The sequence below is a fragment of the Opisthocomus hoazin genome, chromosome 2 (assembly GCF_030867145.1).
Source record: "Opisthocomus hoazin isolate bOpiHoa1 chromosome 2, bOpiHoa1.hap1, whole genome shotgun sequence".
NCBI classification, from domain to species: Eukaryota; Metazoa; Chordata; class Aves; order Opisthocomiformes; family Opisthocomidae; genus Opisthocomus; species Opisthocomus hoazin.
In genome coordinates this window covers 16,917,242-16,988,302 of record NC_134415.1, presented here as the reverse complement: position 1 = coordinate 16,988,302, position 71,061 = coordinate 16,917,242, and the positions used below count along the sequence as shown (strand labels likewise).

General features: G+C 46.2%; 2 protein-coding genes across 2 annotated transcripts; one reads left to right on the top strand and one right to left on the bottom strand.

Annotated features, from left to right (window-relative positions):
* Positions 1 to 24,142: 24,142 nt before the first annotated feature.
* Positions 24,143 to 50,378, top strand: MRPS18A (mitochondrial ribosomal protein S18A). The gene is made up of 6 exons (XM_075412760.1): positions 24,143 to 24,295; positions 24,487 to 24,518; positions 28,360 to 28,464; positions 39,254 to 39,377; positions 40,183 to 40,249; positions 49,630 to 50,378. Exons 1-6 carry the CDS (start codon positions 24,196 to 24,198, stop codon positions 49,772 to 49,774), a joined length of 573 nt encoding a protein of 190 aa, XP_075268875.1. The 5' UTR covers positions 24,143 to 24,195; the 3' UTR covers positions 49,775 to 50,378.
* Positions 50,379 to 51,610: 1,232 nt separating this feature from the next.
* RSPH9 (radial spoke head component 9) lies at positions 51,611 to 70,724 on the bottom strand. The gene is made up of 5 exons (XM_075412759.1): positions 70,486 to 70,724; positions 70,144 to 70,306; positions 69,361 to 69,490; positions 68,671 to 68,817; positions 51,611 to 51,862 (listed from the first exon to the last, which is right to left on the bottom strand). The coding sequence occupies exons 1-5, from the start codon at positions 70,710 to 70,712 to the stop codon at positions 51,702 to 51,704; spliced, it is 828 nt and encodes a 275-aa protein (XP_075268874.1). The 5' UTR covers positions 70,713 to 70,724; the 3' UTR covers positions 51,611 to 51,701.
* Positions 70,725 to 71,061: the final 337 nt, after the last annotated feature.

Below are 71,061 nucleotides of genomic sequence, written 5' to 3'. Positions count from 1 at the left end.
CTTCACATCAGACCTCGGGGAACACGCAATGAGCAGGATCAGCACAGGCAGCAGCAGGGCAAACCCACACACCCTCTAGCAGGGTTACCATCACCCACCAGTTCACACCAGTGAATGCTCCTCCCTGGGGGCCAAAACACCACCGGTTTTCTGCAGGGAGGGCTGCGATGGATGCTGCCTCCTCCCCAGTTCTGCCAATGGGAAGGTCAGACAAACCCAAGTCTGTCAATAGCCCACATCCTTTTTGAAAAATCCCTTCATTAGCATAACAAATCCTTCCCAACAACATATATCCAGGATATCTGTGCTCCCATGCTCCACATCAAAGCTAAGGCCTCTTGGCAAAGCCAGGCTGGGCTGGCAAAACCTGCTTGGCTATTATGGCCTGGTGCAGGCAGGGACCTTCGGTTTGGGGGTTTCACACTACTGTCTTTCCGTGGCTCTCTAACTCACAAAGCATAAAAGTAGGGAGCTGCTCAACCTCTGCTCTCTGCAGAGGAATCAGGAGTGAGTGTTTGCAGGCTGCTTTTAGAGAAGACAAGCCTACTCCAGCCCACCCCAGCCCAGCCCTCAGCCCTCCCCTTCACTCATAGCCAGGGAAAGGGCTCGCTGGCCCCAGCTCTCTCTCCACCCCAGCTACGTTGCCAGATGTTGGCCATTAACAGGGACCAGCATGAAGCAGGGCTGGCCTCTGGGAGCAGCCTCCATGTGCCATTTGTGGTACGTGTGTGCGAGCAAGAGCATGAGTGTGCAAGTCAGCATGTGTGTTTGCAAGTGTGTCTCCAAGGGCTGTAGCAACGTAGCGCTCCTTTGGCCCACTGCCAGAGGTGAAACATCTTTCTCACGCACGCACACTCTGGGCTTTTCGCTCACCCTTGCCCCCTCGCTGTTTTGAAAAGCCCCAGACCCCAACTGACTCAGCAGCTGAACTACCCGGAGGCTTGGAGCTGGAGGTGTCCCTCCTCCTTGGCCGCTTTCACGTCCAGCCCACGCCGCTGTCCCGGCGCATGGAGGAGCCAGCTCCTGACGCCGCTTCCGCCGTCCCCATTTGGCTCACTTGCTCACCAGCCCAGCTCAGCCTCACACACACGAAAAGTCCAGCTTTCTGATTCATCTGCCGCGGGTCCTAAGGAAAATGAATCCCCAGCTTTCGTCTTCTGAGGATGGAGTGGGATCTGTTTACTCAGGGATGCAATGAAGTAATCTTTTTCTCATTTATGCCACTAGCAGGAAATCATTTCAAAGGGAAAGGAGTGGGTTCAGATCTGGCCTCAGACAAAAGTTAAATGAACCCAGACCAGAATCAAAGGTAAACAAAGCTTCTGGGTGGTTTGTCCATAATACTGATAAGGCCTGACCCACGTTCTCCACCACTACAATCAGAAAGAGACTCTCTGTTATGGATAGGGCTGCAGCCTATGAATCCTGGCTCCTTATCCTCTCTCCTGGCCATCCAACCTCACCCCCTCCCACTGCTGGGACATGATTTCAGCAGCCCTGGCTTCTGGGGGCCTGCTTCATCCATTGGGTCAATTCATCTCCTAGAGCTGGGAGACCTGGAGTCCTGCTCCAGTCGTTTGGCATCAGTGTTTGGAAGAGCTCTTGTTCCTCCTACTGAACACAGCGGGGCCTGTGGGGGCACCTAGGGATAAAGCAAAAAGCAGGGCTGGCTTCATCCATACACATCACCCCTTCAAAACCGGGACACAGGATCCTCAGCTCTTGCCCAGTTCAGTGCCAGCTGGATCTGATGTCAGATACATCTCAGAGGGATGGAGGAAAAGCCTTTGACCCAAACTGAATCTACAATAAACATTGTCTCTAATCTAAGGGGTTTTCTCCTCAAAGCTTTATCTGGTCTTGCAGTCTTCACCATTTGGCATTTACACGTTGCAGCACAGTTCCCCAGAAGATGCAGCGAGAGTGCATGAGACACTGAGTCACTGCATAGGAAGATGAGCAGGGGCTTGTTGCCCTCCTTGCTGCAGGACCCACGGCAACCACTGCTGCCACCGTTCAGTTGTGAAGAGCAGCACCTGGGATGTGGCTGGTCAAGCCCAGTGGCTGATAGCTTCAGAATTTCCACAACTTTTTTGGCCACAGTGGGTCAGTGGCCATAGGGGTGGCCCCAGCTTCCACACGGGCCCCTGCATGCTGCAGAAAAAACAGCAGAAAATACAGAGCCATGGACAATGTATTCACAAAAACCTGTGTTACTAAGCAGATACGCAGCTGGGATTCACACCAGTTGTCTCCTTTATTCCTCCTGGCTCTGTTCCCAGATATAATGAGTTGTACTCAAGGAGCTGAAGGGTCCTGCTGCCAGATCTGCATCCATCGGAATAGGCGTGGGGACGATCCATGGCCATGTAACCCCCCAGGACTGGAAATTTCATCATTGACTTCACTGGGTGCATTTCACTGCTCTCCAGAACCCCGTAGAGTGACACGCTGACATCATTCCTATGGCCGGGCTTGGCAGAGGCGGTGGGGATGAGGCCCGCAACAGCCAGCAGGCCAGGGATGGTCTGCACAGCTTCCATATGTTAGTTCTTTCTTAGGACTCTGTCTTCGCTGCTCAAAAGCCTCAAGTGCCCTCTTTAGCTTACCAGTGCAACAACCGTGACTGCTGCTGGGTACGCAATTTCAACAGATCCACAGCAAGACACCCTGGCTAATGGGGCAACCGACTGGAAATCCTTTAGCTGCTTCTGCTATAGGCAAAGGGAAATGAAATGAGTCATCCACACAGAGCCCCTCCTTTTTGTTGAGTTGGCTATGAAATGTCAGATTTTCACCACTGCTGGAACACTTTCAAATCACAGCAGGATTTTGGACTGCAGACACATCTGCGCTTGCCCAAAGGTACCTTGAGAGTGGGCAAGTGGGACATACAGGCACATGCCAAGGGATGGGCAGAGGGCAAGAGGAGAGGACAAGGGACAGCTGGAGAAGCACCATAGCAGAGCACTGATCCAAAAATGATGAGCAGAGAAAGAATAATGGTTGCCATTATTAGTTAACACCATTACATCCCAACAGCTGAGGTCCACAGCATCCATAAAGCAGACCAGGGGTCACAAGAAGCTTCCTCCCAGTAACATTTCTTTCCACAAGGAAGTTAGAAGAGCACAGATTCTACTTTATCTGGAGCAAAATGCACACACCAAACAATGGTGTTGTCCACAAATAGCCAGTGATAGCGGCTCTGCATCTCAGCACTTCCAAGACAGAGAAAAACAAAGGTTATAAGTAACATAACAAAAAGCATAAACATAACTTATCCCAATGAGCGAGACAGCCAGCTCCTCGAACAGACTATCAAATTAATGTACGTGCACAATATCACAAAGCAAGAGGTGTTTCAAATGAGGAGAGATTTCACTGCAGTTTGGAAACTGAGACGGTAAAGACTTCCATGCAGAGCCTTGGTCAGGATACTATGAACAGGGCTTTACTTCCTCATGAAAAATACCGCTGAACTCCTCATTGATGACGAGGAAGATCACAGGTCTGTTATCTCAGCCGGAAGGTACCACTTACTACAGCCTAGTTTCTCCTGGCACTAGGATGTGCCATTGGGTTCAACAAGGGAAAGTGCCAAATCCTGAATCATCAGGACTTCCCGTTCACTCTGCAATGACTCACAAGATCTCTTTCTAACATCAGTCCACTTCTTGTTTCCCTTTTCATGATGCTGTTCTTACTCGATATGAGTAGTCAGGCAAAAAAATATTACACAGCCTGATTTCTGTTACCTGGTGTGTGAAACTACAGCTCCTTTCTGTTTTTTCACTTAGATACACTAATAGACAAAATGCTTACTGGTAACTTTGCAGTGCATATTCTTCTCTATAAGATTCAGCTGATGCAAGATGATTTCTGGTGCAGATTCTCTTCTGGGAAGAAGACTGACATGTCTGGGCTAGAACTTTTTGATTGAAAAAATATCAATTTACTGGAAATGAACATTTCTGTGGAAACTTGTCAGGGCTGACAGCTCCCACGGGTCAAAGCTAGGTAGTCAAGAAGGATGTGGGAGACCCAAATTCATGGTCTGCATCAAATGGACCAGAGAGACTGATTCATTACATGGCTGTGGTTCCTCCGACAGGATGAGGCCTGTGCAAAAATCCCTCATCTAATGAATATTTAATCCCTTACACAACATGAAACAGCTCCTTGGAAAGAGGGAGAGCACCTCCACACAGAAACTTGCAGAATGGGGAAAATGTCCAGGACACTAGAGACTGAGATCTCAGTCCCTGCTTCAAGCCAAGCAAATATTTAAGCAGCTCTCACTCACAGCATCTTCAAAATACTTAGTGCCACATTGCCCACAGTGCTCTGGGTGGCCACTGTGCTCTCTATTACTGCAGCGATCTTGCCTGGCAGATCTGACCTGAAGCACTGCTCACGCGTCCTTTCACTCAGGGGGATCACTGAGGATGGCTGAGCTGCTCCTGAAGCACAAACTCGGTCGTTAAAGAGCTGAAGCAAATTGCTGAACCCCTGCAGAGATCAGCCAGGTGCCCACTACAAGGGTGGTAAATGGCAACCACAGGAGACCTTTAAAACTGGCTGGGCAGCCAGCTGATGAGCCACCTCATTGCTGAGAAAACAGCAGGCCCTAAATCTCCTACAAAGTTCCTACTGGCACCCCAAAAAGCAGATGGGATTTCGGGTGCTTCAGGCTGCCTGCTGGAGGCCCTTCTCCTCACAGGCCCTGGACAGTCCCTGTAGGCAGCACTCAGTGGCCCCAAGCAAGTGTTTTACTTCATCCTCCTCCCAGATTCCACTGCCTAAGCAGGTCCCTAAGCTGGTAAGAAGCTGGCATCTCCAGGAATACTGAGAAACAAGACAGATTGGAGCAAATAAAAGCTACACTGCACACCCACTCCTCTTCTCTCCAGCAGAAAGCACATGGTATTGGTCCACAAGCCACATCCTGGTTGTCCAGCCCTCAGTGTCTCAGCGCTCCTTATCAGGAGCACAGTCCCCACCACAAACCACACTCTGCCACCACCAAGGGACAATAACCCTGACTCCCAGCCAGCCCAACAGGCCAAGAACTAAACAATAATCCCCTGGCTTTTACCAAACTATCGGAAGGATGCACCAACAACAAAGCTCAGACCTTGTGTCCTTTTTCTCTACCAACCTACACCTGATGGCGTAATCGGTCATCTCTGCAGCTGGACACCAGCTGTGGGTTCGTTTTGCACGGGGTGACGTCTCTCTGCTCGCTGCAAGGCCCCAGAGCCTCTGCCTGCCTGCAGCAGCCCTGCAGATGGGCATGAGCTTGCCATTCTGTGGGAAACTTGGCTATCAGGAGAGCTTTGCAAGCTACTTGCAGCTGCTCCATAGCACAGCTGCTCTCTGGAGGAAGGAATTCCCCATCACTAGCTGGCTGCCATAGGTGAAGGAAGGCTGTACCTTCCTAGCCCTTGCCCAGCCAGGGAGCAATCCCTCGCTGTCCTGCTTTGGGGACCATCGCTCCTGGGCTGCAGGACCAGCCCACCTGACCCCAGAAAAGTTCTGTGCAAGGCAGCTACCCCCGGGCTCTGCCCTCCCCTGCAAGCCCCATCCCGCTCCAAAAGCCCTGTTGGCAGACTGCCTTCTGGCTCTGGAGAAAGCATCCCCTAGGGGGCTGTTCCTAATTGGTGGTTTCCTCCCCCTTCTCTTATGTCGCTGTGTTTTGCTTCCTAGCTCCTATTTAATAAGGCTGGTTTTTAATAGGCTGTGCAGGCTAGCAGACCTCAGTCTACCTTCGAACTTCTACTACTGGGAGAAAATGTCCTGTCTGCAAACCAGAGGATAGCCATGGCTTTGTGTCTGGATGCAGGCAGGGCCAGTGGGCCCATCCAGAGGCAACTAAGAGCTCTAAGCTTTGAGGCTTCAGGCCTTCAACAATCCGGGTAGTGCCCCAGTATCACAGTGATGGGCACTGCAGCCCAAAGAAGACAACCTGGAGGTGGCTTCCAGCGTGCACTCCTATGATCTGCTAACCCATGGCATAGTGCATATGACAGGCAGGAAAGATCTTCACAGACTGTAAACAGCCTGAATATTACCCTCCCGTCATTACTATATCCTCCTTCTCCAGGGGATCATCAGCTGGGACAAGGAATAGCTGAACCTGAGAACAGCACTGCCTGAAACAGAGACAGGTTTTATTGCTGTATGCGCCAGCTGCTGAGGAAGGAGTGACTAGACACACGTCATTTGCCAGGACGTGACAAACACACAGGAGGAGTCGCCTTCTTCCTTCAGCAGGCCAGGCACAGAAGACAGAGGCTGGCAGATGCAGCATGCTCCCCTCCTACTGCCTTGGTCATTTGTGTCTCCGTCCTGCCCCTGAGAACCTGTCTGGTCGCCCCTGAGAGCCAGGACACTGCTGTCTCCAAGGCTCCTTTGGCTCTTTCTTCCCACGCGAGGACTTGCAGGGTGGTCTGGGCAGCAGAGCTGATACACTGAAGCTGAACACCCGTCACACACCAGAGGCCACTGGGCCTGGCAGAGTCTTTCTGCTTGCCCTGAGAGCAAGTCCTGACTCTGGCAGAGCTGTCACAGCAGCAGGGCTTGCGTCCACCCCCAGGTGAGCCTCCACTTGCCTGAATAACCAAGCTCCTCACCCAGGGAGCAGGCAGGGATGGAGGCACATGGCTATGGTTGATCAAAGCCACAAGCTGTTCTCCAAGAGGAAGCCCAGGATGAACTCTGCGGTGGCAGCTGCAGTCCCAGTCCCTGGAGGCAGACTGTAGTGAGGAGGAAGCAAAAAAAGCCCCACACAAGCACAGACAAAATCTTCCTCCCTCCTTCCAGCAGGTCGGCTCCCTTGCCAGCTGCTCAGCTCCTCACCTCCAAATCCCCAGCAGCTCCTGAGCCCGAGCAAATCCGCAAATTATCAAACCTCACCTGCCTCTCTGCTCAGATCCAAAGTGGGGAGCCATCACCCCTTCCTGCTCCCACCCCTCACCCCCAGTGCAGTCCCACTGCTGCTTGGAAAGGTTTCTCCTTTCGAGGAGCCCACACACAGTGTGACTACTGAACCCCACACGTGGCTGGCAAGCCATGCAGGGCTGTTTGTGCTCCTGTTCCAATTTGCAGAACCGGCCATCACACCATGAATTACGAGTGTCAGATATCACAGGCACATCTCCAGCTGGATTCTGCATTCAGAGGGGAGGTAGTGGTTCAACAAATGGCAGCAAGTGCCTCCCAAGTGTAAGAAAGAAGGGTGACTGTCAGAGAAGGGTCAGGGCTCTGTCCATCCCTCCTCCTCACTCACTTGTGAGCTGAGGATGAGTTGCTCTGAAGTGCACGGCCTGTCACGGCTTGCCAGTGAATATTCAGACAGTCTATCGCAGCTCCGAGCCTTTGATCCTATTTGCATACAAATGTCCTCAGAGATAAGGGGCAAAGGAGGGAGAAAGAGGCAGGATTGTTTCTAGAGAGAATGGTGTGCCCTCTGCTTTCCCATGGAGAATCGGGAGCACTGCATCCATTCCAAGCCACTGGCCTTGTGCTCTGGGGTTGAGCCCCACCACCAAGCCTGGGCACCAGGTCACCAAGAAGGAGCACTCAACTCAACCCTGTGAATGGCTGAGCAAGGTTTATTTAAGTGTGAATTATTACTAATTGTTGTATGCACTGCAGCAGAGCATAGAGGTTCTAGTTGAAGTCATGGTTTGCAGGCGCAAACATACATCCACAGAAGCTCATCCCTGCCACAGAGCTTGCAGTCTAAAGAGAAGCAGATGCTGATGCAAAAGGTCACAGCAGGAAACAGACCAGCGGCTGTCTCAGTCCAAGCTGAGTGCCTCAGCTACCAGGTAATGCATGCAGGGAGGGAAAAACACCACGGAGGAAGCAGGGTCTGTAAAAGAAAGCAGGTAAAGTACATAGCAGACTTGTGCAAATAGATTCAAATCCCCAGCACCATGCATTATTGCAACCAGAAGGCATCCTGATGAAAGCATACAAAATAGTTGCAGAGAGAAAGACAACTGGGTGTTGCTGTTGTCCCTGGATACACAAGGGTGAACAGATATTCAATACGATCAAGAAGCAACCAGTTCAAACTTCATCAAAATAAATAATTTCCTTCACATCATTTGTAATTGGACTAAGCCATCCCTAACACAAGAAGCTGGGGAAGCCAAGAATTTAGCAAACCTTACAAAAAGATTGGACAATGATGTGGATGAGAATTAAAAAAAAAAAAAAAACTTAATAATGATAGCTAACAACGCTTTTGGAAAAGACGCTGAAATTCATATTGCTGGTCCCAATCCCATCTCTAATGTGTAGGAACCAGAAAGTGATGTTAAGTGTGGAACAGATTATGTTACCTCTGCCTACTGCAAAGTTTTTACATCTTCCCCTGAAGCATCTGGCAAAGGCATCAGAGAAACCATCCAGGAATAAATGGATTTTGGGGTTCACCCAGTTTGGCCATTTCAAGGCTCCAGTGCTTCCAGGGTCAAGATTGGAATCTCCATATTTGCATATACAAAGTCCTTGCAGATACCAGTGAAGTGAAGCCATTTGAAGTAGCATTGCCAGTACTTATGATGGGTTGTGGATCTCATTATACTGTTCCTGTTTTTCCTTAAAGCTCCAGATCCCGATGACAGAAGATTAGGTGAGAAACATGTTTTCTTCAGTTTCTAGTCCTCTTGATTGTGTGGAAAACTGAAAATCGTGACCCCAGTGCAACATGTTTTCTACAGGAGAGAAGTTTCTAGTATTCTTCACAGTGGGGAAAACTACAAAATGCGATTTGAAGGCAACTCTAAGGCTCAGAAACCAACAGGCAGAGAGAGAAAATGCAGCATTTCTTCTTTTATAAAACCTCATGATTTTAAGGTTATCACAAATTTTTGTGGTCCAGCTTGAAATGTCTAAAACCTTGGGGCTTAGAATACTCAATTTTAGGCAATTTGAACTGCTTTAAGCTCCCCCATATCTCAATTCTTGCTAGCCTCTCTCAGTCACAGGGCTTCTGCTCGGCAGCTCTTGAGAAGCCCTCCTCTGCAGGGTCTGTCTCCCCCCGTGCTGCTGACTTTCTAGATTTCATCAGACACCCCATTCGAGTCACTGTTTTTCTTAAAGCTGCAGCTCTCAGACTCTGTCAACTGTGTGAAAATATACATCTTATAAGGGAAAGTTCCTACTCTTCACGGCTGCCAGGAAAAGCTAGCAATGGAGCCTGACTGTAACCCAAAAGCCCAATATTGCAGGCCTGAGCAAAACACCAGTATCTTCTTACATGACTGAGACATTTATGATTTGAGAGATTTGGGTCTTGGATCATGTATCTGAACTCCTTCTGCTGGCAGTGTTGCTCTCCCCACCCCTCGATTTTGAATGGATCTCTCTTGCCTCCAGCCTGCTGCTATGCTCTCCTAAATTTACACCACCGCTTCCTAAAAAGGCTAAAAAGGGCTCCAGAGTAGTGTGGATTCTGGATGAAAAAGGAAACTGATGTTCAGTTCCTTCCCTCGAACACCAGAGCTTTGGCAGGGTTCAGTGAAGCTCAGGCACCAGTGGCATGTCCTTAGCGTGGTCCTGGGCTTTGACCCAGCAAATGTCACCACCGTGCCTGCCTCCCACCCTCCAGCTGAGCTCTGTGTCCCTCTCCCTTGCCCCAGGGCACAGCATCCCCTGGTGCCAGGCAGAGAAAGCAACTCTCCTCTTCCCCCTCCGCTCCACCCCCGGCCTCCCCAGTCACCAGAGCAGAAGTAACCTGGAGCTGCTGAAGGTTACAACCAGTTTCCCAGTGCTGTTGTGACTTGGCTCTTGTTTCCGCAGCACAGCGCCCTGTCGGGGCTGGGTTTCAGAGCCCCACAGGCCTTCTGACTGAAGTTGGAGGAAGTTGGACCTGAGGGTTAGGGCGTTCACAGTTTGCATGGGAAGCAAGTTAGTGCTCAAACGCAGGCTCCGGCCCAGGTTTAGCATACAATGTGAACATACCCACGTACCACAGTCTTGTCCCGGGGCCAACGTCTTACGGCAGCACCTTGAAGATGAATGTGCGCATCTCCTAACTTTGTGTAGCCTGCTCAGCGAGAGGTTTCCAGCGTGTCCTTCACCCCGGCACGCAGGTGTGTGCGACTCGCGTCTGTGGCTGCTGCACACAGGCAGAGCTTTCCAGGGAAGGCGTGTTTTCCAGCCTTTTCCTGTGCCAGTATTGCCGCCACCTGGAGATGAGAGGAATGAAGGGCTCCCAGCCATTTCCCTACCTTCAGCCCTCTTGCCTTTTCCACAGGCACCCTCCTCTGCTTCAGCTGGAGGGAGGGCTGGCAGCCTCCCAGCTCCTGTGGTTACGGTGTCCCATGTGCGCAGCCTGCTGCGAACCCCGCTCCGAGGAGATGGGACCCTTACGCTCTTGGTGAAAACACAGCTCCTGGGCACCAAGGCAGGCTTTGGCAAAAGCAAGCGACCCCCACGCAGCCTGTTCTCCATGCTGCACCTTCTGGGAGGAGGCAACTCGCCCTAGGCTTTCCTGTCCTTGCTAGCTCAGAATTCAAGCTGCGAATGAATACAGGCTTCTGTGTTCGGCAGAGCTGCGCACGTAAAGGAGCAGGGGTTTTCTGCACGTATTTTATGGCACTGTCTGGGTACGGAGATGGGAGGGAGCCTATACGCTGCATGTGCACGTGCACATTTTCATGTTGTCTGCACATGTGTGCATGCATATGTGCATTTCCATATTGTGTCTAATAGGCTCTTTGTTTCTCCAGAGAAGAAGGAAAAGGAAATCCGCATGTAATGAATCCATTTATTTTATGGAGCTCCCCTGGAGAGGGGCAGGGGAGCACGATTTATGCAAAAAAACAGGCAGCTGCTGTTGGGAGGGGGACATCAATCTGGTTTTGATTTTCATTCGTAAGTGGAGGTGGCCACACAAGCCAAGGCCTCGTAAACTCCCTGTAGAGGAGAGTGGCCCATTGGTGTGAGGCTGTCAGAGCCTATCTGGCCGTTAGTATCGAGCCGCTCTCCTCTGCATCTGACTAATTCCCGCCCTGTTGTTCTGCCTTCCTAGGACGTGTTTCCCCATGCTGAGGCCTCCCGTCAGAAGACAAGAGGCTGAGCTGTACTAGGGCACAGACTGAAATCTTTGTATTGAAGGGCAAAAAGCCCTTTACAGAGCATTTGCAATTCATGTCACAACCCGGTGTATACTCTATACTATTAAAAAAACCACAAAAGCAACATGACTTTTGTTTCTCTCTGCCATTTATAAAAACACAGGGAGCAAGATGGGATGGAGAGACTCCTGGGCTGAAAAGAGAAAACTGCCCTTAGTATACCCTAACTCACACTACGACTGTCCCATATGACAAGGAAGTTGCATTTGGCTTCCTGATGATCTGCCCGCAGCTGTCTGTGCCAGGCACAGCTCATATGCAAAGAATCTAGCTCAAAATCTAACTCAGGGTCTGTATTCTTCACCATCACCTCGTGCATGCCTGGTAGAGGTAGGCAGGTAAGTGGACAGACTGCTATAGCAATTCAGGAAACCAAGAATAAAAACTAGTCTTTTCTGAAAAATGTCTTCACATGCTACCAGCAATTAATTACTGGAGAAAGTTAATAGATTTTGTGTTTTAGTTACTCTCTGTAATTCAGGTCCCTACAGAGGACACAGATTCTCTAGTTCTCAGCATAAAATGATATTTTTAGATCCCTCAGATACATGTTGTCCTTACAGAGAACAGACAGCACTTGCCTGTTGACACTGAACTTTTAAAGATTTTTCCTTGGCAGAATTAAGGCCCAGTGGTGGGTCAGTGAGAAGAATTAGGAAGAAGAGGTGTGGTTGACTTAGCACCCTGTAAAATGCCCAAACCACCTTGCAGAAGAAGGATTCATTTTGAGAGCTGCAAAAAGGAAGGTGGCTCATTCACATGTAACACCTTTGTTGATTTTCCAGGTAGTCTTTCCAAGGCCTCCTAAGAACTTCTTTTGCCACCAGCTTGTAAGACAAGCATGTTCACGCTATGCTGCCAGCAACACAGCCCCTGGCATCACACTGCTTTTTCACTACCAGACATTCTGAACCTCTTGTTCCCTAGTATCTGGAAGGGAAAGAAAAAAAAAGCTGCTTTGAAAGTGTAAAGGCCAAGTACGCACTGACATGAAATGCTGACTGTAGAGAAGCGGCCACAAGGAATGTTTGTTTCTGAAACCAGTGGGATCAGGGCCTCTTCCTGAAGCCAAAAGTGGTAGGTCAACTGGGCCATCAGTTTTCAGGCCAAGAGAAGGAACTGCTTTTACAGGCCACACTGGAAAAAGCTCCTGTAACAGATTCTGATCTGTGGAGGAATGGATTAGGTCACAGAGCTTCCACCAGCAGAAGCTTTCAAGCATAGAGTTGTATCCATTTCACCATTTTGTTTTGAAGGAGAGCTGACTGCACACTAAGTCTCAGAACTACTGGCTTTGTAGTAGAGGCTAAAAAAGACCAGCTGAAAGGCCTCAAAATTACAGTAAAGTGCCATTATCCATCCCTGCCCCTTTAGAATTCCCAGTTCAATGATTCTGCTCTGTTTGAGAGACAAGACTGAGAATCAACGACCAAAACAGTGAGCAAGCTGGGTGAGTAGCCAAAAGTAAACAGATCACCTTAACGCTCTCCTGCTTTACATTTTCCTTCCTTGTATACAAACGTGTATCTTTAGTAGCATTGCAAAGGATATTTAGAATTAGGGAAATGTTGAACTGGTCTACCTCTCCATCTCACGCATGTTTTCACTTCCACTTCTGAAGCGCACATGTTTCAAGTCATCTTTTGCACTGAACATCTTATGAAATCCTGGTTGAATGATACCATATCTATCAAAGTTTTCCAATGGTCCCTTCAGCTACAGCTTGTGCAACTCTTAATTTTAATGTGTTCATCTTCATACAGACCTACAGGGAAGAGAGACACAATTATGTCCCAGTTATGGTTAAGTCCCTGAGGAACTCAAAGACTAAGGCTTGTCCCACACTGCAAAGCTCACCAAGCCAAAGAGGGCTGCTGATGTAACTGTGCCAGCAAAAACCCTCACGTAGATGCATTTAAACTGATGCAACCCTATATTGTCCTCATTTTTGTCACTGGGTAAACAAGGGAATGACCCCAGGCTGGGAAGAGAGGAGGCAGTAAATGATGCCCAGCCCAGCAGAAAGACTTCTAGACATGCAGATCATATTCCCACTAGGTGGCTCTGCCAATGTTGCCATGCTCTTGATCATTCGGTAATTAATCTAAGCTATTATTTCTCAAGTACAACCACACAGACCACATGTAGGTACTCTGTGAATGGCCAGCATGCAAAAGCTTAATCTTGCTAGTCTCTTGGAGTCTGAGTTCTGCTTCTGAAAATGTGTCATTTGATTGGTCACAGGAAAAACATGTTGGAAAAATCACTTCACGACTTGCCAAGATCATGCAGAAAGTCCATGGCAAAGCAGAGAATCGAACCCAGGTGGCCTGCATCCTCAGCTAGTCACCCAAGAACATAGATCAGATGCTGCATTAAAAGGAGGACACCCTGGAAGCATCCCAAGAAAATGTATGCTATCATCAGGATGTAACAACCCAGAAAACAGGAAGCAACATAATCCTGGGAGTGAAATGGTGAGCTGCGTTGACAGATAGACATGAGGGCATGCTCATGTGTGCTACCACATGGCTAGAGACATGGCATGCCGAATACCCCACATGACAGCTCTATATACATTCACATGTCATGCTGTGATATGACACCTCTTCTCTAAATAGACAGCTCTGAGGACAATGAGAGGAAAGTTTCCTGCAGTATCTCTGAAGGTCAAGAGAAGCCTTCATACAACTGCGGTGGGGACTACACAGTGGAATTAGACAGCAGCTGTGAGCAGAGAAGGTTCCAGCCTGGCCTCAGGGCACTCACAAAGGGCATAGTAAATTCTGCTATTCCTTACACAAAAGCTGTAGGTCCATTGCTGTTTGTTTGGAAAGGGTCTTAGTATACAACGAGGAAAGTTAAGAAAAACTTGAAGAGCCTAGTCTAGTTCAGCTGGTAAGGAACAAAGTCTCTTCTAGCAGCAAATAACTCAGCACAGCCCTGACTCCTTCATCTAGGAGGTGATTTCCATCCAAGAGCTCCTCACCAGGAATTACACCTTTTCAGCCAGCTCTCTGAAGTTCCTACTGACTTGGCCTAACGATAGTGACTCCTAATTGAGACTGGTTTAGTAAAGTTCCTACCAGATCAAAACTGACCTCAGCTGGCTCCTGTCATTTCCAAAATGCTCCTGCTGATTTGGCTGACTGTCTGAGCTCCAGGAAAATTGCATGTAAGCCCTGCATTTTCAGAGGGTAAATTCTCCCTTTCTGGAACACAAAGGAGACAGGAGCAAAGCCAGCAGGAACAAACAGAGTCAATTTGTCTGGATGGAAATGTTTGCAGCAAGCCCTGCTCTAGGTGTACCGGCCCAGAGCAAGACACCAAGTCATCCTGGGCAGACCGGCATCCCGGGCCTCAGTGACACAAGCTTCCCCAGCCCCTCGGCCACTTTCCTTCTAGCTTTTTTTGACTGTTCCAGGCCAGGACAGCAGAACAACTTCATGCTGCAGCCACTTGCAGAGAGAACTATCCTTGGGAAGTTATTTCATCTTGCAAGGGACCAATAACCTGACCCCAAAGAGAACACTCAGAAGCACCTGGTACTTTGGAGATGAGCCCAGCAGGACTTTCATGCACTGGCCCCTCTCAAGTCCTGGGAAGAACCATGATTCAAAACGTTTGCTTTGATTAGAGGCTTATGGCCACTTAAACATCTGAGTTCCATGCATGGCCCACCTGGCAAGGCAGGCACACCTCCCCCAAACCCACACCGGGCCCATAACATCTGCAGGCTGTGTGGGCTGCTCTGCTTCAGGGCTGAGGAGCCTGCCGCGTTCCCCCCAGCTGCGTCGTCGGCAGCGTCACGCTGACAGGTTCAAGCCATGCAGAGAGGGTTGTTTTTATAACCCGCTCTCTTTTAACAAAACTTTCCCAAGCATATTCCTCTATGTTATAGTCAAGATCACCTGCTGCTCAGGGGGATTCAGATTCTTAAAGCAAAATCGCAAAAGAAGCAGGAAAGATTGACAGACAATGGCATCCAAGGAAGAGGAAAGCACCTCACCACTAACCAGTTACTCCAAATACTGAGCTCTGCCAACATCCCTCATTCCTGACTGGCAACAACTCTCCCTTCCCTGTTGCTCCCTGGTGTCACCATACCAAACTCTGCAGATGCTCCTCACACCGACCTGCAGCTCTCCTACGCTTCCAGCCCTGTGACCACAACACATTGCCCAGTAGTCGCCTTTGAGCCTTGATCGATAGCCCCCAATGCCACAGTGACATGCTGGCACATGAGTTAATCACAACAAGCTCTGCGATCCCATAACCCACCTCCGCTGGCATGCCTTGGCCTTCGCTCATGACACCCCAACTGTTCTTGTCCCAGATGCACAGCACAGCTCCTTCCTGGCTCGCCACCTCCTTTAGCCCGTACAGACAGAAACCAGAAGACGTGGAACATGTGAGTTGCTCTGCTGTATCAATCCCAAGGTCTCTACAGTTCAGTATTTCACTTCCAGAAAAAGCTACCAGACAAGTCAGGGGAGGATGTAAAATCCTCTTAGTAATCTGTTCACCACTGAAATTTGAACTGATATTAGTTTCAAAGCCTGAAACATGATGTTTATTCTGGCTTTCAATTATGTTATTAATAACTGCAGTTATTAATGTGCACTGTCAAGTATATTCTCAGTAATATTGATGAGCACACTAAGCAGTGTTGCTCTGGTCTTTTCCTAAACTAAAAGAATTAAATTAGAGCACTTCAAGATGTCTGAGCAAATGAGTTTTCTCCCAGTCATGCATTATCTTCTGCCATTCTACAAGGAACTTAATTTGCCATTGAGCTGCCTTTTCAGGAAGCTTAGCTGGGTCTTTCTGAACTTCCTCGGAGTTCCTCTCTAGTCTTGACCAACCTAAATTTGGCTAGTGCTCACATACTAATGTTTAAAGCTCCTGCAGTGAAAATGAAAAAAACATGCTATAACAGGATTCCAAACAATGCCATTTGTTTTTTGTTTTAAAATTTTTGTATTGAATTTCATGCTCTTGAATCCACAGCCCTGGAGACCAAAGCCCCCTTCTTACCCGAAAGGAGCTGCACAGGCAAGACAAGTTTCCTCACAGTATGCTGGAGGATCAACTTCTATTTCCCCAGAGAGTTTAGACTCTGAGGAATAATTAGTCCACTACTTCTTTGATTAAATTATCAATGAGTGCAATGAAAATCCAATGCCTTTTTGAGACAGAGATATTCTCACCCACTAAGAACTGGACTACAAAAAAACAACTTATTTCACACATGTGCTGCCAAAGAGCTGTCAAATGGAAACAGCTTATTGTGAAATGTTTTTGCAATGAGAATGAATATTCACTCAAGAACAAAACAAAACCTATCAACCTCTCTGACTAAGAACAAAAAGCCCTCTGGCCAAGAGTTTCAAAGTTGTGCACCACCCTCAGCTGGCTTGAGAGCCACGATCCAACAAAGTTCAAGAGCTGATGCCCAGTAGGGCAGGGAATGAGATCCCAAACAGGTGTGGACCAGGTGTGAAAAAGTAGAAAGTCAACACACCCCATCCATCACTGGACAGCACATCTGTAAAAACGCAAATAAATATTAACTCAAGTCAAAATCATGTCTGGAGATGAGCAGAATTCTCCCCAGTGGCAACTAAAGAATATCATGTGGTGAGGACTGCAGCTGAGCTGATTTACTGCTAAACTGTGCTTGTATGGCTGCAAGAGGCTCTCATTCCCTCACTGCTGAATTGCTTCTTCTCAATGGGAGAGACAGAGTCCTAGTGCTCTTCTTAATATCTCTGGTTCATTTTCCAGTTGCAAAGCAAATGGTTTGAAGTTTCATTGTCTTGCCAGACTCATAAAAAGAAACTATCAAGCACTAGCCAAAATGTGAAGAACAGCATGTTTTATGAAAACCCAATTAAACTCCGGCCATCAGTATCTCACTTTCATCTCTGCTGAGCACTGTCTCAGCTTTTTTGTTGCATGCCAAGCTCATATTCTTCTCTGACTCACTCAGTGAGATTACAGTTAACAGTTTTGTTTTGTTGTTTGGTGGGGGGGGAATGAAGGCAGAGTCCTTCTTGCTTACATACTAGATCTGCAGGGTACCAGAAACAAGTATCTTTGGGGTCAGGAGGGAAGCTTATTTCCATGTCTCAGATATCAAAAGGGGAATTGCTTGTCGTTATCACTCACACTAACAGACACTGAATGCCTTTCCCGGAAAGAACTGACAAAAATGAAATGAACACACAATGAAAAAAGAAGCAGCACTGCACTGCAGTGCATTTTGGAAATCCTCATCAGTGGAACAGCTCTTTGAGCTGCACAACATGGCAGAGGCCCTTGCAGACCCTACAGTCCAATGTACCAGGAGAACTGGAAAGTGTCATAAGAGTACTCCCGCGCCCTTCTTTCTCCGAGGGAAATTCCTTTTTCCCTTATCTGTCTCTAAACAGATAAGGTATCCAAACGGCCATGACTCATATTAGGAAGCCATAAGAAATGCGAGAGCATTTTATGTTGTCACCTGACTGGCGAGGAGGCCAACACTATTATTTTCCAGCAGTCTCCAAGTCTCTTCCAGGCCGCTGATTAATGAAAGAATTCACTAAAAAATGCAATGCAACAGCTTGCAAAGCAGAAAGCACATACAGTTAGGGATGAAGTGCAACTGAGTTTAACAGAGCAAAACCAGCACTCCAGCCCCTCTGATCTTTTTTCCAACATGCCAGTCCAGGAAGCAAGCTTGATGACTGAAACAAAACAGAGATGTCCTACTGTCTTGTACTGTTATCACTCTTCCATTGTCTTTTACTGTCTTCTATTTAAAAGATTGTCTAATAATACTGTCTGCTATTGTCTACTCTCAGTGTAATTTTGGTGCTAAGTGATAAAAATGCAGTGAGAAGGCCAGTCCCTGCTCTTATTTGTCATGATATTTGAGGCTTTTCATGCTGAACAGTATCAGAAAAGGCAAAAAAAAACGTAGAGACCAAATATGTTCTTTCCAGATTTGCAAAATGCAAAGATAAATTGAGGTTCAGATAACTGTGCTCTGTTGATTAGACAAATCTGCTAGGACTCAGGGTGGTAGCAAACATAGGTGTGTACAAGAAGTGCCGCGTTCTAAACTTCTAAGCAGCTGGAAAACGGCAGCATCACAAAGAAATACCACTCTGAGAGCTACACCAACAGCACAGTTGCCTAAGTAAGCACTCTTCTCAGAAATACTTGGAGGAGTTAGATGACTGAAAGCCTCCAGAAGTGAAGGGCTTTGAGGCAAATCCAGCTGATATATTTGTTATATGGTGCCAGCTAACTTCCCCGAATGGCTAGAGAAAAGGGGAAGCATGAAAAGGGTCAGTTGGGAATATATGTGCATGTGGGGGAGGGGGGCAAAGAAAAGGCAAAACTAGCTGAGAACAGGCTCCATTTAAATTGCATACAGACCTCACACAAAGCACAGAGAATTGGTCAGTAGATTGAAGCCATCTGGCTGGAGGAGCCATAAGAGGAAAACCCTGCTGGAGATCTCTCCATCACGTCCCATCATGGTCCAACATCAGAGCACAGCACGGGCTTCCCCCACTCCAGTCTCATGGAGCTAAATATGGGAAGAAGAGCAAGAAGAGGACTGCAGAGTTCATCATTATGACAGAGCCTCTATTCTTCTCATAAAGTATAAACCCAGCTGGCACTCCCTCCTGCAAAGTATTTCAGTCTTGACTCAATGCCTTTTTACAAAACTCCCACTTCACTTAAAGTCTAGGTGTTTGATTCCTGGCTGGAACAGGCTGCAGAGCCCGCTCTGCGCTCTGATAGCCTCATGTAAATCTTGACTGGAGTGATCGGAAGCTGAGCTTCCTGCACTCAGAGACAGGGAAGCTTACAGATGTCCACGCTAAGTACTAAATGAAGCAGTTTCTACAGCAACGCAACAGTGTGCCAGAAGCAAGGACTGGGCATCACTGGTTTTGCCTACACTGCCCCAAAGCCTCTCTGGTAAACCTCAGTCTTTGGTGGCAACAAGAAAGGAACTGAGTCAAAGCTAGATGTGCTGCAGCCAACAGCACAAACCACTGACACAGACAGCTGGCTTCAGGCTTTCGTGACTCCCCGGTGAAAGATCACCCCAGGGCTCTCCTTATGTGAATGAACCAGAGGACTCCGGGTCTCCTCCTGCTCATCCTCACCATTTACAAGCACATCTGTTGTTGAAGGCAAACTCAGCATTCGTTACAAAGCAGCCTGGAAATGTCTGAAGACATAACACTTTTATTATAAAAACATAAAAACATGTTTTAAAATGTAGAAAACATATTTTATTTTTATGGCCCTGATAAACCCTTTGACTTCATTTAATGCAAATTACCACCGCTCATGTTTCAGCACACTGGTATCCGAAGATTCAACGATGTGGTGGTCTTTATTCCAACCAATTCCTTACAAATTCAATGTTTTACATTGTCCATTTTTCTGAATTCCCTTCTTCACCTGTGTTAGAATTAAAAAAAAGGCACTTAACATCTGGAAAAATTAAAGCTTTGGAAGTCTGCCGGTCTGATTGCCACGGTGTTGTTACAGAGGTTTTGTTCCTTATGATTCTCCCATGCAGCCCAAATATTACTTGCCAGAGATCAAATCTCAGTGCGAGTGGTTCAGTTGTTTTCCATCATCTTGACTTGCCCATATGGAACATTCCCAAAATGTCAAAAGTCATTAGTATTTTTTAAACACTGAAAATCTCAGAACTTATCATCTCTGTATCAGAAGTGATTTTAAGTAATCCTGAAAGTTTCTCCCTCTGACAAATGCCATCCCTGAGGTATTTCAGTCGGTGTCAGCAATGCCACAGATACTGGGTATAAGAACAGCAGCAGTGAATATGTATAAGGAGAGGGGCGGGGGCAGAAACAGAACTGAAGCGCTCTTGAAGAAGGAAGTTAGGTTAATTTTCCCACTGGATTTTTCTTGTTTACACTTCGCTCGAAATCTTGGAAGGAAATGTAATGAAATTATTACTTGGTTATTTTACTTTGAAAAATAACCATATCCACTGGGAGAACAAGAAAACTTTAAAAACATAAACAAGTTATTTTCAAGTGAGTCGCTCGTTCTCCTACTAGAGTGCCATCTCTCCCTGCTCTCTTTGCAGCATTTCTTTCTTACCATCTCCATCCACCTTTTCATCCCCCTCTGCACTTCAAATTATTAATTTCTGTCCCAGTATCATTCTCCTACTTCCTCTAAAATCCATTTCAGCAGCTGGTTGTCACTTCTTCATGGCCACAGACATGTAGGGTAAGCTGTTGTCATGTGGAACGGGCAGGCCTCTCCTGCTGATGAGCACGTGGCCGCTCTCGACCAGGACACCGGATTCACACATGCGAAACGGACCCTGCAGGAGCCTCCACACCCTAACAGACCCGTGGCACCAGACAATCTTCAGAAAGGTTTCTGTATCACAGTGGTTGAGTCAGACGAACTGCATTTTTGGTGAAACATGATTGTTATTCTCCTCCCTTACTCAGACTTAAGAGGGTTTTTGTCACTTTTGTTTTTTACAATCAGAAATTTCATTTGAATTATCCGGACATTTTTTTATGTAACTATAAAACATTACTGTAATATGCTCTTTCTAAGTATGGACGACCCAAGAGGATAAACCTGGGAATCTGTGTCTTTCTCGCTACAGCCAAGTGTTGCCAGTACAGTTCTCAGGATCTGTAGCATTTAATATACATACATAGCTAATAAGTCATTTTGAAGATCTCACTAAATTTCCTCATTTAAAATCTTGGATGATCAATAGTCGGACTTGAACATGTTTCTTCTGCTTTTGATCACCCAACATCAAATTACAAGCTATAATAAAAATACTAGACATTTCACAACCTACTTGTCACCATATCCAGGTTTCCTAATTTTTCAAGAAGGGGGAAGGGAAGCAAGCAGTTGGATGCAAAGTGAACACTGACCTGCACTGACCCCTTCTGGAAAGCACCAAAAATGTACCATTGGAAACAAACCTGTACTGGTCCGGGGGCCGCGTGTGGGAACTACGTGACCTAATAGCTTTTTCCATCTCAATTTCTAGCTTTTTCCATCTCAATTTCTATGACTTTTAATCATGTTTGGTTGGAACAGCCTCAGCCTTCACAAGCTATCTGCACGGGTAAGGCTCTGGAGCAGATATACATGTCATCCATTAGCACCCAATGGACCAGAAAAGGCCCAAAGGACCAGAAAAGTTTCTTTGTAGTTGGAAGCAGAAAATAGTAATACGTTACAGGAAATAAGAAAAAAAGCATAACATATTCCATTTTTCAGACACAAACAGAACACAAATTAGTATGAAAAGAAAAACAGAGCCTTACAGAACATCTACAATGTCTAATCCCAGTGCAGGTCAAACAAGGGAATACCATTTCTTTGAGAACAGTTCCATAAAATCTCTGGAGGCCATAAGCAATTAGGATGTAAGTTTCTCATCTAAAATATGATACTTCCTTGCTCCTGACCAGACCCATACTTGGCAGTGCAGGTTTAATTTTAATTCAAAAGCAAAAGAAGTAATTCTTTAACGGCCAGTGACATGCCATTCCGTTCCTCGGAAACGTCCAATTCTATCTAAACTGGTCAATGATACGCAGTGCTGACAAACCACAGATCATGGCTGAATGAACTTACAGAAAGAAAATCACTTTCTCTTCTCTCTTGTGTACATGGACATAGTGTTCAGGGCTATTCTTCTTTTCCCCTGCATACAAGAGCTTGATGAAATAAACACATTCAAAAACTATCTGCAAGAAATCAGAAACATGTCAAATTTCCAAACTTGGAACGAGATGACGGGCTTCAACTCAAATTGGCACATGCTTTGTTTGTCTCCCTGGGACTCGATGGTCTGCATTGCTAACAGTAGTAGAAAATACTCGGAAGACAAAGTAAACATCTCAGGAGCAAAGACAATTCACTCAACCCAGAGACCGCAGGTTTCTAAGAAAGCAACAATCTTCCTTCTTTGCATTAAATTATGTGTCACTTATATTCCTCTAGAGACAGCATTTGTTTGAAGGTGAGGAAAGCAAGCAGAGTACTTACTGTATCTGCACTATCACCATCTTGCTGGCCTCTTTCTGTCCAACCAAAAGCCTCAGTGCTGCTTAAGTACCTGCATCAAAAGTCTTATGACATGGAGAAACCCTTGAACAGCCCCTAACCCTCTGTCTACGTATCTTTACCATGGTGAGCCAACACTGTGCTTACCAACTGTTGGTTTCTATCCCATGAAAAGAGTCACCCCTTTATTTTTCCCCATCACAAGAGCCAAGGCAGCCAGCAGAAGAAATTGCATTTAATTTAAGACATTGAATAAACTCTTACATCAGGCTGTTGCAGCCATATTCCTTCCTCTAGGATAAAACTCTCTATATGTAAAAGAGAAAAAAAAATAACTCATAAAAATGTGACATCACTACACTACTGTGCCTAGCAATGTTACTTCTCCTCATAAGGAAGTTATCCCTAGACTGGAAGGCAGTATTTTGTTTGGCTCTTATGTTCAAGCTTTTGGACAAGCTAAAGATCACCTTGCTTCTATAAATCATTATATAGCATAATGTGATGAGAGAGGAAGAGATCTCTTCAAGCAAGCATTGTTACTCAATTTGTTCTCTGAATAACTGGGATGGCCCTGTTTTAATTGCTTGGCATAGAGCACAAGACCCTGGGCGGAAGCCCTGCTTGTTTCCCATTTCTTTGGAAAGTCCTGGAGTTGAGTGCTTAGATCTGCCACAGCAAGAAATCTGCAAACTGGACCGCAACCAGAAGCACGGGTCACACGCAGGAGGGAAGAGGTGGAAGACCTCCTGAGACAGGAAGCTCAAATTTTATTTTACATTGAATTTTACATTTACGTCACAATTTATATATTACACCACATTTTAGCTAAACACTCAGAAAAATGTACAGAACATCTTGCATGAGCACTGTTGACCACTGGTGGAGTAGAATTGCATGAACGTCCATCAATGTACATGACTTCCAAGACTTTATCTCACTCCGTCAGTTTGGCTTCCTGATTTTTTTAAAGGAGCTGAATGACAAAGAGAAAGCAAACAAGTATTTGGGGAAACCCCATGAATGACCTTTGCTATCAAGTACAGTTCAACTCAAGTACACTCTTCATGAAGATACAGCATTACTATCTAAAACAAATGGTTTGTTGGTGTCTAAAGTCCCAGCTATCTGACACACCCTCTCAGCTGGCACTTCTAGGCTACCTTCCACCAAAGGCAGGTGGAAGAAGCTAAGAGATGAGATAGATATGCTAAAAAAGATGATGGGGAAAACGATCTCTCAGCAGCCTAAAAGCTGCCCAAGACCTGCCAAAGGCAAGTGATACTAGAACAAAAATGAAAAGCCCCTAAACTGCACTGACTGGTTACAAAAGGAAGCTTACAGCCTGGCAGTATGCTGCTTCGAATCTACATGTGCCAAATTATATGAGCCAGTGCAAGAACATGGACTGCCCTCACCATCCCTGGCAGATACAGATGTAAAACTGGCAAGTTTGAAACAAGTCCCTTCCCTGCACCCCACAGCTGGCCTGAAACACCTCCTGATGCAGGAGTCACCCCAGAGCCCATTCAAACAGAGGAGCCTCTCCACCACGTAATTTAAGCTAAACCACCCTTTGCTCTTCCTTAAACTGGAGAGCCAGGAGAAAATCAAGAGCTGTGGAAGGAGTGGAGCTCAGGCCTCCATAACACAAAGCCAGCGCTACCTCTAGATTCATCACCACCCCAACCTGACACAAGCTCAAAAAATCCCCAAAAAAACCCAAGCGCTAAAACAACAACAACAACAAAAACCTTCAAACAAACAGACAAACAAAAAACAAGGAAAACTACCCCACGGGGAAAATGCTGGGCAGGGAAGTAACAACCTCCCGCCTCCCCTCAGGTGACGGGGGCGGTGAAAAGACACGCATCAAAATGGCGCCGGCAGAGCCCGCCTTCCCGCCGGCGGAAGGGGGAGTGACGGCGGCGCCGGCAAGATGGCGGCGCCCAGTTTGTTGCGCGGGGGACTGAGGCGGTTGTTTACCGGGCTTTTCGGGAACGGTTGGGCCTCGCCGCCGGCCCGAGGCCTCCGGGAGGGTGAGTCCGGCGGTGGCCCTGGGCGCGGAGCAGGCCCCCGGGCTGCTCCGTGCCCCGTTGCCTCACCGCGGTCGGGAGAGACGGTTGCGTTCACTGTACTTCATTCTTTCCCCCAAAAAAATACTGATTCTTTTAGGCTGAAGGAGTCTCATTTTGTCCTCCCATCTCTCTTTTTTTTTTTTTCTTTGCAGTCGTGGAGGTGACTGAAGGCAACACGACCACAGTAAGTCCCTGCCCCCTTTCCCTCAGTAGCTGCCCTTGTCGTCGCTTCCCCCTGCTTCAGCCTCCCGCTGTGTTGTGTGTCCGTGTCCGCCCCCCACTCAAAGCATTAAAAAGAAGGCAGAAGTGTTGCTTTTCTGCCCTAAAGACGCATCTCGGAGCGTGAAGGGAAAACCGAGGTAGGAGCGTGTTGCGAGGGCAGGTGAGCAACGGAGGGTTTGGCTTCTGAAGGTCACCCTGTTGCAGGTGATGGGTGGCTCCAGGCAGAGCCACACACGAGCGCCAGACTCCTCGCTGCACCCCGGTAAAGTTGGAAGCCCTGAGCGGAGGCATTCGGGCCCCAAAACACGAGAAGCAGTTCTTCAGATATGTTTGTTTCTTAAAGTAGTGCCACTGGGTGTCGTCTCGAGTGTGGGAAGGCATGGGGAAGGTTTGCCCGGTGGCTTGGTCACTTCATCCAGGGCCGGCAGTGCAACATGGCATCACAGCAGGTTGCTTGCCTTTGAGCTGCATCGTGTGCTGTGTGTGCCATAGTGACTGCAGGTGATACAAAGCTTGCATCTTGTAACGCACTTGGTAAGAAAAAATTTTCAGTGAAAGCGATATCGTCAAACGAAGACCTTAAATACTAAAGGAAAACTGCTCCTAAAAATAAAACAGAAGTTCTGAAGTAACTAATAAAGAAGAGCATTTTCTCAGCTACGGTTTAAGACGGGAATGAAAAGACCAAAGCAGTAGAATTAGAATTGTACTTAATTAACACTATCTGATATGTGGCACTTTACCAAGAGAATTGTCATTTTTTAGAAGAAGCACTGAAATTACTGGGGGGGGGGGAGGAGATTGTGTTATTCTGCTTATGTTAAATATGCCTGTAGAAATCTCTGCCTTGGCTGGAGATGGGTAGCACAGATATTTTGAAATGGGTAAATACGATGAGGAAAGTGGAGCAGGAATTGTTTGGGAATAGCTAGAAGGCAGTGCACCTAAATGCTAATCTATATATACATAAATAATAAGGAGGGGACAGAATTTTTTGCTTTCTAATGAAACAGACAAAACCTGGTTGTTCATGCCTGTTTAAAGTTTGAGCTCCCTTCTTGTCCTGTTTGTATTGGTGGACATTGTCATGTCTGAAACCTGAAAAGAGCAGGTTACTTACATTTTAAATACATAGTACCAAATAGAATATGGCAGTTAGCAAGACCTCTAAGACTGTCAACAAAAATAAGTTTAAGGTGTGATGGGAAGTCTCTTTTTCTTCTCTTGAAGTGCCAGACTGAATCTTTGCCCAGAGACCTGAAGAGTTTGCAAGCATGCCCTGAAGTTGTTTTAACCCAAACAAGGGGAAAACATGCACACCAACACAACTTTGCACTCAGTCAGCTTCAAAGGGGGTGTAAATTATGATTGCAAAGTCCCAATACGTTAACTGAGGCTTGAAGTAAAAAAGATGTATTGCAGTAGCAGAGACCTTTAGAAAAATAATTCTTCCTGGCCCACTGTAGAAGCATAAGAGAGATTTGAATATTTCTACTGTATTATACCCTAGCATCAATCTAGAATCCATCAGTGCCCCTAGATGAGAAAAATCCTGTAACAAATGGTGTAAGTTGGCCAACTAAAGGGCTGATACATTTCTCAGCTTATTCTCTGGTCACTCCATTTATCCTACCAACTCTACGTCACTCTTTTCTGAATCCATCTTTCTGTGCTCATCTTTCTATGTGTCCTTGCTTTTATCAGTATTGAAGGAAGTGTTTGATGTGAACCAGATGAATGAATCCCAGAGAAATCTGGATTTTATCAGCACACTGAGAATATAGAGCCCCTATATTCCTTCTTATTTCTCTAACAGAGGAATAACTGAGTTAACAACATTAAAGTCGTCAGTAGTTGAGGAATAGTTGCCAAAAACTGTACACTGAAATTTATCTCAAGAAAAAATTATACTGACATAGCATTCTGAATCTTTATTCGTTTTCAAGATGGAAGTACAGTCACAATACAGTCTGAAGCCAGACTGGCAAGAATCAAGACCACATACACCAGCTTCCCAGAAAATAACCTTACCAATGAACAGAAAGCTAGATACTGGCCTGTATTTTACATTCATAGTTACTTTTTTGGTTTTGTAAAACTGGCTGTTCTGCTTGTGGGGGAGGAATCTTACTTAAAAATTGACAAAAATCAACAATATGCTCTCTCTTTGAGGTATTGAGGTGTTTGAACTACAAAAAACTTGCTTGTTTCCATTTTGCTATCACTAGACAAGACACAAATCTATTGTATAAAATTGCATCCAGCTGAACTGCCAGAACTAGTGTCCCATGCACGCTTACAGAAAATGTCATGCTTTTCCCAGTTTTTCAGGCACAGAACCTGATGGTTCAGTCTGAATCAGTCTTCTTTTTTATTAAAAGTAGCATTGCATTCCACCCAGGGTTTCTTACTAAACTAAACTCTCTGGTTCAGAATCTGGTTTTAATCTTAATTTGACCAGAGGAAACTTCCAAAATATTTTGGAGAAAAAAATGGCTTAGTTTTATTGTCTTTTCTGTCCATTCAGCTGCAATTTGAGATAGCTCTTGTTTCTATTCAGAAGTCCTCAAAAAAGGCCAAGCACACATATCACAGAATCACAGAACGTTAGGGTTTGGAAGGGACCTCTGTGGGTCATCTAGTCCAACCCCCCTGCCGAAGCAGGGTCACCTACAGCAGGCTGTACAGGACCTTGTCCAGGTGGGTCTTGAATATCTCCAGAGAAGGAGACTCCACAGCTTCCCTGGGCAGCCTGTTCCAGTGCTCCGTCACCCTCAGAGTGAAGAAGTTCTTCCTCATGTTTAGTCGGAACTTCCTCTGCTTCATTTTGTGCCCATTGCCCCTTGTCCTGTCGCTGGGCACCACTGAAAAGAATTTGGCCCCATCCTCCTGACACCCACCCTTAAGATCTTTAGAAGGTCCCCTCTCAGCCTTCTCCAGGCTAAACAAGCCCAGCTCCCTCAGCATCTCCTTGTAGGAGAGATGTTCCAGTCCCCTCATCATCCTCATAGCCCTCCGCTGGACTCTCTCAAGTAGCTCCTCAATGGTACTTCATATTCCTAACATATCTACACTTAGAAAACAGATTTCTCAAGTTCTTCCCACACACACCTACATTTCTTTGCATGATACTTTTGAGAAGACTTGAGTGTTAGACTTCACCTCTTTGTAGTGATAGAGAAAAGACTGTAAAATGATCTCTTAAATTAATTGTTCAGGGAATTAAGCTGGATGAAATATTGATGCATTTAAAAAAAAAAAAAAAAAACTAAAAAGAAAACCACAAACCCACAGATGTCTCCTAACAGTCCGTCCTTAAATTTAACTTTTGGTCAGAATTTTCCCTGTTGGTGATTTATAATCTAGCAAGCCCCACAACGTGCATCTGCTATTCTGTGACATTCTCATACTCCCAGAAAAAATGTGTTTTAAAGCTTTTGGCTGAAGGGCCACTACAGTTTCCAGGCATGATGGTTCGAAGGAGTACTGCAATAAATGGAATTCAGGCGACTATGAGAACTTCACACTGACTGTGAACTAGTTTACATTTAGTAAAACATATATAAGAATTTACCAAATGGTTCTCTTTGCCCCTTGGATTTGTTCTTCTCCCTGTAGTCTGTGTATATCTAAAATGCTTGGTATATCTGTACATAAGCCAGATGAATAATGCAGATTCTGTTGCCCTTACATCTGCACAATACTGGTCAGTATGGGCTTGATGAAAAGTATTCCTCAAGTCACAGGTGCAGGTGGAGGTCTAAACTGTGCCTGATCATTATATCCTTTGAATTGTTTCCTAGATTGAAGGGAGAATTATAGAGGATGCTGAAACACCAACTCCTCCAAACCCTTCTGGCCAGTGTCCCATCTGTCGCTGGAACCTGAAGCACAAGTACAATTATGTGGTAAGTTCAATGAAGGAAAGTTCCCCTGTCCTCAGAGCTAGATAAATAACTGCACAACCTGCCCCTCTTGTCTTTTGCTGGATGTAGTAAAGGTAGTTAACTTCATCTCTGCTTCTCTTGGGTGTAACAAGAGCTTCCTACATAGTAATTGTTTGTCTTGGCTGATGGTGTTCCTGGGAAAAGGAGGATGAGCTCATATGAAATAGGAGGTTTGGAATTGTACATATGGCCATCTGATGTGAGAAGGCCATTCCTCTCTTTTGTTCCCATCTACCCTTCAGCATTGCGCTTTGGGAGAATCAAACTGAAATGCAGTGTTTAGTCAACTGATTAAGGCCTGGTCTAACTCTAGAGAGGACAAAAAACTTTGCTAGATCAATTATACGTCTTCAAGCACTAGAATTTCTCATTGGGTCATTGTCCACTTAGGTAATAACTGTTTTATATAACTTTTAAAACTCTTGATGGGTATGAAGGAGAGCATACATGTTTACATCCCTTGCAACAGAAAAAATAGATTTGATTCAAGCTTTTTGCAGGAAATGCTAATGAGAAGTTTGTTAACTAATGAGAGGATTACTAACACTAAATGTAGAAGATGGGAGGGAAATCCTGTGATGCTTTAAAACAAAAGCACAACAGTCAAGAACACTTCAGCATAAGAAGCGTGAGATAGAAGGTGCAGAATGTAACTTTACGAGAGGTCATTCAGACAGAATTCACAAAAGGAGACGAAGTGCCCCCCTTGCAAGCTAAAAACCCAGTATGGAATTAGAAAAGAAGTAAACCAGACAGGAACATGCTGTTACTAAGATAAGGCAACAGAAAACTGAGAATAAGTTAATGTCAGTAGGATTAGGGTGAGAGAGATACAAATACGTCTAGGAGAGAAGAAATCTTTGTCAGAAAGAAAGTCCATTAATGAGAAGAGAAGGGGACTGAAAGCCACACTGGCTGCAGAATGACTAAGTTGCTCGCATGCAGTCCTAACACACATAAAAAAGAAAAATGTTTTAATATCTAGATAGTAATGGCAATCTTACAAGTGTAAAACAACAGGAAAAACTAGGTATAGAAATAACTTAAGCATTGAGTTAGGTACAGACCAGCAAGCCTGGATTGCATGTAGCCCCAAGATCTTAAGAGAATTACTAACAAATACATTACTTCGCTTGTAGGATTTTTTTAAAGCATGAAAAAAAAATACTAAGGAATCACCAAATGGTTTGAAAATAGCAAGTGTAATACTAAGTAGTTGAGAGAGGAAGGAGAATGATGCTGATGATTACCACTTGGTAAATCAGACGTTGCAAATTCCAAGTAAAATGGTATCACCTAGGAGTAAAAAAAAATAACCTGTTGGATAGGACTAATGGTGACTCATGAATTATGAAGAACAGGAGTACAGAAATAGTGCCACACAAAATACTTGCAATTACTTCAAGCAGATGAAACAGCAGATGCAAGGTGTAAATGATATATCAGTTTACTATCTTTCAAAGCCTGTGTTGCAGAAATTAAGTTGTCTAGGATCTGAATGTTGTCAGTGATTCTGACTCAGGCTGGGTGCAATATTAAATACGAAATAAGTTGGAGGTGGGGGATTATTTAGTGTTCTCTGGTCTGGTTTCTCAACAGTCAGGGAAAGCTAAAAATACATTGAATTTGCAGGTGATAGTAAATTAGGAGAAATGGCAAATACCATTAAGATATGGAAGGTACTACAAAAACAGATCACATTTGTTTTGTGTTGCCGATGTTTGGATGCAGTGATTTCTTGCAGCTCTTTTCTTCTTCATGGTTGCCGAATTGTGTTGTGATCAAAACAGACCAATCACACTGGAAAATACTTTCTTAAGGTTATGTGACTTTTAAACGCGAGGAGTCAACAGCGTCATTAAACTGGGTAGTTCTGTGGATTTCCAGAAAGCATTACATGAGTCACATGTTAGCAGCTACAGAGAAACTATAAACTGATGCTCAGGTATGAAATGAGCCATGGGAGCTGAGTAAATCTTGGAAATTAATATATAGACTCACTTTCTACAGCTGTCTGTGGTAGAAGACTCTCTTGTATGTAGAGATGCCATTAAGAACCAAAGAAGCAGTTTTAGACAATGTGATGCTGTAGAGCCTGAGTTCCAGGATTAGAAGTGGGCTGTTGGTCCCAACAGTGTAAAGCCTGAGTCTTAGGTGTGTTTGTAGAGTGAACTAAGGTTACGAGTTTTCTTCCACACTTCAGTTTGATTCTTAGATCCTAGTTTCTACTGTTCAGTATGGAGGCAAGAGCAAACCAAATGTGAGGAGAGGTCCTGCAGCCAGAGTCTTGACAATCATTGCTGTGATCATTCCTAAGAAATTGTGGTCCTGAGAGACAAACTAGGAACATGTCCATCCTGGCTGTCATGTCATTTTTGGATGCATATGCATGTGATGTATACATATCCAGTACTCCTGCTGTAGAGCAGCGGAGAAACTGGACAAAAAGCTAAAGAAAGCAGTGTGAACTGGTATTTCAGGTTTCTTACCTCAGTATTTAGAAGCATTCCTCTGTGGGGTTGATGAGACCCAGGAGAAATTTCATTTCTGTGGTAGACCACTTCTGCTTGAATAAGTCCCTTACATGTTTGAATGCTTTGTACCAGTCATGGATTTTCAGACTTTTAAATGTTAAGGTGAATAAAATCTCCTTTTTCTGCATAAAAGCGCTCTCTGCTATTTTATTTTGCTACAGCAGTGATGAGCAGCAGAGCCTGGAAATGCTTAAATAATAAAGTGCAGGCATTTAACTGTGGGGGTAATTGAACAGTGGTACAATTTACTCGCTGGTGATTAATTATCCTAAAAGTCTGTAAATTGAGAAGAGCTATTTTTGTTAAAGATATAGCATAGTTCATGCAGCATAACCTACAATCTGTGCTTGGTAAGAGATCAGAATAGAAGGATCACAGTGGTTCCTTTGAGATTGATAAACTGAGATCAGTCAGTTGCACAGAAGAGAAAGTGTGAGCTTTTTTGCTTGGGATGCTTGTAATTGGACTGAATGAGGCACTATGAAAAGGGAAGTGTTGAATTAGCCCCTGAGGGAGCTGAGTAATATGACCTCATAGGACTTTCCTTTTGTCATGTGCAACTAGCGCAGTCTAAAGTAGTGGCATAATGAGTTACTTTGGCTGTCAGAGAACTGGGGGACCAATGTCTCCAAAGTTATTAATCAACTGAACAGGCATTGTGAGCACTAGCAGGTCATGATTCCAACCTGCCTCAGCTATGGTGTGGAGGGCTGCAGTTGTCTCTGCCAATTCAGTCCTTAGTCTCTGCTGAGGCTCGGGATAACAGAGCCTAAGGTACAAATTCCCGCAGTTTGTGGTCTGCATCTGTCTGTTCACTGAAGCTGAGATCTCAGCTGATTTTTTTCATATCCGTTGGAGATAAAAAATAATTTTGGTCATTGTCAGGATGCAACTGGATTGAAACCTGCAATCCTGTTACGAAATGCCTGGAGAATGGTGTGCAGCTCCCAAGAGTAAGGAAAAACTAGACACTTGTGTAACTGGAAATAATGACTGGCAGACTTGTCTGATACAGCCCAGTAGTAATTTGGCTACACAGACAGAACTCCTTTTGCAGTAAATGAAGGTTTTAATGAGTCGCATGTGACAAGTCAAGGATCCTGGTTTTCAGAGTGTCTGCAGATATTAAAATCCAGCGATGCCTTTGCATTTTGTTTGCTATCCATTCACAAGAACATGCTGTACATAGTGTTTCATTTAGCAAGTTTATCCAGCCCTTTTAGAGGTGAAAGCTAAACTTGTTTTTCATTTTCCCCCTTAACCACTTCAAACATCATTAGTCTGAGTAGGCAGTAAATATGTCATCTTGCTTTGGCAGCAATTAGGGGAAACCAAACTGCAAGCTTTGCCTATTAGCCCTAGATCAATTCAATCCAAGTTGTTTTCATCAAATACAGCAGATTACAGGGGTGGGAACCTGGGTCCAGCCTCGTGGGAGCTGTCCGGTGATTAAAGCAAATCCATGGTTACAGGCTTGGCTGTCCACTAGCACAAAATGTGAATTTCATGGAACATGACGGTACCATGAGAACTTGCCAGACATATTTTTTTTCTTTGACCGCTCTACATACTTGTTCGCTTCTCTCCACAGCTGCTCCGTAAAGTTGGCTGTACCTGTCTGCTTTCTCCCTGTGGTAAGATGCATCTGTGCAAGTATTCTGGGAGAGGCACCTGGCCTGTTAGCTGTGGGGATCTTCAGAAATGGACAAACCTTCTGTCAAGTGTGCAGCATTTTAAGCCAGATGGTGTGAGCATAATTTGGAGCTGCAGCAGCTGGGACATAGATGATTTCAGTTAAGAAATGACTGCCACACAAAGGTGTTGGTCAGTTGGTGACACTGTTGGTCAGAGATGATAACAGAAAGAGATTTTCCTGATTTTTTTTCCACAGGGAGAAAAAGACTATCTCCCTGTGCTTCCCGCCTCCCATCTTTGCATGGAAACACTTGATAACAACCGTGTGAGTCCATGAGGCGTGGTGGTAATAGGAGAAATCACTTGGACCACACACACCCTTCACAAGAGCCTGTGGCCTACTTAGGCTTTCACGGCTGCAAAGACTAGAATAGCCTCAAACTTGCCATCAGCTGCCTTTTTGCTTCCCTACAGAGTAATGCAGCAGGCTAGTAGAATAGTCTAGAAAGTTTTTCTCCTTCTAGGCATTTGGAGCTGGACAGCCCTTTTTCACTTAGGGCAATGATATGTTTGTGGTAAATAGCAAATTTAGCTGTTGGTAATTTGGAGAACTGGATGGCTAAAGAAGAGGAAAAGAGGGGATGGAGTCTTGCTCTGGTTTCCTGAATCCAATCCAGTGCATTTCAGGAGTGGCCAAAAGTCAGTGCCCTTGAACTGTTTGGCTGGCCTCTGTCCAGTTTCCACCAACGCAGCTGGCACCAGCTGGTCCCCTGGTTACTGTTCTCATTGGCAAGGCCATGTGTTAGCTGGGCTGAGGACACTTCGCTTCCGTTTTGACCGTAGTTGGCCTCTGAGGAGCTTGCTGCTAGTTGCTCAGCTGTGCTATTCTTGTTCTTTGGATACAACATCACTCTGTATGGTGGTTGATAAGTCATTTTGTATCGGTGAGGAGTTGTCTAGCCTGCTATGTTTTCAAAGGAGCTGGATCTGAAAATCAGTCTGAATACATTAATTGTAGACAAGTGGAGGTAGAAAGGAAGCCAGATAAGGGAAGAGGGAAATTGTGTGTCACGATGATATTAGGGAGGGTGAGATTGAAGGCAGGGAGGAGGGAGGACAAAAACAAACCACAAAAACCCGAAATACACAAAAGACCTCTACATTTTAACTGCAGCACTTGTATGATAGCATCTGTTGGAACTGATCATTACCAGAAAGCCATACTGAATTGCAGCAGCACCCATCAGAGCTGAGCTGGTCTTATGCAGTGGGGGTGAATGTATAATTCCTAGATAGCTAGGCTTTCTGACTATTAATTTTCTATCTACTTCTGATTGTTTGCTTTTGCAAGGGCAATAATTGAAGCTAGGAATGCTCCAGGGAGCTCTTTGTAAAAGCGCAAAGACTGGGGGGGGTGGGAGCAGGTCTGCGAATCTGTGAACAACAGGCAGAGTCAGGGTCACCCAGTGTGAAAAGCAACAAGTACTCTTTGTTCTTGCCTGTTGCCCTGGACAGGGGGGCTGCACAGTGCTGACGCACCTGGTTTGAATTCTGGTTCTGTTGGGGTGCTCGCTGGCAGGTCCCTTCCAGCCTCCACATGGTCCAGCTACCTCAACTATGAACATGTTTACCACGGCAGTGGAGAAGTAAACTCTCAGCCAGCAACAAGTCTATCAACAGATGGAGAAAGTGAAGGTCGGAGGTAGACTCGGCTGCAGTGACCATGAAATGGTTGAGTTCAGGATCCTGCGTGGAGGAAGCAGGGCGATAAGCAGGATCAAAACCCTGGACCTCAGGAGGGCTGACTTTGCCCTCTTCAAGGAGCTACTGGGAGGAATCCCGTGGGCCAGGGCTCTCGAAGGCAGGGGGGTCCATGAGTGCTGGTCGCTCTTTAAACAACACTTCTTTCATGCACAGGAGCAATGCATCCCCCTGAGAAAGAAATCTAGCAAAGGAGGCAGGAGACCTGCATGGTTAAACAAGGAGCTTCTAGCAGAGATCAGGCAGAAGAGAAAGGTCCATGGAATGTGGAAAGAGGGGCAGGCCACTTGGGAAGAGTACGGAAGCATGGTGAGAGTGTGCAGGGATGCGACGAGGAAGGCCAAGGCCCACCTGGAATTGAAGCTGGCAAGGGATGTCAAAAACAACAAGAAGGGCTTCTTCAACTACATCAGCAGCAAAAGGAAGGCTAGGGACAATGCGGGGCCGCTGCTGAATGAGACGGGTGTCCTGGTGACAGAGGATGCGGAGAAGGCAGAGCTACTGAATGCCTTCTTTGCTTCAGTCTTCAGTGCTAAGACTGGCCCTCAGGAATCCCAGGCCCCGGAGGTAAGAGAAGAAGCCTACAAAGAGGACGACTTTCCCTTGGTCGAGGAGGACTGTGTGAGGGATCGCTTAAGTGATCTGGATGTCCACAAATCCATGGGCCCCGATGGAATGCACCCACGAGTGCTGAGGGAGCTGGCGGATGTCATTGCTGAGCCACTCACTCTCCATCATCTTTGAGAGGTCCTGGAGGACAGGAGAGGTGCCCGAGGACTGGAGAAAGGCCAATGTCACTCCAATCTTCAAAAAGGGCAAGAAGGAGGACCCAGGGAACTACAGGCCGGTCAGCCTCACCTCCATCCCGGGTAAGGTGATGGAGCAGCTTATCCTGGAGGCCATCATGAAGCATGTGGAAGAAAAGAAGGTTATCAGGAGTAGTCAGCATGGATTCACCAAGGGGAAATCGTGCCTGACCAATCTGATAGCTTTCTATGATGGCATGACTGGCTGGGTAGACGAAGGGAGAGCCGTGGATGTTGTCTACCTTGACTTCAGCAAGGCTTTCGACACAGTCTCCCATGATGTCCTCCTAGGGAAGCTGAGGAAGTGTGGGCTGGATGAGTGGTCGGTGAAGTGGATAGAGAACTGGCTGAATGGCAGAACTCAGAGGGTTGTCATCAGCGGCGCTGAGTCTAGTTGGAGGCTGGTGACAAGTGGTGTCCCTCAGGGGTCAGTACTGGGCCCAGTCTTGTTGAACTTCTTCATCAACGACCTGGATGAAGAGTTAGAATGTACCTTCAGCAAGTTTGCTGACGACACCAAACTGGGAGGTGTGGTAGATACACCAGAAGGCTGTGCTGCCATTCAGCGTGACCTGGATAGGCTGGAAAGCTGGGCAGAGAGGAACCTGATGAGGTTCAACAAGGGCAAGTGCAGGGTCCTGCACCTGGGGAGGAACAACCTCATGCACCAGTACAGGCTTGGGACGGACCTGCTGGAGAGCAGCTCTGCAGAGAGGGACCTGGGTGTCCTGGTGGACGACAGGTTACCATGAGCCAGCAGTGTGCCCTGGCTGCCAAGAAAGCCAATGGGATCCTGGGGTCCATCAAGAAGAGTGTGGCCAGCAGGACGAGGGAGGTTCTCCTTCCCCTCTACACTGCCCTGGTGAGGCCTCATGTGGAGTACTGTGTCCAGTTCTGGGCTCCCCAGTTCAAGAAAGATGAAGAGCTACTGGAGAGAGTCCAGCGGAGGGCTACGAGGATGGTGAGGGGACTGGAGCATCTCCCCTACGAGGAGAGGTTGAGGGAACTGGGCTTGTTCAGCCTGAAGAAGAGAAGGCTGCGAGGGGACCTTATAAATGCTTACAAATATCTGAAGGGTGGGTGTCAGGAGGATGGGGCCAAGCTCTTTCCAGTGGTGCCCAGTGACAGGACAAGGGGCAATGGGCACAAACTGAGGCACAGGAAGTTCCGTCTGAACATGAGGAAGAACTTCTTCCCTCTGAGGGTGACGGAGCACTGGAACAGGCTGCCCAGGGAGGTTGTGGAGTCTCCTTCTCTGGAGATATTCAAGACCCGCCTGGACAAGATCCTGTGCAGCCTACTGTAGGTGACCCTGCTTCGGCAGGGGGGTTGGACTAGATGACCCACAGAGGTCCCTTCCAACCCCTACTATTCTGTGATTCTGTGATTCTGTGACTTTCCCTTGGTCGAGGAGCACTGTGTGAGGGATCGCTTAAGTGATCTGGATGTCCACAAATCCATGGGCCCCGATAGAATGCACCCATGAGTGCTGAGAGAGCTGGCGGATGTCATTGCTGAGCCACTCTCCATCATCTTTGAGAGGTCCTGGAGGACAGGAGAGGTGCCCGAGGACTGGAGAAAGGCAAATGTCACTCCAGTCTTCAAAAAGGGCAAGAAGAAGGACCCAGGGAACTACAGGCCGGTCAGCCTCACCTCCATCCCGGGAAAGGTGATGGAGCAGCTTATCCTGGAGGCCATCATCAAGCAAGTGGAAGAAAAGAAGGTTATCAGGAGTAGTCAGCATGGATTCACCAAGGGGAAATCATGCCTGACCAATCTAATAGCTTTCTACGATGGCATGACTGGCTGGGTAGATGAAGGGAGAGCCGTGGATGTTGTCTACCTTGACTTCAGCAAGGCTTTCGACACAGTCTCCCGTGATATCCTCCTAGGGAAGCTGAGGAAGTGTGGGCTGGATGAGTGTGGATAGAGAACTGGCTGAATGGCAGAACTCAGAGGGTTGTCATCAGCGGCGCTGAGTCTAGTTGGAGGCTGGTAACTAGTGGTGTCCCCCAGGGGTCAGTACTAGGCCCAGTCTTGTTTAACTTCTTCATCAATGACCTGGATGAAGAGTTAGAATGTACCCTCAGCATGTTTGCTGATGACACCAAACGGGGAGGTGTGGTAGATACACCAGAAGGCTGTGCTGCCATTCAGCGTGACCTGGATAGGCTGGAAAGCTGGGCAGAGAGGAACCTGATGAGTTTCAACAAAGGCAAATGCAGGGTCCTGCACCTGGGGAGGAACAACCCCATGCACCAGTACAGGCTTGGGACGGACCTGCTGGAGAGCAGCTCTGCGGAGAGGGACCTGGGTGTCCTGGTGGACGACAGGTTAACCATGAGCCAGCAGTGTGCCCTGGCTGCCAAGAAAGCCAATGGGATCCTGGGGTCCATCAAGAAGAGTGTGGCCAGCAGGACGAGGGAGGTTCTCCTTCCCCTCTACACTGCCCTGGTGAGGCCCCATCTGGAGTACTGTGTCCAGTTCTGGGCTCCCCAGTTCAAGAAAGATGAAGAGCTACTGGAGAGTGTCCAGCGGAGGGCTACGAGGATGGTGAGGGGACTGGAACATCTCTCCTACGAGGAGAGGCTGAGGGAGCTGGGCTTGTTCAGCCTGAAGAAGAGAAGGCTGCGAGGGGACCTAATAAATGCTTATAAATATCTGAAGGGTGGGTGTCAGGAGGATGGGGCCAAGCTCTTTCCAGTGGTGCCCAGTGACAGGACAAGGGGCAATGGGCACAAACTGAGGCACAGGAAGTTCCGTCTGAACATGAGGAAGAACTTCTTCCCTCTGAGGGTGACGGAGCCCTGGAACAGGCTGCCCAGGGAGGTTGTGGAGTCTCCTTCTCTGGAGATATTCAAGACCCGCCTGGACAAGGTCCTGTGCAGCCTGCTGTAGGTGACCCTGCTTCGGCAGGAGGGTTGGACTAGATGACCCACAGTGGTCCCTTCCAACCCCTGCTATTCTGTGATTCTGTGAATAAACAAGCAGAGTCTCCAGAGGCCCTTTGGGCCAACTTTTGCTGACGTCAGCATGTCAAGGGGACCTGCCTATATTGGCCTGAGGGGTACATTTGTAGTGTGTGGAAATGGAGAGCACGTATCTAAATACTGGGCTGTTGTACTGTGTACAGTGAACGTTTAAAAATTTGTCATCCCAGCTCTGTGATACTATCTGATCCTAGAGATCCCTTTAATTTTGTTTTTATTAAGAGTGCTTTATATTTCTAGAGCTCTTAATTGGGAAGGTCAACAGCAGTGTAATCTAAATGATCCTTGAATCGCAGACAAGCCCTCAGCATGCTCCAAGTGCTCCTTCCATCCAGTGTGGCTGTAACAGTCCCATCTCATACACGCACAGTCGAAGGACTGAAGGCAGCAATTTATCCTCTTAGGTCTTTCTCACCAGCACATGTTCTTTTCTCACATAAAGCTTCTTCATGCGAGATCTTGGACAATTTCCCTGCTCTCCACCCCTCCAGAGAGACATGAGGGAAGTTCCACCATGGGAAAGTGGATAAAAGTTTGAGTAGTAGATAGCAGAGAACAATCCTGCTCTGAGGGAACAAGGAGGGGGCCAGAGGTGATCTAACGTATCAGTGACCTTTAGGATAGCAGCTGTGATGGCATTTCAAGTTGTGTAAACACTGTCCATCTGTAGGTCTTGTGTAACTGTGACTGAGTACCTAGGACACATTATCTTAGCTGGAATCTTGGAGCAAGCGACAGTGAAGTAGCAGCGATTGCAGCTGACATCATGTGTTTACACTGGTGAAGTCAGGGGAAGACTCAGACCATCTGAGTGGCCTTACTGAGCTAAGCTGGCAGGCGACTAACAGCAAGCAAAAGCCACTTGTTGTCACACTGCAGCCAAAATGCGTAGGAAGGAATAATTGTTTTGTTTTGCTTTGTTGTGAGTTCTGTACACAGCACGAAGGTCAGCACAACACCTAAGAATCACAGCAGTTAAAGTAGCTGTAGCACTGATGGGTTTGCCCTTCTCTTGCTCTCTCAGGATGTCTTGCTGCTGAGTCAGTTTATCCGTTCTGATGGAGGGATGCTGCCACGAAGGGTCACAGGCCTCTGTTTGGAGGAGCACAAGAAGATTGCTGTCTGCGTGCAGATGGCTCACCGTGCAGGTACCTAGCCTTCTCCTGAGACAGCCCCTTACTGTGAGGTACCCATAGAACCCCTTGAGAAGGATGTCCAGCCCAATTAGTATAGCTCAGTGAGATGTTATTGTCCAGTCACCCAGCAAACTCGTTATGGTCCAAGTGCTGGGACAGGATGATGGACCAGAGACTACTTGTTCTGCTTTCTCTGTGCCTTGGCAGCAGACATTTATCCCTGTAGATGAGTCTACTGTTGCAGAAAGATCTGGGAAGTGGCTCAGTCTCTAGTAACTAATGATTAAATACCAGCTTCTGAAATTACTTGATTTATAGTAAGCTTGACCTGCCCCGTTAATAACATGCACCTGCCTACCATCTGCCATGTGAAGACTTTTTTCTTTAGCCTGGGAGTGGGACCCAGGTTGATACAGTCAGAGTATTGTGCTGACCTTTATGCCTGGTACCTGAGTTGTATCCAAGTTAAATGCACTGAGAATTTTAATAGTCAGATTTTCATCCTGGAGATGGAATCGGATTGGACACCAGTGCTCTGTGTCCTCTCAAAAAGCCTTTCCGATGAGCCCAAGTGGCTGTGTCTTTGGTGTGCATTCCCTCTCTATACCCAGCAGAACCTCCTAGCTTCTTTTTGCCTGGGATGCAGTTCAGCAATGACTAGAGATAAAATACCCTTTCTACTGTACTTGAGTTTTTGCTGTGCTGTCCCAGTAGGGGCCTGGGTTGCCTGGCTTACAAGGTGCAATGTAACTTCTGGGTGCTATAGAGGCAAGGAGACACTGCAAAATATTCTCATGCCTGCCTTTTTCTCTTTCAGGTTTGTTGCCAAACCACAGGCCTCAACTTCCTGAAGGGCACGTTCCCAAGAAACCGAAGCTCAACAGGTGAATAGTCTTATCTTTGCACAGCTCTTTTTTTCAGGAATAGACTGGAAGAGGAAAAGCAGGGGTAACGGGGTAAAACATGCCTCAGGCAACAGGGCTCATAAAGAGTACTCCTAGCATTTCAGAGAAGGAAGGTCTGTCATGATATTCTTCTATTAGTCTTTCAAGAAAAAACCACATCTCATTCAAAACATTCATCCACACAAGATTAAAATTGCCACGTGTGTTAGAGTCTGCCCTCCTTCCCTCAGCTGCACTCGCCTCCTCATCACTGAAACTTGAGTCCAGGCAGTCACGGCAGGATGCCACAGAGATGGAGTCACAACATCACAGAGTAGTTGAAGTTTAAAGGGGTGTCTGGAGATCGTCTAGTCCAAGCCCCCTGCTCAAGCAGGGTCACCTAGAGCAGGTTACCCAGGACTATGTCCAGTCAGGTTTGTTTTGAGTATCTCCAAAGATGGACCTTCCACAGTTTCTCTGGGCAGCTTGTTCCAGAGAACCGCCATCACAGTGAGACCGTGTTTTCTTATGTTCAGACAGAATTTCTTGTGTATCAGTTTGTGCCCATTGCCTCTTGTCCTGTCGCTGGACACCACTGGGAAGAGGCTGGCTCTGTCTTCTTTACACCCTCCCTTCAGGTATTTATAAACATTGATAAGACCCCCTGAGCCTTCTTTGCTCCAGGCTATGCAGTCCTTTCTCTCTCAGCTTTTTGGTGCCCAGCCCCCAAAAGCAGGAGGGTGCCCAGGAAGGGGTACCAGCAGTGAGTGGGGGGTTGACCAGCCAGCAAGGGCCCATCACAAGCCTGTGCCACTCTGTCCCATCCCCGTTCCCCCCAGTCAGCAATTCGTCCTCCGCCTGCCCTTCCTGTGCAGGGTCTCTTCCCCCTCCCCGGCCTGAATGGCCCCTGGCCTTTGGTGGGTGAAGGGAAAGCCTGCAGCCGCCTCCTGCGCTGTGCGGGGCGCTTGGAGGTGCTAATCCCCTGTTTATGACCTCACACTCTGTTTCCATGGGGATGTCAGAGCGGTTTATGAACCTCGCATTAGCAAGCCCTGGGGTTACCAGAGGCCATGGGGCTGTTGCTGGGAGAGCTTAGGCTGCAGGGCTGGGGGCGGCCAGAGACTCAGGCCTGACTCTGTAGTGGAGATTTGAGACAAGCTCTTGGAAATGTCCCTTGGGTGCTGGCAGGCTGCACACTGGTATCAGTGAGGATCAAATTAGAGGACTCCACATTGATGCAGCCCTGTAGCCATCAGATACTTCAACTCTGAAAACTACTTCTTTCCCGTGTCTCACAAGTCTTTAGGATTCTTTAGTAGTTGTGTCTATCCAGCAGCTGTGGGGTGGAGCACATTATCTAGTTAGCATTCACATAGCAACCCTGCATAGCAGGTTGAGACAGGAAATGGTAAATCCTGTATCTTGCTGGAATCACACCAGGACTGCAGATCTAATGCCCTGACTCATAAATTTTTTCCATAGACTTCTAGTGAGAACAAAGAACGGATACTTCCAGATATGTTCTACATGCAAGTAGGTGTGCTACACCTCTAAAATTAAGATATTTAAATTTGAAATTAGTATCTAAGCCCTCCCTATTGCATTGCTAGTCCGTCCCTACACCACCCTTGTTTTTTTCCTCCCAGCAAGGGAACATAGCAGGCAGGGTGGAAGCACAGTTTAGAAAAAGAGCAGAGCTGTTGCTGAGGAGATGGAACAGCATTGAAATAGGGCAGGCTTTGGGGTCTGGGTGGAGATGAGAGGATAGGATCAAGAAATCAGACTGGAAGTTTTGGTGGTGGGTCCGGAACTAAACACATGAGTCCCAGAGCCAGGATAGAGTGCAGGGGTACTTCAGGAGTGCCCTCCTGGTCCTTCATGATACTGTCTTCTCAGCCTGCTGGAAGGGGAAAGCTCTGCATGTTGGAGCCTTCTGAAATTTTGGCCATTGTGGTTCTGTGAGAGTTTTGACTGTGCGTACCCCGACCTGTGCTTCCCGCCTTGCTCGCTGGAACAGTGGCTGTCACCACATAAGGCAGGAGGTATAAATTGCTTCCTTCCTGTAGCGTGAAGGGAGGACTGAAGCGTACCCACATGCTGAAGATGTTCAACTAGGACTTATTTTGGGAATGAAGCCAGAGCTCTTATCGAAAGTTTCCCCCATAAATTTGTTGTCCAAGCTTACCTTGTCTTTGCCTCTGTACTTGTTTCTAAAGCTTTCTGTAAGTCCACAGTAATTTGGGAAGCGCTCAACCAGTGGTGCTACCAAATGCAAGTCAGCTGGCAGGGAAGGCAGAGGCAAAATTAGGCTGGGACTTTTCAGTGGAGCAAGCTGCCTTGTCCAGTGCCTTGAGAACATGACCAGGTCATCCTCTATTCCTGTCTGGTGTAATATCAGGGCTGCGCACCTAACGTAGCTTGTCCCTTCACTGCATTTGTGTCTGCTGGGTTTTTAAGTGTCAGTCCTTGAAGGGATGAACAGAGGGCTTATAATAACAGATTAAGTGATACATTTTCCAAATGCTTGAGCTTCAGCTCTTCTTGAGATCACTGTATTGACTGCTCTAGTCATCTTCACCTGTCTGCCTAAATGAGAGGTTAACAGTGCCTTTTTGCACTGCCGCTGTAGCCCTGGGGGTGCCAATGGGGAGAAGCTGAGGTGCTCCATAATATGCTTGGGCCCCTTGTTAAAGCTTTTCTAAGACAGGAACACATTCCTTGACATCAGTTTAATCAGCCCTTGTGCTCTCCAGCTCTGCCTGCAGTGATGGCTTTTTCTGTGCTCCACCAGTGTGTCTACTCTGACTGTGGTGTTGAAATATGCTTTTCTGCACCCCGTCTCCTTCACAATAACCCTCACCAGCCACACTTCTGGAGCAGACTGAAGCACCTGTGTTGTAGATGCTGGAGCTATTGAATTGCCACCAGCTGCTGAGGGACCTTTAACCTGATCTGTGAAGAAACCAGGGATCCTGGCACAGCAGCTTGCCCATTGCTGTGCACTGATGCTTGCAAAGGTGAAATAGGCATCACTTGCTTGGCCCTGCAGCAGTCTGGTCCTTCTTGGTCAAAAGAAAGTAGTCATGTGGAAACAAATCAGCAAAGAGAGATGGCGACAAACTTGTATCAGGGCTGCAAACTGAGGTGGATGGTTCTCACAGGTGGGCTAGTAGTATCCAATGTACTGAGAATTTAGTCCAGTCCCAGTAAAGTCCTCTGTTTCTGCTGTCTCTCCCCCTCGCTCATCTGCACTTACTGTCTTGCCATGAGGAGCTTGCATTGCACATGGACGAAAGCTTTGTATACAGAAGACACAGTTCCTGCTATACTATTCTAAAATAGGAAGGTGCAAGGTGAAAACACTAGACAGAGCACCATTGAGGTGTATACTCTGTTTTAAGACTGTGACAATAAGCTTTGCCTTGCTGAAGGACAACATTTCTTTCATAGTCTTATCTGTGCTTTTATGTGCTCACCGCTTCTGCCCTGAAATTCATCTCATTGCCCCCCTGTAAGCAATCTGTTGTCTAACTCTTCACTCTGAATTGAGAAATCTTTCACTTTTTTTAAACGAGGGACTTCTGAGAAGTCACTGTCTACTCCAGATGTTAGCCCAGCTACATCTGTGAGAATTCTTACCGTCTGGAGACAGAAAATCTTACACTGAGCTGAGGAATGTTTTGCTGATGGTAGAGCTCTTGACATTAGACTACACCATCAGATGCTGGAGTGACAGGACCAAGATGAAAGCCTAAGATAACCTTAGGGACTGATTCCACTCACACCACCTGAGAATGAAGGAGATTCATTGTGGGAAGTGTAACTCAAAGTGGGAGTCAGAGCCCAGCACCTGTACCATAATGCAGACCTGAACATTCACTTACTGCGTGTAGACTGTGGATGTTCTGTAGACTCAGAGCAGCAACCCCTGCCTGGCTGAAGTCTGGCAGATTGCTTCATTTAGATGAGTAATCCCTTTAATTTCTCTCCAGTCTTGCAGAATTCTGGTTGATGCTCCCCTTGGCCAGGCTTCTTTCAAGGTTGTGTCAGTATTTTTGAGAGCAGCTTCATCTGCTGCTGAAAGAGGGGCAAACCAGCCTGATGAAAAACTGTTTTGTCTCTGCTCTTTGCCCCTGAGACAATGTACAGACCAGCTGCACAGGAGGAGCCCTGTGGCTCCTGGGCAGAGGTCCTAAGGAAGTATATCAAGAAGGGCTGAGGAGCCGTGTTAATGTATACTTTTGAAAGCACCAGAAAAGCTGCTTCTCAGCTTTTCCTTGGCTGCACTTGTGGCATTTTTGGCCAGAATGTTTGGCCTGTGTCACAGTCGCCCTGTTTAAAGTGATCCTCCTTCAAATACGAAGTGTCTGGCATGCACTGGCTATCACCTAGCTGAGATTAAACTGTAACATGCCACTGTATGGAATTATCAGCAAACTGTCTTGTGTTAACAAGGGTCGAGGGTGCTGCCCTGCCATTGATCTAGAGATGTGAAGCGTGGCTTTATCACCCAGAGCCCCTCTGGCTGCTCTGCCCCTCCAGAAGGTGCTCTTCTGGTGCTTACTCAATGATGTTTTCCAAAAAGCAGAATCCCTGCACTGTTTTCTAAAGTGGTACTACTGGAATGCAAGAGGAAGAGCAGAATGCTTTGGGAAGTAGTGGCCTGCAGATCCTGCCTTGTTCTTGGTCATCCAACTGTCTGGCACAGTATGGGATCACCCATCCAGGATGTAATGTAACATAGAGGAGGAGATTGGACCTGCACAAGAAGGTATAATATGAAAGTGAAATGCCAGTTTGAGCCAAGCTGTGTGGTTCTGGGGGTGCTAGGAGAGGTATGAGAACAGCTTGTGGTCAGAATTCAACTGGGGAGCACTCCACAGCGCTCCCTTCTACCCCCTGCAGTTGGGACACTGTCCAGGTGAGACTTACCATGGTATTTCTCATTTCTTGGACTTTAGTTCTTTGCCTTTGTGCTTTCTGCCTGATTTGTTTTTGACAGCAATAGCTCATGGATGTTATCACTTAACCGATTTACTAGCTGTGGGTGCTTTTGCAGAAATACGGCTGTTGGGGTATCCACACCGTCCATAAACTCTTGAGTCTACTGTCCTCCCCCTCTTCTGTACAATTTGTCTGCAGAACTTCGAAAACTATGGAAAACCAATAGTTTTCCCCTGTCAATGCAGAACTACTACCCACAGTTCATTTTCTCATGTTTGGCCCAGTCTGGGGCTTTCACTGTTTCCAACGGATGATTCCACAAGCAAATTTGTCTTGCAGCCAAGGATTGTTCCCTCATCCTCAGCCTGAATTCTCCCTTTCATAACTTCCTGCTGTTGTTTTTGCATCCATTTGTGCTCCAGCCTGGCATGTTCCAGTTAAGTGCTGCAGAAACAAAACATTTTCACCAGCCTGTGAGGCTGAGGAGGGTCTCAGGGATTTCACCAGCACTGTGCAGAGTGACAGACTGTTCTCATATTCCAGAGTCATGTGTGTAAGGCCACCACACACCAGAACCATTTGGGAAACGGTCAAACTTCTGTCCTTGCTTTCAGGAATGGAAACATGAATACCTCAGCAGTTTTCTTTCCAGCATTGAAGTTGTCGCATGGATAGTGCGGACTAACACTCTGTCCAGAACAGTCACTGAGTTCAAGCCAGCATCTAGATGCTCTCTTAATGTGCATATAGCACTCATTTTCTTTTGGCAAGGTCCAAAATATTGGTTAAAGCACAACACTGTGAAGTGTTCCCTTTCCTAAAGGACTAAGAGATGTCACAGGTCCCCCAAGTTTGGGCTCTGTCATCAAGAGGTGCTGTAGATTATGGAATACTTGATTTTGAGTGCTCAGCTGCCACTCCATGTTCAGCTTCCTGCTGGAAGAACAGAACTTGGCCCAGATAATACCCAAGTCAATCCCTCCTCCACTACCTGAACTGAAGAAGTTGCCATGTGTTAGGAAAGAGGCAGGTTCCATATGAAGTCCTCATGAATTACAAAGTTTTCAGGTGCTGTGGACACCTCTCGTCCCTGGGAGCAGAATCTGGTTTCACTGCTGTCAGTGTTTCACTCCAGCAGCATGTGGTTTCTCTCATCTGCATGGAAACTCTGCTGAGCATAGCACGTGAATTCAAAGCAAAAAGCCAGAGCGGCTGCAGGTGAGCAAAGCCAAGAGGTGTCATGGGAAGGGATGTGGCAGGGAGGAGGCAGTCTTGCCAGCACTTTGATCGAGTGCTTCCTGCAGTCTGTAGCCCCCTGCGTTCTGCTCTTAATCCAAACAAAAGCCAGACTGAAAAAGCTCAGTGAGGGTTCAGAAGTTCAGCCTTGAACTGCACCAACATGGCCTTTGCTTGGGCTGTGTGCAGGACTGCAGCTGCCCCATGGGTAGGTCATTTCCCTTACCCAGCACACGGAAGCCCTATGCCTACTCCTAGGTGTTAAGCAGCAGCCCTGGAGTGGGAAGGCTTTGAGGCACTCCTGCTCACTGACTAAAATCCATGGAAACAGACTTCCATGTGCCACAGAGATTTTAGGGGATTGCAATGACTGAAGGTGACTAACCACATGTGTTTCCATCCTGTTTATATCTTGCCTTTTCCCATCAGGGAAATCCTACCAGGATTCCCATCCAAACCACTCATTTGTGCAGCTGGAGTCTAGGGATGCTGGTTGTTGCCCAAGATCCTACTGTACTGAAGGGGACAAGCAGAGCCCTGAGGTTGGTTGCCAGTCCCTGATATTGGCAGTTCTGTCCCTCTTTGTCCAGAGCGAGAGCTCTGCACCCTGAGATAACAGGTTAGGAGACCGTGGACCAGCTGCATTTGGCATCCACATGGAGGCTGTGTCCTGACAACCCTCAGCTGGTTGAGAAAATTCAGACCATCTGCCAGTGTGTGTTTGTAGGTTATTACAAAAACCTCCCAAGACAAACCGTGTTGTTGGGTACAATGGAAAGTTGGGTGACTTGGCTAGAAAAGGGGGTACACTACCTTACATGGACAGCAGAGTTTTCAGGCAAGTCCTGTGTGCTAGGCTTTGAAGCTTTCATATGTGAGTTTTGTGGATTGTTTTTACTCTTGGGGGGGGGGGGAATCTGTCTGTGAAACAGTAGGAACTGGGGTTAGTCAAAGAGGAAAAGCAACTTTGTAGACTGACTGCTCCCAGGCATCAGGCTTTTGCCACTGCTGAATCAAGGTAAAAAAAAAAAAAAAAAAGGGCAGCAAACAAAATAGGACAAGTTTGAGTTTGGGACAAAGCAAGTATTAAAAGCGCTAAAAGCAAATGTGCTTCAGGAAGTGAAAGCGTCCAAATGTCTGTTTCAGCTAACAATGAAAAGCCCCAGCCTGCAGTCCCCAAAGGAAGCCAAAAGCCTGGACCAGAGGGCTGGATTAGACCTGCTCAAAAGAGAAATAACAAAAGCTTTAAAATCAGGCCATTACTAAATCCTCCTTCCTATGCAGAATTGGGGTGTGCACTTCCAGCCCCCACACAGAAACAGAGGGATTTCTTAAAAAGCCACTGTCTGTCCAAACCTGCACACAGCATTGATGTGTATCTCACATTCACACATTCACTTCTCTCCAGTGAGATCATTTATTATCACGAGAACACTTTCCCGTAAGCATGTGGACACATGACCAGAACTGCACTTGGCACACTGATGCATTAAAACAATTTGGGTTTTTTTTCCTCCTTCGCTGTAAGTGTAGTCTTGCGATATCCAAACTTGCGCTACAGACCGCCCCCTGCAACAAGGGGAATGTGAAAAGGAGGACCTAGCCCCATGTGCCCGTCAACCACCCCTACAGCTGCCTTGACATGGTTCTTTGCCAGATTCCAAACTGGGGACCTGCATTTGGACTCTCTGAACTCCACTTGCATGTGAAGAGACAGGGGAGTCTCTCCTGCTTCCTGTCCTGATGTTATGTGAGGGATTCCACTAATGCACTAGCATAACATTAAAGGTCAAAAGGGACTAAATGTAGTGCACACATAGGAGAACAAGTGGCTGGATCTTGCTCTGCACCGTCTCCCAAATCCCTCCTGCTGTTGCTTCTAGGTATTTACAATAAACTCCTCAAAGGAAAAGCAAAGTATTTTGGAAGTGGCTTCATTTCAGTGGCAGGAACCTCCAAATGTGATTCATTTTTCAACTGGTGCTGTTTGGGATTGCTGAGGAGAAAAGCGCTAGGAAAATGGGCTGCTGTTACACAGTCTGTAGCTGCCTGGCATAGCAAGCTTTCTTTGTAGTTCTCAGGAATGTGCCAAATGCCTTCAAACAAATGCATTACATGGTCTCTGTCCAAAGTTCTTAATATCTTAGATTTGCACAATGCAAATAAAAGGTAACAAAGCTGTTCGGGAAGAGGATGACTGATTGAGGTTACATTAAGACCATGGGATTACTCAACAGAGGCATGCAAACATCGCTGGACAAAGTTTATCGGTCTGTTCCAAATTCTAATTTGTTGGAGCATTGTTTGTGCAGATTATGCTAGGGTTTTGCTTTGGATCTTTTTTGTCTGAAGAGACTCCTCTTTCTCTGAGGACCTCTATTCCCCTCTCTACTGGTAGCAAAAGATTTAAAGCCTAACAATACTCCAGCCCACCCAGCCACAGGGCAAGATTTCCAGTAACTGATTCTGGATCTGAAATCCCCTGCCTGCTTGCAAAGCTAAGTCTAAAACTTCAAATGGTAAAAAGCGGAGGATATTTGCCAGACGTTGCTCTTCACAGAGATTTGTAGTTGTGATGATAATTCCATTCTAGTACCTCTTAGATTGTAGTTTCTGACTTCCTGCACCAGCAAGCTGCAATAGTATTGTACAGAGAATACTAAAGCAAATTTGGACATGTGAAAATACGAGACTAGGCCAGAAACTCATCCCATGCAAAAGAAATAACCAATTACCCTCTGAAAGTAAACAAATCCCTTTTTAGAGATATTATTTCTCACAGAGTTTAGCCTTTTTAATTAGTTTACCTTATTGAGGCCGGCTGTTGAAATAACACCTCCCATAGAGGCTGGATGCATTCAGTCTTGGACTTAGTTGCAATGAAGGGATTTGGCCCTCCAGTTTAGCCACAGGTGGACAACTTGTCAGCAGCCTGGAGACTACACCTGATTTGTTTTGTGAGACTGGAAGTCAAGCAGGTGCCAGTGGGTTCAGTACAGAGGTGTAGCTTAGAAGTTCCAAAACAAACAAAAATTCCTTTCCAGTTGTCCCTTCTGAATTGAGGGAGCTCTGCTCATGATTATTCCTTTTATAAAGAGGCATGTGGGGAGGCAAAGGCTACAGTGCCTGCTCCTGCTGCAGTCGGAACCTTTTCTCGGTGATCAGTCTCAAACTGAAATGAGTTTATGTTGTTTTGACAGGTATCTGACTCGCTGGTCCATCAGATCTGCAAAGCCCATCTGGAAGAGGGGCCCGAAGTGGTGCAAAAAAACCATGCCAGTTGGACACCCTTTGCTGAAGGATAATGTCTTATATGCACAGAAGCCTCTCTGTTTAAACCACTAGTGGCCAGAACTGGCATAGTCAGTAAGCACAGCTGCTTTCCACTGTTCTGCTTTTTTGCAAGTTTGTCAGTATCTCCAATTTTCCTATTCCAAAACTGTCATTAGTACACCATATTGTCTCCAGAGAATGAGCTGCGATCTGCTGCTCTATGAGAATGTAAGATCCAGCAAAGTGAAGTTCAATGTGCAGAATGACTTGGACCAAGCAGGGGGCAAAGACTTTTACATTAAAGCCAGAAAGGATCTGAAGGCTTTTGTTTCATTATGGTCCATGACTGGGTTTTGAAAAAGTTGTTTCCATCTTCTTCCAGCAATGAATGGTGATTCCCCATTAACATGTTTGAACTCAGCTTTGCCTCATTTGGGCTTTTGTACCTGTGGCACTGATGGAAGAAAAAGTCTCCTGCAGCACTATGCTTCCTTGGCAGTAACAGAAATTGTTAATGACTGCTGAAATTAATTTTTTTTATAATTTGTACTATCCATAATTTGCAGCAGAACACCTGTGGCAGGACAGACAGCATGCGTGCATCTTACATGTCCCCTTAAGGATTCCTGGCTTGTGCTTCACTCCTAGATCTAGCAAATACAGAAAGTTGACATCCTTAATGACTCGGCCAGTTTTTTCCCCTTGCAAACACATTTGCTGCAAGTCTTCGATGCCAGTGATACAGCTGCTTCCTGGGCTGGTTTGGGGCTGTTAGGTGTGCGCAGTTTTCCATGCTGTAACTAAAAGGTGGCACCATTTCTCTCCCTGTACAGTACATGTATGCACCTTCCACCTACTGACCACTGCTACTTGAGATGTGCTACTTATGGGCCTGGTATGACAGGCTCAGTAAATTTATCAGGGTCGTTATTGCTTGGCTCCATTTCTTTGATATTTATCTGGGGGCTACAAATCAACACAGCTTCTTTATGTACTGCTATGCCACTTAACCTTGTTCTGCTTTCATCAGAATCACCTAGTAATACCTATTGGCACGGACAGGAACAAAGGGTAAGGATAAACCCATATTACCCAGGAAATCAGATTATAATGGGGTTTTTTTAGCCTTTGTGAAATGGTAGTCCTATGTTCAGCCTGTTGAGCTGGCAAAGATCTTTTTGCTTTGGGAGACAGAGCCAAGACTTCATTAACTATACTGAGATAAAATCTCTGGCTGACCATCTCTATTTTATGAAGCTTTGAAACCTACAGTCCTTCAGAAAGGAGAAGATTTTTCTTTCTTCTCCTACGTACAGAAGTTACTATGTCTTCTAGCTCAGGTAGCTCTGCTCAATGAACTTTACTGATGGAAGAGTCACTGGATTAAACCATTGCCTTGAGATGAACCTGAATGAGTATATTTTGCAAAAGACCAGGTGATGCCCACAGTTAATTTTTTTCTACAGTTTAGTCCCAGTAGCTGGAAAGAGCCCTCTAATTTTGGTGAAACCTCATGTCTGATAAACAAAATACTCTCCTCTCTTCAGTACGCCTTTCTGGAGTTCAGGGTTCAGCGGAGATCCCTTACAGTATGCATCAGCTTTCTACTCTGACTCCAAGGCAGAAACTCTATTTTCATTTGTTATTCATGGGTGACAGCAGGCATTCATTTGTGTTGTCTCCAAGTGAGTTTTTGTGTAAGCAGGGTGCCTTTGTAATCAGACAGATGGCCTAGGTTTGATTTCTGACCTAGGGCTTCACCCATCATGGAAAAAAATGCCATTTTGATCTGCAGTGAGACTACAGGGAATTCAGTCTGGAGTTAAGGGAGGATTGCACACAGTGAAGTTCGAGCAGAAGAATCAGGACCAGAGTCCAGGCACAAAATAATCCTTCTCAAAGTGCAGAGGTTTCACACATTTATTAGAATAAGCAGTAAATAAAAATCTCCTGCATAAAAAATCTGTATGTTCTCGAGAGCTCATCCCAGACAGGAGAGTCACAGCATGAAGGGCAGATCTAAGTTCTTCTCGCCAGTGCCAAAGTAGATGTAGCCGTATTGCTTGGTCATTGGGACATGGTAGAATGTCAGTCCCAGCCACAGCAGGCTCCGCAGCACCACCACGGTGCCTCCCTTCTCTAGCTGGACAGTCCAGGAGCCTGCACGAGAACATGTGCTAATGAGTCACTGGGAAGGAGAAAGAGGCAGCCTTCCTGGAGCAAGCTGTCCCTAAGGCAGGAGAAGGATTGCAGTGGGTTCTGCCTGACCAGTTAACAGTGCCCAAGGCTGCACTGGAGTTTATGACCACTGAAAAGAGGGAGTCAGGGAGATCAGAAACCTTGATGCCCTTTCTTCTTCTTCTGTCAGGTCAGCATTACAGGTTGCCCCCACTTCCAGATATCTGCACCTAGTTTCACACAGTGGCGTATTCCCATGGCTATGATGGTAATGTCATTTGCGTCACAGGAAGGGGCCCCTGGAGCTCCAGACTTGTATACTTGGTCCCTAGGAGAGGCTACAGCTATTCTTGGCTGCTTCTGAGTGGGCAGCAGTTACTCTAACAAGCTCTGCCACCTACTTGGTCTAGCCAGTAGCTATAGAGAGCCAAGACTAGCTATAGCAGTACTGCATAGGTATGAAATTTCTTCTTAAAATAAACTCATAGCATTAATAGTGTAGTGTAGTGGTGGGAAGAAGGTGGCAGTGCTTTCCTGCTCCAAGGAAACCAGTCTTCCCTGGTGCAGTGACTGGGAAAGAGGAAGAACAGAAAGTGGAAAGCAGGGTATTTCCTATCTCAGATAAATTTACAGAAAAGGTTAATTCTCTTCAGTCTTTCTTGGCTCCATGATTTAAGAGGATGTGTGTGGTAGGGGCAAAGGGATTAGTTTCCGCATTAATTTTGCTTTGGCTCTGCAGAGGAGGTTCAGAGCCAGTGTGAAAATGCAATTTCTCCTGGATGCAAGGAGCTCTGAGCCAATGAGTATTTGTTTTGTGTCTGACACAACAGCCTGGGAACAAGGCCGGAGGGGAGGGGCCTGGAACATCAGCTTGGATTCAATGCCGGAGGGCGAGGAGCTGCCAGGAGAAGAAAATACCAGCTTCAGCACCAGATCAGTAATGCCTAGAGGCTACAGTGTAGGGAAGAAGGTTCCTTAAATCTCCATCTAAAAGCAAAAGCAGCAGGCTCAAATAAAAAAAAAAAATGCAGTTGGAGCTGTCAGGCTACTACTGGCCTAGAGTCAAGCAGTCAGCCTATCTGTACCCAAAGCCAAAATCTGCCAATTCCAGAGTAAGCAAAAGGTCCATAATGTGTTGGGCCAGTTAGACGGTATTCATCCCTGTAGATAATTTTAGGCTCATCAATTTATGCTATGACTCATGCTTACTCATGTCATGGTTAGCCTGGGGAAGGGCTTCTGTGATTGCTGTCAGCTGCCGGTCCTCCCCCTCCCACTAACTGCTGACTCTTGGCCAATTTTAGTCACATCAAAGGGTTGAAGGGCTTTAACACCACAAGTTCCTACACCAGGTCTCCATAGGATGTGGCCCAGGGGTTGACTGCAGCTCCTGAAGCTATTTGGTCTGCCAGCAAGCTGCGAGGAAGCACAGGCTGTTCGGCTTGCCTGGCAGCCAAGAAGCAGCAGCTAGCTGGGCAATCGGTGTTGGCGTAGCTTTGGGCTCTTGCACGCTCGCTCGCAGTACATGTAGTCTCTTTCACAGGTTATGGCAAACTACAGTAGTTGAGGGAGGAGGGAATTTGAGGGGAAATTTGTATATGGTGGCAGAAAGGAACAACACGGTTCAAAGCCCTGTAAAACCAGGTGTCACGAGTTGTGCTGCTCACCTGCTACGTATCTCTTTTCTTTGTATTTCTGTTCAAAAGTTTCTTGGACACCAGTGTTTCCCCTGTCTTCTCCAGTAGCAAGTTCCACAGGTTTGTTATACATTAATATGCACAACAGAAGTCCTGTGTCATTTGATCTGTTACCTTTCAAAGTACCCTCTGCAGTTTTGTGTGAACACATGAAATGAACAGCAAGAACAGCTACCTTCCATGACAGTCACTGAGTTTTCTGACAAACTGCCTCTGGCTGCAGGACAGAAGTATAGAGGAGACATTCACAGTCTTTAAAGACTCAGGAGATTTCTGCGCTGGAGAGTCCTTCTGACTCCATCAGCTCCATGTTTCCACTAAAGACAAACAGCTGGAATTGCAGTAAAACAAAACACTACCTAATATAGTGCAGAATCACACACAGGTGTGTGCCATCTTTTCACTGTCTTTGCACTGTGACATTCTTTGCCCAAGTCCTAGCTAAAACATGAGCTAGTGTCTTCACCAGGAGTGGTTTCATGGACAAGGCAACCCCAATCTCTTATGCAGTGGCTCCAGCGCCACTTAATACGGACAAAAACTGGACTGGATCTTTGTCATACCTGGAATAAATGCACATACTATGGTTCAGCCACTGGGATTACAAATTCTGATTGATTGGGTCTCTGACAAAATCTGCGTGTTCTTAAGAAACCACTACTTGACTAGCAGGGAAACCCAGATGAAAAACACTTCACTACAAGGCAGACCATCCAGTGGCTGTAGCACTACAGCCATCTGCTGTCACAGGACAAGCTTTCAAACCATTTCTTGAACTTTGCCTCCACAAATTTTCAGCATTTGCTAGTAGCAGTAGCTAGATTATGTGAAGGGGTGTTGAGCAAGAAGTGGGAAGCAAATAGGTTCTGAATGTAATTGGGACAAATAACTTTTTCATTCTCCTTTGAACACATAACTGACTTTGCTTTCAGTGCAGGATTCTTGCAGCTTGAACTTGCAGAAATGATCTACAAGCCCTTCATCCAAACACTGGTGGTTCTTGCTGCAGCTTTACACATTGGTTTGCAGGGGAAACGAATTTTTTGGAAGACTTTGCCTGACAAAAATATAATGGAATGAGGAACTCTCATTGTCTTTGGTTTAGGACCAGTCCTTTGAGAAGAAAGTCTGTCAAGGATAGGATTGTGCCTTGCCTCGCTGAGTGGTGAAAGCCTTCAGGGATTATCTAGTTTACTAATGCCTCCAAACACACTGGAAGCATACAGCAGCCTGGGTACATGTGATGGCTTGTATATATATGTTCACATACACAGATGAACCCTCGGCCCCAAACTATTTACGAAGAACAAAAAGAAATGCCTGGAGCATGACAAGTGGGAAAGGTGACAGGGAAAACAGGGACATTAATGCTCTCAGGAACTACAGCTGGATTCAAACTTCTTTTTGTTGGACGCATTTGCAGAGAAGGTAGAGTAAATCAAGTTCAACTTGATTAAATCCCCACATCTATGCCCTGGGGCAATACAGTATATGGATCCATGATCTCCTGAGAATATTTGCCCAGCGTCACACAGGCTTATCAATCTCTGCGGAGTATTCATCAGTAGTTAACTGCTGATCAAAGGAACTTCCCATGCACCTTCACACCTGGCAGAAATGGACAAATATAACTGAAGACAGCTCCATTCACTTTTATGCTAGGTCTCTGAAGGCTGTGATGTGCAGCTGCTTCATTTCCCTACCATCTGCCCAATCTGCAAACTCTCAAAGGGCTCAAATTTTTCATTTCATAAATGTGAGACCTTTAGGGAATATTAAGTTGTTATACTTTCCAGCTCTCCTCTGATCCTTGATTCTGCATCTAGTTCTATGCAGATAGGGGCAATAAAGTTTTGCTGATGCTGCATAAGTCTTCCAATGAAATGAGAACCTGAATAAAACAAGCAGGTTACTTAAGGGCATTCCCAACTGGACCAACGCAACATAGGCAGAGGACAGGAAAAATGAGAATCTGCGTGAAACTGTAATATCATTTTCAGTCAGATCCTGTTTTCAGCCAGAATGGTGATTAGTCATAGAGCTGCTCTTTATTCTGCAGAGCCAAAGAGCAGCAGCAGTACAACCTTCCATCTTCTACTAACCAGGTCTCTGGGGACATTTTTCTAATTCAGCTATCAAAGGTGATTTATTCACTATACTTTTCCAGGCTGAACTTTTGCAACACACAAAACCAATTCAGAAACTGCATTTGATACACAAGGCTGGTGTATATCTTCTAAGAAGACATCATATTAAAGTTCTGGAACCCATCTGCTTACTTTGGTCCTTTTCTTTAAAGGAAGAAATTAGGGCTCATTATCTCACTGCTTACTTTTCTCCATACCTCATCACATTAGCAGCGTTTGTGGAAATGGTCCAGAAAACGAAATTATTTGAACTCATGAGACATGGAGAAAGTTGTTCTCCTTGAAAGATCCAAGACAATTGTATTCTCTACCATCACAGCTCAAATCTCACAATCTTCAAACAACAAGATGCTTCTTCAGGCCCACCTTTCTTGGAGGAGTTTGAAATAATGATGTCATAAATCACTAAAAGTACTTTAATCTGTAGCTAATGAATAGCATAAAATAGTAGCTTAAAATTAATATGCCTTCTTTCCTCCTTCAAGAGAAAGCCTTAGAAATGCATTTAATTATACAATATAAAAAGGAATGGGGAGAATTATGGAAATTAAATGCTTACTTTTATCCTCTTTTTTCCTTTTTTTTTCTTTTTATTTTAACTCCCCTGCTATTACAAATGGTCCTTGGAGTAAAATCATTGCATAGGTAGGTGTAGGTCTGTATTAATACAAAAATGCAGAAGCAGGATGCTGGGTTCAAATCCTTTCTAACATTGGCTCAGAATATCCCATGGCAGTCCCTGTGCTTGTCATTGCCTGTGTGTTGGACAAGGCATCCCTTACTTGGGAGGCTGGGAAGCTCAGAGCATCACTCCGTAAGGTACACCAGGACTTGTAGATAAAAGTTGTCAGGCAAAAAAAAAAAAAATTATTATTACTTGCATTGGAAGGAATACAACTAGAATTAGGAGACAGCAAGTAAAAGCTGGCTTTGCTAAATACCAATTTTAACTTGCATCTACGTGCGAGCTGTAGCCTGTATTGTCCCTGAATCAGGCAGCAGAGTTAACGTCACTCATCATGTAAAGCTCGCTGAGGCACAGGGAACTGGAGGTCATTGCTCTCACGGTAGAGATTTCTTACAGTAACACTGCTCTGGTGAGGTTTCCATTCTTCAAAATACATTTTTTTAAAAGAGCAAGTTAATTCTTAAGCTGCACCCAGCAAACCTAAGGAAGCCAAGCACTGTCTGTGCTGAAACTATGGCCTGTTGCTGCTCCAGAAGGGAAGGGAGGGAGCTGTTGTGTGGGAGGAAAGAGCATGGGAAAAATATCCGCTGGATGAAGATCTGGAGCTTCCTATTCCCTCTTTGGATCAGGCTGCAGCCTCCACCCCTCCAAAAACAGGCAGGAATTCTGAGGAGTTCCTTACATCTTTCCCAAACAAGAAAGTGCTTTGAAGATCCTGATGCTCACCCAGTGTTAAACCACTGCCTTTTTTATGGCCCTTCAACAGCTGCCAGGACACCAGGGCTGAATTTCAAAAGTCAACCTCCTTCTCAGCTTCTTCTTCCTTTCCAGTCGCCAATAGAAATCCCTGTCTCATACCCCATGTCTGTCTCAGCTACAGGCCGAATCTTGTAATTCACAGAGGCAATAGGGTGCATGAGACATTAGCTTTTAGACAAAAGCCTTTTAAGAGGGCTGTTTGCAGAAGAACTTTCCTGCCGTAACTGGTCCACTTTCAGTATGACCTCTCATAACATTGCTTCTTTGGAGGTGATTCAGCAATGCCTCATTTCAGTGCAAGCTTGAGAAGAAACAGCTTTAAGAGCTAGACAGGCTGATACAGAGGCTTCATGTCGCAAAACTCACAGAGGGTCGTAAAAGTGACATTATCAGTTCCTCTTCAAAGGAGGAAATGTCTCAAGGGAAAAGCAGCTACAGCATGGTTGCACTTACCATTAACACAATATGCTGCCACGAGAGCGGGTTGTAACATATCTTGCTGCAGCCAGTCCCAAGTGAGAGTGAAGCACTGAGTTACAGGGCAAATATTAACACCCAGAGAGGGGGAACGTAACCGTTTCCCTTTGCCAGAGCAGCCACTGCTTGGCTGCGTGACCCCAGGCACTTAGCTCTCACACAGCGACGCTACACCCATGGGATTTATCTTCCATTTCCCTACAACAGAAAATCCTACACTGGGAAGAGCTTCCTACTTCTAATTTGCTGCCTGTAGGGAACAAAGACAAATTGCAAAGCAGAGCAGCTGTAAGGAAAGGTCACTGTGCTCTGGCTCTCAACAAATTTCGCCACACGGACATTTCACACACAGCCTACCAGCCATAAGGACACATCCAAACACTCTTATGTGGGGCTCAAACTCCCTCATGCCACTTACTGGCTGCAAACGAAATCTCTTTCATTTGCTTGACACACCACCTGCACCCCATATGTTAACACTGCTGTCAATATTTCCAATTCCCCATATAACTATTTAATAATAATTAAATAAAAACACAGACTGGTTGCAGGTTCACTACTATTTTAAAAAGCCACCAGAGCCAGGAAAGCACAGCTTACAAACAGTCAGATGCTTCCAAACGGCTCTTGCGTGGTCCTAATGCCTGCCACGTCTTTGACACATAAATACAACCATGCCCAAACCTCAAAGTAAAATGATCTTTCTTTAGAGGCTTTTTCTCTCCATTATCCTCTCCCACTGGGGACACTTCTGAAGCACAAATGGTTAAGACAGGCCTGAGCCTTCCGTTTACATACAAAGTACCTGTTCCCTGCTGATGAGGAAGACTCAGGGATAGCAATGTTGTCCCAGACGCACAGTATTCAGGTGCCTCCGAGTACTGGGTGAAATTCAGGCCATACTTGGACATCTGACAGCAGTGCTGCTTAATCCAGTTGAAGCAGCTTCTGCCCTCAAACCCTTACTCTCCCCCTCATCACTCTTCCATCATAGAGACCACAAAAGTGTTTATTTACTGCTCAGTGAACCAGGTCGTGGAAGCGATCTGGCTGAAAAATAGTCTAGCCAAAAATAAAGTGATTTTTCCAGCTGGAATCTGGCTGCACAGCCAGCAATGCCAACACAAAAGAAGGGACAATACACAGACATAAATGAGAAGCAGAGGATGGGAAGGACTGAAAAAGCTAGCACAGAAGTAATACACATCTCCTTTATAATAAAAATACACATCTCCCTTATATCCCAGTTAGTTTGCCGTTTAGTCCTAAATCTACTTGATAATTAGAACAGAGCTAGAATCCTTTTTACTTATTGTTATGAAAAAGATGCAGACTTTGCACAAAAAGCATCCAGAACAAAGATCTGGAATGCGGCTGTGCACTAGTGGAAACAGCAAGACAATATGCAATCTAAACTTGTAAGGAGTAGGAACACCTGATTAAAATCCCTGCTATTTGGATTCTGACAACTACAATACAGACCATTGTATCTTGGGTCTTCCACAGTAAATTAGAAATCTCTCAGAGTGGCAAAGCACCCTCCTTCCAAAGCACAGGTTTATGCTGGATCCCGTCACACTCCATATTTCTTGTTCAGCTGGTCGCTGTGGAAACGTTTTTGGAGCGTGCCAGGAGTCACGTAGCATCTACCTGGGGAGCCCCTGCATTAATCCGTCACCTTCGTGGGCTCCTCTGAGCCCATTGGTTGGTAGGAAGAAAAAGAAGGAGTCTGTCGCCCCTCCCTGCTCTGAATGAAAGACACTTCCTCTAAATCTTGCTACAGGATTTCAGGCTCAATTCAGCTTCTTTGGGGCTTTTGTCACCAAACAAATGTGATGTCTTTGAAAGAAAGATTAACAGTTTGATGAAAGGATGCAATGGACAGCTTTGTTCTAGCCTGCTTCCCCCTAGAGCTTTCGGTCACTGTCACTTTCTTACCCACGGGAGAATATCTGTCTGACTCTCAGAGGAGATTATGGCCACCTTGTAAGATTTTGCCTCTCCTGATAACAAAGCACTGGCCACTTCGAGGAGGTGGTAATGATGAACAGGGGCTGGATTAGGGGCAAAGAACCTCACATTGATCTCTGAATTCTGAGAGAACACAAAGCAGATGCTGGGATTCAAAACGCAACGAATGCTTAGAGCACTTCCAATTCACTCTCCTGCAGGAGGGGCAAGGCTACAAGCCCTGTCAGCCCCCTTCTTACCTCATCATCAGATTAGCAGGACTAGTTAAAAGGGCTTAGGACAAGGAACAGATGGCAGGGATTATAAACTGTTCATGTTTTCATACTAAACAAGATATGAATTCTGGCCCAAATTACCTGAAGAGTTTACCAGTTTCCGAGAAGACTGTAACACTGAGCATGTCCCCACAGCACAGTGCAGTTGTGTTGATATTCAAGCTAATTCTGAACACTAAGGATGGCTAAGCATTTTCTAGTCCCTGGGACAGCCTAGCTATCTCTGCACAGCACAGCTGCTGTACAAATACACCCATAGATCAACTGTCCCTTGTCCTTTTCACTCTACACATAGCCACACACCCCTTCAGCATGCAGAATTTCAATCCATATATTTGTGTACAGTAAAACAAGACAACGCCCGCTGACTTCCTCCCTGCAAAAGTTCTGTGGCCAAAGAGGCAGCAAAGAGCAAAGCAAAGCTATACACAGGGCTGGCACCAATGCCAACTGCTGCGCAGGCAGGAGCTGCCACTACTCACGTGGAGCCCTTTCAGAAACAGATCACTCCTAGCAAAAGCTGACCTCGCTCTGACTTCAGTGACACACAGACTGCTCTGGGCTTTCCCCTGCAAGTAATTTTTCATCATTCCCTAGAGAAAGGGTTAGGCCAAGGCTGACTGATGTGGTGATAAAACTACGACTTCTGATTCTAAGAGGCTTTACCAGCATTTCCCATCAGTTCAGCAAGAAGTTCATCTCCTTTTCATGTCCAATGAACCAGGAGCTGAAACGGGGACAGGGTGGGCAATGATTTCTTTCACTGAGGAGGAAAAACTTTAAATACAATCCCTGGAAAGTTGCTATGAAGACTCTGCTTCCGTCCTCATTCTTTCACTGCAGCAGTCAGGAGGGCAAAGGACTCCACCACAGCTCTCAGCTGATGGGCAGCCCTGCTCCAGTATAAATTCATCCAAGGCCTCTGACTAAACAAGACCCCTGAGGTGATATAGACCTAGGACCCAAAAGCAGTGAATGCACTGCTTTATTACCCATAGCCACAAAGCCCACGGAAAACAGACTCCTTTCCAGAAATTAAGGCAGACCATGGACAGCCAGGCAAAAGCTATAATACTAGCTGTCTCTGGAGTCCTCCTGCTGTGCTGCCACGTGAGAGGTTCCAGTCCGATCTTGAACTCCTGAGCAGGCAGTGCCCCAGCTGTAGGAGGAACAACATCTCCTATTGCTCCTAGGCAACGCTCTTGGGTCACTGCAGGAGTGGCCTTAACAGCCTCTAAGGCTCCCCAGTCCATACATCACTAGCAAAAATGAAGAGTGTCTCTAATTTTGAAAGATGTAGACATGCTTATGTATTTTGTGTATGTCCAGTGCATGCCTGTGATCGTTAAGGATGCTAAGAAAGCTATTGAAAAGTCCAGTGACCATTCCAGAAATTGCATAAGCTTGGAAGGGAAAGAGTCTCTTCTCCATACCCACAGTTCAGGAGGTCAGTATACCACACACAGTCTGGAAACTCAGGCCATACCTTCTCCTCAGTTTGATGCTGCTCTTAGTGCTTTTCTTTCTCATTTTACTTTTCCGTGGTTTCCTTTTCTGTGCTCAGCACCGACAATGCTGGCACCATAGTGCGCCCTGCTGGAAGGCAGCAGCTACGGCCATCCTAATTATTTCTAGGATCGGCTGACTTCAGTTTTAAGAGTTCAGGTACCAATGCTTGAACTAATAACCCACTGAGCCAGCTGTTCGGTTCGATCCCCACATCTGCAACCGACTATTCTGATGCACACTGATCTGTTTTACTCCTTCTGTACCACTATGTTATAAAGCTTGTTGGTCACAACCACTTGTATAAATGTCAGGTAACTCCATGGGATACTGCAGCTCAGTTTCACACATTCAACGAGCCTACTGTTCACCTCTCCTAACCAGGAATGGGGATAGCTGTGAGCCACACCAGCTATTTCAGTTTACATTTTGGCTACCTCTTTTTCTCCTTGCTAACACGAAGCACTGCCCTCTCATTCATTATGGGTCTTTTAGTTTGGATTTCAGCGAGACAGCTTGAAAAGCCTTGTCCCCGTGTGGCTCTTGGCAGGCTAAGAAGTAAAGTGCTCTTGGTCTCAGCTTTCACAGAGATGGGGAGGTGCTGCTTATTGTTAAGCAATGAAAGAGGAGGGCTCAGGTCACATCTGTGAAATGTTAGTGGAGAAGGGAGGCTGGGTGAAAGTAGGTGGCCAGCACAGCATAGCACTTTGCTGGATTTTGCAAGGCCACTGGGGAGATAGGCAGCCATTTGTCTTAGAGCCCTGATAACAGGCCGACTTGCTCTCTGCTGGCTAGCTGGGGGCTGTAAATACCTCTGCAGACACAGACCCTTCAAATGGCTGGAGACAGGCTCATAGCAGATTAATCGCCTGGAGGGGGGTCGAAAGGGAGTTAATTAGCTCTGTTAACGCATGGAGATAAAGCAGGTTCGTGTCTCCTGGCCTTCTTCCTTCCAGCACCTGGGCTTTTTGGGCAGCCAAGATGGGGCTACCAAAATGGCCCTTGAGAGTGGCCAAAGGAAACTGTCTCCCACTTAGCAATGCAACCTCTCCATTTTCAAGGGCCCATTAAGCACCAGCTTTTGCTAAACCAATAAAGAGCGTGCTAATGAAGCTCAGAGGACAGGAGGTTAGAGTACTAAGCCAGGCTACTGTTCAGCAAGTTACTTCTGTAACTTTTTTTTTTTTTTTTTGGCTAGTGCCCAAAGTATTCAGCCAAGGAAATAGCCACAAATCTCTTTGTCTGTAATGCTGTATAAGGAATGCTCCAAAACCACTGCCATTTCAGGTGAAGAAATGGAGCTACAGACTGAGTGGCTGTCACTTCCTCCACAGTCAAAACGGTAAAGGAGCTGAAATGATCTTGTCTAGGCAGTTCTCCTCCTCTAGCTGAATCTTGAAACAGCAAGTAGACAAGACTCACTATGATCCACCCTGCCACTGTATACCCATTTAGAATGATGCTTATAAAATCTCTACCAGCATTACAGAATCAGCAATTACATCTGAGATGTCTCGGCTCCCCAGTTTACCCCCCTCAATGGACAGCAGTAAGTCAGGCATCTCCTCAGTCCTCTTTTAAGCCCACATACATCATAGTTCAGGAAGCAAAGCCAGCTGTACTGAGAGTCCTGCGCTTAGAGTCACTGTCTCAGGAACCCACTGTCACCTTTGTGTTATTGTCACTGACAATGAAGAAGCCCGAGCTAAACATCACGCTCCACAGCTGTCATCAATTTTACAGCCAGGCGTACCAGGGAAGTTGTCTGTTCTGGATTCCTACATACCACTGCCCATTAAACTGAACTCAGTTACTCATGTCTGGGACTAGCAACTTAATTCTGCATTTGGCTAAAACACAGTTCCCAGGAAGACATCCCGCATGATGCTAAGATAGCAAGAGACACAGACTCATCCAGTGCACTTGCTAGCTGGTAATCATTTCACTGTTAATAGCTGTACCTAATTTTTCATTTTAGTTTTTCCGCCTATAATTTTCAGCTGCTGGTTCCTGTTATGCCTTTCTCTGCTATATTAAATAGACCTTTGGTACCCAATACTTAAACACCATGGAGTATTTACACAGTGTAATACAGTCATTCTCATGTTCTTTTGCATAAGATAAACAGATTGAACTGTTTATGTCTCTCACCAGACCTTGAATCATTTTGTGGCTCTTTTCTGCAACTCTCCAGTTTTGCAATGTGCAGTAATCCAGTTCTGATTCCACTAGCAGTATATGCAAAAGTAAAGTCACCTCCCTGTTCCTATTTGCTACGCCCTTGTTTATACATCTACAGATGTATAAAGCCTTTTAAGTCTCAGGATCAGACTGGGAGCTGATGTTCCGTGGGCTGTGTCTGGATTTCCTTTCAGAGCCACAGCTGCCAGAATACAAGTCTGGCTTCCAGTCTCTGCTCTTAGATGCATGATTTTGCAGGTGGCTACATCAAAATGTACTTTGTTTAAGTAACCCCAGTTTACCAGATCTCTGTAGCCATCTTGCCCTTATCATTATGTGTCTGTCCACCAATCCTTTACTTCTAGATCATTTATAAGTTGAAGAGTATCAGTACTGGCACTGGTCCCAGCTGAAGCCCCTTCTGACCCCTTCCAGAAATACACCCATTCAGTGATTTCTGAATCACAGCTACTAATCACAATCAGTTTAGGGGAATATTTCTGCAATGCTGGGATTTATTAAAGGTTAGCATCGTACGTATACCACAAGTCTCCTGAGATAATGATTTCAGGAGTAACTTATATGGAACTGCCATTTTTATTTTCTGATGAACAGAAAACATTGCCTAACTTTACCCTCCCTCAGCAAATAGTCTGAAACAGTATTTTATTGTCTTCATTTGATGTGAGTCCATATTATTTTCAAAAACAAACCAGAAGAAAATTACTGAGTATTTCTAACCTTCCACATTATCAGCCTTTTTACCACCACCATTTAGTGACTGTTTCCAGTACCATTACTGTGCTTTCTTTTCCTCTCAATGTACTTGGAAAAAATCCTCCTTACAGTTGTCACACATTACTCCAAGTTATCCTGGCTTCCATTGTCATTTTCTGCTCGTTATTAACTCCAATTTATATCAAGCATTAATTGTTCCCAACTTTCTGCATCTCCTATTGTGGTTGTTTTTTTTTTTAATTCTAATTCCTACTTTTACTCCACCAGTGAACTGTGGTAGGCTTTCAGCCAAAAGCAGCTATTTCTTGACTGGGAGTCATGACTTTTGAATAAACTCTTCTCATAGAAATCCTATTTCCACTCATATCTTTTCCTATCTATGTTTTCCTTTCCCTTTGCCTCTCACATACTTCTCCTCTTGCATCAGATTTTAACAGTGCTCTGTTGGTGTCCCTTATCTCCATATCAAAGTAATCTGAGTCAGTAATCTGTAACAAACCTTCAAATTATTGCTTTTCTGAACTGTAGTTTGAAAGCACCACAGAACTGAATTCCCCATCCTCTATTTTGCTTCTTCACAAGCTTTCGAATCTACACTAGTACCTTAGGCTTTCTCCCATCCCCTTCCTCCCATAGTCCCAAGGATAAACTTGCAGAATGTAGCACTGCCTGACCATGGCTAGAGTAAAATCATCCTTCCCCTCCGTTTTCACTTTCCCTATCATGCCAATGCCTGACAAGTGACTTATTTCATATCTATACTACATTAGGTCATCAAGTGAAAATGCTGTAGTCATGCTAGGAATTATTGCTATTTGCTTTGCCATTCTATTATCTACAAGACCACATAAAACTGCCACAACTCTAGTTCCTGAAATGCTATCGCCCAGGTTGCCAAACTCCATGCAGCAGAAAGGACCACACTGGCAAGCTGCCAGCAGCTGAAAGGCTACATCTAATTGTGCATTAAGTTGAGCAGATTGTCTGCTTAGATGAGAGCAAACAAGCTTATCTTTAATGCAGACATATGGCCCACAAAACCTACAGATCCCAGCATGCAACATTCTGGCCAGCTGGCCATTTGGATCAGAATGAAGCATTACATGATCTGATACTGTGGTGACAGAAGATCAGTATCGCAATCCCTCCATGTTCAAAAATCATGAGTCAGGCCACTCAAATTCATGAGTTTGGCTGAGAGAGCTGGAGATTTTAAAGGGGATAAACGGACTTAATTTGGTTTTGAGACAGGGTTCATGTTATCCCACTTCTCTCTACAATCATTAAAAAAACATGTTTTTTAATAAAAGTTAAGTCACGCAGTCACTTGCCCCTGGGAGCTGAGACACCAAGAAAAAACAGACTCACACTATGGTTAGGGGAGGAGCAGTAACATATTCTCAACTCTTAAAATGCACAGATAACCTGATGGATAGATGCAGAGACAGAATCTGGAACCTGCAATCACCACAGGTATCACTGGTAAAGATAAGGGTGGCAGACAGTTTTGTTACAAAACTCCAGGTTTTCCAATCTTGCACTAAACTCTCTGCTTTTAGCATTGTTTCCTTTATTCAACCCAGTTTTAACTTCCCTTCTTCCCACCTCTCAGCTGTCATATAAAATCTTCTCTCTGCCTCCAACTTTCCATTCCGTAAAACACCTCTGCTCTCCTATAATGACACACCATACATTTTATGACAGTTAACCCCCCTGACAACCATCAGAGATGCTCAGTCTCCAATTAATAAAGAAAACTATTCAAATAGAGTTGTTACTTTTAGACAGGCTCAAATCAACCCTTAGTCTCTCAGTTCTGTTCTTTACGTCTTTCAAGATGCTTGGGGAATTCTAGCCAATGCAGGCTGGGAGCATCACTCAGAGGTCGCTCACCCTCGGTCCACTTTTTGTGTATTTGTTGAGGGCAGAGACAATTCTGGCATCAGTCACAATTCTAGATGCAGTAGATTGGGGAGTTCCTATTTCTGCTCTGACTGGTCAAGAGAGGCTCTAGCCAGGAAACACAAGAAAAGCTTCAGGTCAAAATTAGAGGATTTGCCAGAGCTATGAACAATGTGTCAGGAAATAGAAAAAGCACTGTCTGCTCTGGGCCAGGACCAGTGTGCACTGGCAGAGTTGAAGGAAGGTCACCCAAGAACCAGAGTTTGAGTGCCTTGCAACCAGGATTGAGTGACTTTGGCAGAGCCATGCTGATAAAATCAGCAGAAAGCCTGTCTGCCTTCTGTTCTTTTTTCCCTCCGCATTTTCAAAAGCAACCAGTACTTTAGGCAACCTGAATGCTTCTTAAAGAGGGGTGGGTTGATCTTTCTTTAATGTCAGAGCTCCTATCCGCGTATGATAGAGTGCAATTAGAGAGGCTACATGCCTTGCCGATCCTGTAACCAGTTCCTGTCTTACTTCCTTTGCCTGACAAGCTCATTCCATCAATCCCCAGGTTCAGTCCAAAAAAAAGAGCAGGACAATACAGCCAGTGCTGCACAGGCACCATGATGAATCTTCTCCTCTTCCATTAAAAAGCACTCAGCTGCACTTGAGCTCAGGTAGTCTTTGAGAGGTAACTTTTTTGAGGAGTCTGAGATCTGCACCAACAGCAACAACCTCCCAAGAAGGGGGCAAAGGTTCACGCTTACACAGACCTCAGGTTGCCACAGGAAGACAAACGTGACAGTGGCACAGCTGAGCCCCACTTTTTATCTGCTGCTGGATGAAATAGAGCTACAAGGCAAATTTGATTTAAAGACTTCCACAAAACTGCCATGTTCATGTCTAACATACAGCATGACCTACAAGTTGCCTGGTCCCTTGAACTAGATGAGAAACACTGCAGTATGAGATCTGTAGTCTTTCGAATGTGCCATTCTCCATCACAGCTGAAGGTGGCTAAAACCAGCTCTGTGATGCAAATTAGCCTTCAGGCTCTTAGCCCTTCGAGCCTGTTTTCTAGTGGAAGCATAGAAAGCATGGCAGAGTTATGTCCTGCTACAGTGGCTTTGTGTTTTCAGGCCTCACAAAATTAAAGTCTCCCTACCACAAACCACAGAAAAAAAGAGGGGAAAAAAATGCAGACAGTAGCAATGCCTGAACTACCACTAGGAACTGCAGGTAAAATTTTCTTAGGAGGTAGCTAGTACCTAATTCCCCTTGCAATTCTCCATTTTGAGTCAAAAGGGCCAACTCAATGAGCCAGTGTATGTAAAAATGTGCAGTCTCTCCATACTACACCTCTGGAAAATGACTGCAGCAAGGACACTCCCAGTAAATCGAAGAATGGTTTAGATTTTAGCGCTGTTTATGCTCTGAACAGTCAAAAATGTTCAGAATACAGGCAGGAGCTCACCGGGTTCATTCTCAGTTCTTTTTTGCCAAAAGAAAGATTGGGAGATATAGATACATATATATATATGTGACAAAGTCTGAAAAGCTGTTTACAGCGCTGGCAATTCACTGTCCTTCCAGCCAATTCCATCTGGCACAGGACACCTACTATCCTATCCTGCTACTCCAGGATAGGCATAAAATAGCAAACCTAAGTCCTGGTTGTGTCACAAGAATCCTTCTAGACAGCAGGATGTGGAAACGCTTGGCCCAATCCAAAAAATGCGGCAAATCAGCAAAAAGCAGTTAGAAACAAATAACAAGTCATTCCCATCTCTTTAGAGAAATATCCTGCCAAAGGAATCCCTGGAAGAGGTTCTAAATACATTTAAAAGGTGTCTAGCAGAACTGTACAGATGTGAACTGAAGATACATTCCAGTATGCACACGTTCCTTTCTCCTTCCACAGTGTGTAATCCCGCTAGAGTACAGACTATTCCACACTACAGCATTTCCAACACAGTTTATCAAAGAAAAGTTTGAATTCAGCCTCTCAGAGATATCAGCTCAGTGTTAATGAGAGTCCATTTAGATAAAGAAGAGCAATACTGGGTGGGACAAGAGGTGTGAAATACTTCAAACCACTTAAATTCTCCCTATCAGTGATGGAGTTATCTCTCCTGGTAGGGACCCCAGCTGTCACAGGCTTTACAGAAGTCAGGAGGGAATATGGCCCTCAGGCAGAGGGGGTAACTGCTGGTATGGCCAGAATACCTGTTGTGAGAATGTGACAGCCCTCGTACACTTACATCTTACCACTGTAATCATTTATAATCACTTAAAAAAAGGAATTAAGTACAATATTTAGTAAAGAATAAAGTTCCTTTACAGATTCACAGGAGCTTCTCCCAAGCACACCAACTCCCCAGTAACCCACACCGTGTCACGTCGGCATTTCCCAGGCTACTCAGACTGCCTTTCCTCGCATCGCATCTCTTCATTCTGATAAATTTACCTGGTGGAATATCATGTTCCAGAGAGTCTAGAAAGTCAGTGGATGGGTCCAGGTCAGCCTTTTCCAGGAGGGTTTTATTCTTCACATTAACAGGCTCAGTAAAATGGAAATAGGAACTTAACTTTTTGGCCTCCGTCAAAGAAAGACCTGCAACAACCATTGGCGATCATTAATACAGTGAGCTGGGCTAACATACGTTATACCATAGAATGTCACATTGTTTCTCTAACACCCACAGCATAGGACAGAATCACAATCTTTCTCCAGTGGACTCCACAGAAGACCAAAGACTTCCCAGAAACAGGTGGCAGTACTCCCTGATGCTGTGCTAACTGCAGTCCCAGGTAAGCAGTGGGCACTGTGTCAAAACCAACTCTCAGTGCCCATTTGGTTGCATCCTACATCTAGAGGGAGCATTCACTGCAGCTATAATTGCTAAACACTGACATAAACTATCCACAGACAAATGAAACTACAGGTTCAATGACTCAGAGCCATTATTGACTTTCCTCCCACCTCCCAGAGCTGAATCATGCACCTGAACATTAGTGGCATTGGATTCTCTCCTCCCTGTTCATCTTACCCGAGGAAAAAGTAAACCTGAAATCAAAACATCAGCTAAAGTTATCTTCATTTACAGCCTCTGTGATCAAAGTACAGTTGATCCTGAGGACGACAATGAGAATTTACCTTCAAAGTTTCTGTTTTCACGCACAGACCCAAGAGGAGTCTTCACAAATGCCCCCCGGGGGACAATACCAACTGCTCTGTCTATCTGCTCTATCGTAGCTACGAGGCGGGCCTCCTCCTTGATCACAGGCTTTAAAGAAAAATAGGCAAATTTTAAAGGCAGGGCTTTCCTTGTTGTCATTTCTGAAAATAAACTTGAAGTGACAATAGAAACCACAACAGACTCATCAGCTTGGGAGCCCAATGGCACTAAGAGGACCACAAATCGAACATTCTTCTCATAAGAACGTGGCTAGAAGCAGACAGTCTAGGCTCAGCAGAAAATTAACTGTTCCTACTTTCATGCATCCTTTCCTCCCTCTCAATAAGCTACTTATGACTTCTCTATTCACTGCGAAAGAACGGTACCTGCAGCTCCTATGTAACGCTTCAGACACAGCGGTGAGAATCTGCAGCAATTGTGCATGACAAAACGTAAAGGAGAAAGAACATTTCTGAGCTGTGCCTAACTCCAGGAGCGACGGAAGTAAGAGCTCAATCCAGAAGCCATTGCCTCACAGGGACAGCAAAGAGGAAACCGTGTGCGCTCTGCCTGAGCACGTGCTCAGGGTGCTTACTGCAGACGAGGAGAAGCCACCACCCGCACAGCTGTAAGTGACCCTGCTTCGGCAGGGGGTTGGACTAGATGACCCACAGACGTCCCTTCCAACCCCGAACATTTGGTGATTCTGTGAGAGGTGCAGCTGCCGCAGAGAGACCTCGAACGTGTTCCGCTGCATTTACCTCCTTGCCCTCTCCAAACCATCTTTCGGCATCTTCCGCATTTATCTGGGCGCACGCGTACTCAGCGGCAGGATCCCCCTGGAAGCGGCCCCTCAGCCGCTCAGCCTGCGCCACCATCTCCTCGGTCGCCGGCGGCAGGAGGCTCCACTCCACGCAGTCGAAGCTGCCAGCGACAAGCGGGACACGGGCCGGAGCCTGCTGATGCACGGGGCTCGACCCCTCAGCCCCCCGCCCTTCTCTCCCCGGCCCCCAGCCCGGCCTCCCGTGGCCGTTGAGGCCTCCCCGGTCCCACCTCCCGTCCCCTGCACGGAGCAGCGGCGGGGCCCGGCCCGGCCCCCGCACCTGTAGAGGCGGCTGCGGGGCGCGGCGCGGTCGGGGCCCAGCCCCTCGGCGATGTGGTAGTCGCCGCGCACACCCCGGATGCGGCCCCAGAACCAGACCCGCTCGAAGCGGTAGTCCCGCCGGAGGAGCGGCAGCGAGGCCCCCAGCGCCGCCCGCTTCTCCGGGCTCAGTCCCGCGCCACCGCCGGCCGCCAGCTCCAGCGCCGCGGGCAGCCACGACGCCTCCATGGCGGCTCCGCGTCCCCGTTGCCGGGCGACCGTCGGGGTCAGAGGTGACGCCGCGCTTCCGCTGGAGGGAACGGCCCGAAACGTCAGTCAAAGGTTAGCGCCGTGGCAACGGAGAGGCGGGACCCGCCGTTGCCATGACGACGCCGCTCCCCGCCGCGGAGACGGCGCCGCCGGGCGCGGGCGGACAATGGCGGCCCCTCGCCCCCGCCGGGCGGATGGGCCGGGGCCCGGTCCTCAGCCCTGGAGAGCGGCCGGCTCGGCCCTCCGCGGGGAGCCGAGCAGACGGCACCAGTGCAGGCTGGGGTGGACCTGCTGGAGAGCAGCTCTGTGGAGAGGACCTGGGTGTCCT

What these genes read in the sequence shown, in the direction of transcription:
- MRPS18A (XM_075412760.1), top strand. Translation starts at nt 24,196, where the DNA reads ATGGCGGCGCCCAGTTTGTTGCGCGGGGGACTGAGGCGGTTGTTTACC. An exon ending in CTGAAGGCAACACGACCACA is followed by an intron (nt 24,519 to 28,359) that starts GTAAGTCCCTGC and finishes ATTGTTTCCTAG; the next exon opens with ATTGAAGGGAGAATTATAGA. An exon ending in GCAGATGGCTCACCGTGCAG is followed by an intron (nt 39,378 to 40,182) that starts GTACCTAGCCTT and finishes TTTCTCTTTCAG; the next exon opens with GTTTGTTGCCAAACCACAGG.
- RSPH9 (XM_075412759.1), bottom strand. Translation starts at nt 70,712, where the DNA reads ATGGAGGCGTCGTGGCTGCCCGCGGCGCTGGAGCTGGCGGCCGGCGGT. An exon ending in GGTTTGGAGAGGGCAAGGAG is followed by an intron (nt 69,491 to 70,143) that starts GTAAATGCAGCG and finishes TTTTCTTTAAAG; the next exon opens with CCTGTGATCAAGGAGGAGGC. An exon ending in GGAACATGATATTCCACCAG is followed by an intron (nt 51,863 to 68,670) that starts GTAAATTTATCA and finishes GTTCTCGTGCAG; the next exon opens with GCTCCTGGACTGTCCAGCTA.